The 72089-nt window shown below is 34.1% G+C and overlaps 3 pseudogenes; all 3 read right to left on the bottom strand.

Moving 5' to 3' along the window:
• Positions 1-34010: 34010 nt before the first annotated feature.
• LOC107508503 lies at positions 34011-35841 on the bottom strand (annotated as a pseudogene).
• Positions 35842-36261: 420 nt separating this feature from the next.
• Positions 36262-37139, bottom strand: LOC107508502 (annotated as a pseudogene).
• A 7852-nt stretch (positions 37140-44991) lies between these two features.
• Positions 44992-45110, bottom strand: LOC118605171 (annotated as a pseudogene).
• Positions 45111-72089: the final 26979 nt, after the last annotated feature.

Genomic DNA, 72089 nt, shown 5'->3' with positions numbered 1-72089 from the left:
AAAACTCTCCTAGAGAATTTAAAACACTCAATACATTTTAACCTTTCAAATTAGAGCAATAACATCAGCTATGTTAGTTTTATATATCATTTAATAACAAAATATCTTTTTCAAAGAATATTTTGAATGAAACCTTGACTTTTATATATTAATTTATGAGTAAATCCTATTCCCGAACTAGAATTTATAGGGGTTGTGTTCTCATATGCAAAATATTTATAGAGGTAGACAAAAATGTACTTGAAAATACTTCTCTTTTGTCTTCTATACCAAAGTTTTAATGTTTTACCAATATCAAAACAGGTTGAGTGTGGACTGACATTACGGGAATGGGAAAATAAGCTTTCTTGGAGATGGCATACCAAAAAGAGAGTTAGTCTTGTACATTAACAAAATTATCCTTAAGTACCTAAGGCCACCTGTAAGATAGAACAATAATGATATCAATTATGGAAATGTTTTCACAACTTTAAATATATTTTTCTAACACATAACAAAATTATTATTATCCTATATATGTGTATATATGAGTATGTGTATGTACATATTTTAAAAATTGCTTATTATTTTGGACCAAACAAATAGATCCTTACAGTAATAGCTGATTAAAAAGCCATTGATAATGGGTTTTTTCTTTTAGCATTATAAATAATAAATATTGTAATTTAAATGCCTTTTTTTCTTTCTCCTCTGTCTCTTCTTTGTGGTACCAAGTATCCTTTCCAAGTTCTTCTGTAAAGTACTCCAAAATGATTATGAAGTATGTGTTATTTTAACATCTCATTGATGAGATATACTATAGAAAGCCATGAAAAGAAAATCAGTCCCATTATTTCACACTCATATCTAACTTTTGACCCCTAATTAGTAGTGGCTCGATTATCCACTTTTCGACAACTCACTTCTGAAGGCTATTTTCTAAAATAAGAGTCAGCTTCACATAATGCCAATTTCTCATCCTTAAGGAAGATCAGAAGAATCTGCAAAGGCCTTTCCAAACAGGGTTCTAAAAATGTTTTAAACATTCGAATAAACGTATAGCTTCCCAAGATAATCTGTCAGAAAGGCAACACTCCTCAGGAAAGATAAGAACAGCTTTAAGCATCAATACTTTTCTATATCTCTATCTATGAAATATTTTCCATATAAATATGATGCCTGTCAGTGAAATTTAATTACATGTCTACCCCCACTTCCCCTCCAATCATATTCTGTGAGCTGTTGTACACTCTTTTTTATTATTTTTAAATTTATTGTATTTTATTGCATTTATTGGGGTGACATTGGTTAATAAAATTATATAGGTTTCAAGTGCACAAATCAATAATACATCATCTGTATATTATGTTGTGTGTTCACCACCCAAAGTCAAATCTCTTTCTTTCACCATATATTTGACCCCCTTTATGTTGTACAGTCTTGACCACTGAACCTCAGGATATGTGAACCCTGGCCATCTGCTCTTTTCCTTGAAGCTCTTTATCCCACAGTCCTGAGTTGAGTGTGTTTTGTCATGGGTATACTCTGCTGTTTTCTCTCTCTGCTATTTATCCTGTGTTCTGGCAAATCTGTAGTAACTGACAAAAGACACACATGAATAGTACTTTGTTACAAAGTTGCTAAGGAAGGATATCATACTGGGTGTTAAAATGCGTTTTTAAGGCAGCTCGAGCGAGGTGTCTTTAAGGGAATAATGGAGGAAAGAGAGTCAAGAACAGCCAGGAAGCCTTTAGGCATTGGTGGAGCCCTCTGACTTTATGAACACCATTATAAACATCACTGAAGTCTTCTTGCAGTATTGACAGATAGTAGTAGGAAAGAGAGCAGAAGATGACTGTTACCTAAGGGATGTGGTGACATCAGGGGATTTGAAGAGAACAATTGCTGACTCACAAAGCATCTCCACAGGGGCTATGCCAAAACATCTACATATAGACTGATTTAGTTTGCACACCTATTTCAGGAATGCAGCCCACCTCCCCTACAGGAATAAACAGGATATTCATGCAATTAACCTTTACTCTGGCATAAAAACCTAATAATAGTCTGTGATATGGAGTGGGGAAAGTACTTAGGTTTGCTGTTTTTGTCAACATTGAAGACAAAAATATATAATTTATTCTTTCTTTTGCTTTGATTACTTAAAATTGTAGTGGAGGCAGGTGCAGATGAAGCATTCTGAGAGAAGAGTGGAAATTGTACAACACAGAGGGGCTTCCAGCGGATCGTTCCTTCTTTTGTTTACTTCCAGTTTACTCTGAGGTTGTTGCAACTAGTATTTTGTTGGATTAAGTGAATTTACAGATTATTATATAGTTAAATTAAAATAGCCTTACAAATTGTACGTATAGCTTAAGCATGAAATGATTTCTGCAGAGACCTTGGTTTGAATATATTACTAATGATAAAATGGTAGAGCTGACTTTTTTCCCCTCCTAGTGGAGGTTTTCCTCAGCCACATTTCAAAACAAAATAATGATATAATTAGATCTCTTTTCCAGCACATTACAAAATAAAAACAATGCAATGGTGATCTCATTAGAGCTGACAAGAAATTAACTCCCAAACTTGAAATTATTAAGAGTTTTTTGAAATATGGATTTATATCTCTATTGTTAATGATAAACCTCATTTTAAATGTGTATTATGCTTTGAGAATAATTCAACAGATCTTTATAGAGCACTGTCATAAATCTGGTGCTGTTCTAGGTGCTGGGGGTACATCAGTGAAACAGATAAAGGTGATTTTTCTAGTAGAGCTTACTTTCTATCAAGACAATAAAAGATATAATAACATTTATACATTACCTTAGCAATAACTATTAAGGACAAAAAAAGAGGAGGAACAAGGTAAAAGGATTGGGAGGGCTGAGAGTGGGACATTGATATAATTTTAAACAGGGTTGTCAGGGTAGGCCTTAATGGTGACATCTGAGCAAAGACTTGAAGATGTATACTTGGTATACTGCCATCCTAAGATAACTGCATGCCATGTATTCTTTATAAAGTGGGATTTCTTTATAGCTATTGAAGATAATATTATAAGAATGTTGGACCCATACTATGTACTATTTTGAATGACTATACTGAAAAAAGGAAGGCCAACATTTATTAAATGGCTCTTTGGGCTCTGGTACTGATTACATTATTTTGCATAATTCTGTAAGGTAAATATCATCAGTCCCATTTTATAACCAAAGCTTAGGAATACCAAGGACCTTGTTTATAGTTACATAGCTAAGAAGGGAATAGAGCTAGCGCTGGACATCTAATCAAAATCTTGTTCTCTTTTACAATGTCAGACCCTGTAAAAAGTTTCAACTGATCATAGCTGCTAGGAGAATTGTGTTGAGAAAGATTCTGAGGCCAAATTCAGGATGCAACAAAAATAAATACTTTTATCAATGTCATAACACAAGAGTAGGAAATAGTAGCTAATATATATATAAATATTATATATATATTTATCTCTATATTGCCATGCTAGTTCTTGAGATGAACATCTCAAAGAGAAATACAAGATGATTTAGAAATAATGATGTAGTTTCTGAGCAATATTTTGAAAGGATTCGTGTTAATCAATCATATTCTTTCTAAAACGTCATTTCTCTAACAATCTTCCACATTCTACCTCTGTCTAATAAATAAATTGTAATCGATGTGGCCCCATCTACCATCTCATAATTCTGATTCTCTGCCTTTTTTGGTGTGGTTTTCTCTATTATACTTATGCATCCTATTAAAATCATTCATATTTCAAATTACAGCTTCCTCATAAAATAGAATGCTTCTGTTACTAGAAATATCTTCACAGAGACATTGATGTCAGAGATAAAGTAGAAGGAATAACTACAATATATATAATATATACAATTAATTTTTAATTAAACTTTTAATAAAGGTAGTATAATGTAGTGGTTATTATTAGAGACCATAGAGTTAACCCATGCATTACTTACTAATTCTGGGGAAAATTACTTAAATTATCTGAAATTCAGTTTCCTCATCTCAGTAGCATCCGATCCTTGAGTATTTCTTAGAATTTGCCTTGTAATCTAGTACCTAGTGTTTGTTTGTTGTTAAACGTTTCACATGTTCTTGAAAAGAAAGATTATTTAACAATTAAATTCAGAGTTCTATTAGCTCGAGCATATAAATTATGTTGTTCAAACATCTGTATCTATAAACATCTGTATCCTTATACTGTTCTCTCATTGCTGATTTAGAATCTTATATTATAATATTGTGAGTTGACAGTTACTTATTCTGTGCATTTTTGCTTTCTATGTTTTGAGGCCTTGTTTTTAGATGCATAGAAATTCGAATATGTTACAGCTTTCTGGTGAGTTTTTCTTTTTGTTCTTAAGTGGTGATTCTCTTAGTGCCTAGGTGATTCTCTTAAAGCCTGTCTTAATTGATATTAATAGTCTATATCAGCTTTCCTTTGGTAAGAATTTGAACGGAATAACTTTTCCACTCCTTTACTTTCAGCTTTTCTATATGTTCTTATGTTTTAGCTGTTTCTCTTATAGTATATATAAAGTTTTGCCTTATTAATTCAATATGAATATCTTTTTTTACTGGAAAATTTAATTGATTTATATTAATTTAAGTTGTTGATATTTGTCATAATCTTATTTCGTGCTTTCTAGTCATCTAATCTTTTCTTTGTTCCTTGTCTTCGCCTCTTTTCCCGCATGCTGTTGCATTGCTTGTTTTCTGTCTTCTTTTTTTTCTCTCATTATTGCTTTGGAAGTCATACATTTGATTCTATCTTTTTAGTAGTTATTTATACATTTTATTGAAATTTTTATTATGAAATATATTATACATACAAAAATATGGATAATGTATATATAAATTAGGAAGAATAATAAACTGAACACTTGTCTAACCAGCCCATAGCTTAAAAAAAAAAAAATAGAAAGTCGACTTTATTAAAACTTGCAATGAACCGTTTTTATCATTCTTGCCGAAGATAATTATAATTCTGAGTTTTTAAAATCATACTCTCCCTGCTCTTCTTTATACTTTTATTATGTATATCATGCACACACACGTTTTACATGTTTTTTAAGTTTAGCAGAATCATACTGTATGTATTCTTTTGTAACTGTTTTTTTCCCTCTATACTATGCATTATATTGTGAAATTTATCTGAGTTGATGTGTACCCTTCTAATTCATTCATTTTATACTCTTAAAATTTTCCGATCAATCTGCTTAGAGGTATATCAGTTTTACAGATCTCAAAGAATCATCTTTTGATTTCATTGATTTTCTCTATTGTTTCCTATTTAATTTTTGCTCAGAACTTCATTACTTACTTTTTTGCTTATTTTATATTTACTTTGCTCTTCTTTTTCTAGCTTCATATTGACAGCTGAGGTCATTGGTTTGAATTTTTTTCTAATGTAAATGTTTTAGTGTTATAAATTTCAGCTTTAGCTGCATTCCGTAAATTTTGATTTGTTGTATTTTCAATTTTATATACTTCAAAATACTTTCTAATTTTTCTTCTGATGCTTTCTTTGACCCATGGGTTTTTTGGAAGTCTCGTTTCCACATACTTGGGGATTTTCTATATGTTCTTTTGTTACTGATTTCTAATTTAATTACACCGTGGTCACTTTTTGTGACTTGAATACTTATAAATATATTGAGACATTGCTCAGAATATGGTCTATTGTAATAAATGTTCTATGTATACTTAAAAGCAGTGAGTAGTTTGCTGCTGTGGGGTAGAGTGTTCTATAAATGTTAATTAGGTCAAATTAGTTATAGTGGTTTCAAGTTTTCTGTATATTTGCTGATTTTGTGTCTATTTTTTTTTTTAACCAGTTTTGATAGAGGAATATTGAAATCTTTGACTATAATTGTGGATTTATTTACTTATTACAATTGGGTTTTTCTTCATGTATTTTGAAGCTTAGTTATCAGGTTTATAAATACTTAGGCTTGTTAGACTCTCTTAATAAATCGACTCCTTTATCTTTATGAAATGACTTTCTTTATCCCTGGTAATAGCCTTTGTGTTGAAATCTGCTTTGATATTAGTATAGCTCCTCCAACTTTCTTTTTATTAGTATTAGCACATCGAATAAACTTTCCCCATTCTTCTATTTTAGCCTATTAGTATCTTATATTCAAAGCGTGTTTCTTATAAGCAGCATGTAATTGAGTCCTGCTTTTTTACCCAGTTTGATAATCTCTGCCTTCTAACTGCTTTTTTACATTATTTATATTTAATGTGATTATCAATAATGATTAGGTTTAAATCTGCCATCTTTCTTCTCACTTTTCCCTGTTTTTGCCTTCTTTTGGATTGGGTATTCTTTTTTTAATTGAAGAAATGAATTTAAATTTTGTTTTCCCCCTGTCTACCTCCTCCCTCCCTTCTCCCCCTCTCCTCTGGTAACCACTAGTCCATTGTCCATGTCCATGAGTCTCTGTTTGTTTCTACCGTTCATTCGTTGCTTTTAGGTTTATATCTCACATGTGATATCATGTGATTTTCAACCTTTTCTGTCAGTCTTATTTCGCTTAGTATGATTATTTCAAGGTCCATGTTGTTGCAAATGGCAGTATTTCATCTCTTCTTATAGCCGAGTAATATCCCATTGTATATATGTACCACAGCTTCTTTAGCCAGTCATCTAATGTAGGACATTTCTGTTGCTTCCATGTCCTGGCCACCATGAATAATGCTGCTATGAACATTGATGTGCAAACATCTTTTCGAGTATGAGTTTTCAAGTCTGTGGGGTAAATACTCAGTAGAGGGATTGCTGGATCATATAGTAGATCAATTCTTAGTTTTTTGAGGAACCTCCATACCACTTTCCATAGTGGCTGTACCAATTCGCAGTCTCCCCAGCAGTGTATGAGGTTTCCTATGTCTCCACATCCCTTCCAACACTTGTTATTACTTGTCCTGTTGATTATAGCTATTCTATCAGGTATGAGATGGTATCTCATTGTGGTTTTGATTTGCATTTCCCTAATAGTGATGTTGAGCATCTTTTCATACATTTGCTGGCTATTTGTATGTCCTCTAGGGAGAAATGTTTGCTCAGGTCTTCTACCCATTTTTTGATTGGATTGTTTATTTATTTTTTTGTTGTTATTGAGTTGTATGAGTTTTTGGTATATTTTGGATATTAAGCCCTTATCAGAGGTGTTGCCTGCAGATATATTTTCCCATTCTGATGGTTTTTTTTATACCTTCTTGATGGTTTCTTTTGCTGAGCAGAAGCTCTTTAGTTTGATGTAGTCCCATTCATTTATTTATTTAGCTTTTATTTCCCTTGCCTTTGAGATCAAATTCATAAAATCCTCTTTAAGTCCAATGTCCTTGAAGTTAGTTCCTCTGTTTTCTTCTATGCATTTTATTGTTTTAGGTCTTACGTTTAGGTCCTTAATCCATTTTGAGTTAATTTTGGTGTGTGGTGATAGACAATAGTCTAGTTTCATTCTTTGGTAGGTGGCTTTCCAGTTTTCCAAGCACCATTTATTGAAGAGGCTTTCTTTTCTCCATTGTATATTTTTGGAGTTTTTGTCAAAAATTATTTGCCCATATAAATATGGATTTATTTCTGGACTCTCGATTCTGTTCCACTGGTCCATCTGTCTGTTTTTCTGCCAATACTATGTCATTTTGATTACTGTTGCTGTATAGTATAATTTGAAGTTCAGGAGAATGATGCCTCCAGCCTCATTCTTTTTTCTCAGGATGGCTTTGGCAATTCAGCATCTTTTGTGCTTCCATACAAATCTGATGATTTTTTGTTCTATTTGTTTAAAAAATGCCATTGGGATTTTGATGGGGATTGCATTAAACCTGTATAATGCTTTAGGTAATAAGGTCATTTTAACTATGTTGATTCTTCCAATCCAAGAACACAGAATATTTTTCCATTTCTTTGTATCTTCTTTGGTTTATTTTAATAGAGTCTTATAGTTTTCATTGTAGAAGTCCTTCACGTGTTTTATTAGATTTATTTCTAGGCATTTTATTTTTTTGTTGTTGCAATTGCAAAAAGAATTACTTTTTCCACTTTTTTTTTTCTGACACTTAGTCGTTAGAGAGAGTATAGGAATGCTATGGATTTTTGAACATCGATTTTGTATTCAGAGACTTTACTGTATTTGCTGATTGTTTCTAATAGTTTTCTTGTGAATTCTTTAGAGTTTTCTGGATAGAGAATCATGTCATCCACAAATAGTGACAGTTTGATTTCTTTGTTTCCTATCTGAATCCCTTTTATATCTTTCTCTTGCCTGATTGCACTAATGTTATATTGAATAACAGTGGCAATAGTGGACATCCTTGTCTTATTCCTGATCTGAGAGGGAAGATTTTTAGTTTTTCACCATTAAGTATAATGTTGTTTGAGGGCTTGTCATAGATGAACTTTATTATGTTAAGGTACTTTCCTTCTATGTCGATTTCATTAAGTGTTTTGATCATAAATGGGTGCTGCATCTTGCTGAAGGCTTTTATGCATCTATCAATATGATCATATGATTTTTATCTTTTAATTTGTTTGTGCGATGTATTACATTAATTGATTTGCATATGTTGAACCATCCCTGTGATGAAGCCCACTTGATCATGTTGTATAATCTTTGTAATATGTTGCAGTATTCGGTTTGCTAGTATCTTATTTAGGATTTTTGCATCACCACAACTTCTTCAGCCAATCAATTGTAGGACATGTCAGTTGCTTCCATGTCCTGGCCACTATAAATAATGCTGCTATGAATATCAGTGTAGAAATACCTTTTAGGATATGTGTTTTCAAGTCTTTAGGATAAATACCCAGTAGAGGGATTGCTGGATCATATGGTAGATCAATTCTTAGTTTTTTGAGGAAACTTCATACAGTTTTCCATAGTAGCTGTACCTATTCGCAGTCCTACCAGCCGTGTATGAGGGTTTCTTTTCCTTTGCATACTCTCCAACATTTGTTATTTCTTTTCCTGTTGATTATAGCTATTCTAACAGGTGTGAGATGGTATCTCATTGTGATTTTGATTTACATTTTCCTAATAATGATGTTGAGCACCTTTTCATATATTTGTTAGCCATTTATATGTTCTCTAGAAGAAGTGTCTGTTCAGGTCTTCTGCCCATTTTTTGATTGGATCGTTTTTTGTATGTGTGTTGAGTTGTATGAGTATTTGGTATCTTTTGGATATTAGGCTGGATTGTGTAATTTTAATGATTTTATTTTATTTCCTTTATAGGCTTTATTATAACTTTTAATAATTATTTTACCATGCTATTTCATATATAGTATGAGCACCTTATTATAGTATATTTCCATTTTTTTCTTAGCCTTTGTGCTGTTGTCCTATATTTTACTTTTACACATTATAAATCCCATATATTGTTACTATTTTTATTAATATTTTAGTAATTTATTATAATGTACCCTAATGAAGTTTGTTGTTATTTGCTTGGAGTTTGCTGAAATTCTTGGATCTATGGATTTATAGTTTTCATCAAATTTGAAAAAAATTTGGCCATTATTTCTTCAAATATTTTTTCTCTTCCTTTTTTTGAGAATTTCAGTTACAAATATACTAGGTCACTTGAAGTTGTTATCGATATTATTTCTTTTCTTTCTTTCTAGTATTTTTTCACTCTGTTTTTATTTTTGGGTAGTTTCTATTGCTATCTCTTCAAATTCACTGGTGTTTTCTTCGACAATACCTAAGCTGCTATTAATTTTATCTAGTACATTTTTTATTTCAGATATTGTAATTTTTAATCTCTAGAAGTTTGATTTATTTTTAAATATATTTTAATGTCTCTACTTAAAATGTTCAACATTCCCTCTGGCCTTTTGAATACATGAAATGCAGTTATAATAACTCTTTTAATATCCTTATCTAATAATTCTAACATCTACATTACTTCTGGGTTTACTTTGATTGATTGATTTTCTCATTCTGTCATACCCTTAAACTTTAAACATGCATATTTGACTTTCTAATGTCAATATTTATTAATAACTCTAATCGTCTTTCGAATTATAAAACAATCATAGAACACTTGAATTTTAATCATTCTCTTCCATTATACATGTTATTGTCCTGTATTTTTATTTCTCCTTTATTGTAAAATAACAATGTTATTTTTGTTTCATATAGTCAATTCCTGTTACCCACATATTTGCCACTTTCTTTGTTCATCATTGTTTCTGTGAATTTCACTTAAAGTTTTGAATTTAATTTTCTACTTTCTGTAATATATATTAAATACTTCTTTAAATGATGATTTATTTGATTATTATCTATTTGAATATATTATTTGTCTTTTTATAATAATAATATCTTTACTATGGTCTCATTTTAAAATCATAATTTAACTGACTATAGAATTCTATGTTCATAGATATTTTGTCTTGATCATTTGAAAATATTATTCATTTTCTCCTGGCTTCTATTTATGCTGTTGAGAAGTCTATTTTCGGCATAATTATTGTTCTTTTGTGAATAATCTGTGTTTTCTCTCTGGTTATTCTGAAGATATTTCTGTTTATATTTGGTGTTCTGTGGTATCCTACACTATGCTGATCGTATCTTTAATTTTGTTTACCTTGTTTGAGACTGGTATATTGAATTGAGCAATTCTGAAAAATTTCAGCCATTATTTTTTTAAAGTTTAAATTGACGTATAATTCACATACCATAAAATTCACCCTTTCAATGTATACATACAATTCTGTGGTTGTGGGTATGTTTACAAAGTTGTGCAACCATCACAAGAGCAAATTCCAGAGCATTTTCATCACCTGGGAATGAAACCCCATAACCATTAGCAATCACTCTTCATTCCTCCCTGCCCCCCACCCAGTCCTGGCCACAAGTTTACTTTCTGTCTCTGTGGATTTGCCATTTTGCCTATTCTACACATTTCTGTAAATGGAATCATATAATATGTGACATCGTGTCTGGGTTCTTTCACTTTTCAAGGTTCTGTATGTTGTACCTTGTATCAATACTTTATTCCTTTTTGTGAACAAATAATATTTCCTTGTATGAATATATCTCATTTTGTTTATTCATTTTTCAGTTGATGGGCTTTGGGTTGTTTCCACTTTTTGGCTATGATGAATATTCCTGCTGTGAACATCCATGTGTAAGATTTTGTGTGAACATATTATTTTCAATTCATACATATATATGTACATATATATACATATATATACCTAGAACTTATTGCTGAGTTATATGATAACCATGTTTAATTTTTTTGAAGAACTGCAATATTATTTTCCAAAGTGGCTGCACCATTTTTGTAATCATTATCTCTTGAATACTGCCTTTCCCCTGTTCTACCCGTTCTCTTCTTATGGAACTCCTATCAGAAATATATTGGAGTTTTTAATTCTATCTTCCATGTCTCTTTATTTTTCTTTATATTCTCTCTCTGTATTTTTTTTTTTTTTTAGTTCTTCGTGCTTCATTCCTCCATTCTGTCTTCCAGTTCATTAATTCTTTCTTCAGCTAGATTTAACCTTCTATTTGACATATTTCTTGAGTTTTAATTTTAAGAGTTTAATGTTTCATTTCTGAAAGTGCTAAAGTTTTTAAAAGTTTTATAATTTTTTTCTCCACGATCAACTTATTTTTTACATAATATCTAATTTTTTATGGCTTTATTCCTTTCTCAGTATTTTCTTTCAGAATGTTTAATTTTATGTTCTTGGATGTGGACTCTTGCTAATCGTGGGTTGTTTCCTCATATGTTTTATTATGATATTATATTTACTGAGGCTTTTTGCTTTTGCTTCTGCCAGTCGCTTCTGGGAGATTGCCCACCATAAATCAATCATTGTGTTAACCTATCAGTTTGAGGCCTCCTAAACCATGCATAGTATATTCATTTTAGCCTCAAATTTATGGGAGGCACAGGCCTGAAATTTTGAATTTTGGGAGAAGGTTTTTTTCTTCCAAGTTAGAACTTGAAAGAGAAGAACAAGCTTGTTTGTCATCTTGTCTTGCTAAACGAATTTCTTTTCTAGTTCATCCCTTCTTAGAAAGAGCAGACATTTGAGGGCCTTGGCTTTTCCAAGGATGCTCAGTTCCTCACGTACATCCAAAGCTTTGTCTTAAATCTAAGTCTTTAGGTGACTGGAACCAATTCTCTACCAAGGCAATCGAAGCTCCTCTCTACCTTATAGTTCAGCAACATCTTATCTTGGGCACCTAGGAACGATTGACTTATTCCTTCCATTCTTTTTTCTCAGCTGTACTTTAACAATAGTGTTGATTTCTTTCAACATTTCTAGGTCTTTTTAGTGGACAGTTTGTTTTTGGTGTCTTAGAACACTGTATTGTCAGTTTCCTCAACAGTAATGGGGGGAAAATTATTTACTTCATAGGATTTTTAGGATTTAATGAGATAATGTATATCAAGTGCTTAGCATAGTACTCAATATCTAAGTGCTCAATAAATGTTAGTCATTGTAATTATTTTTTAAGATTTGTTGTCATTGCTTATTTACTTTATTGAGATATAATTTAAATTCGACATTATATTAGTTTCAGGTGTACCACAAAATGATTTGGTATTTGTATATATTGCTAAAAGATCACAATAAGTCTAGTTAACATCAGTCACCATACACAGTTACAATATAATTATTAATACTGATTGAGAAACTATAGATAAGAATACAAATCTGTATAACTTACTAAAGTTAATTTTAAAATTAATATTTTAGCCTTCTCTTAGAATGTCATTTAAAATTAGTTCCCTTTTTGATAGAATGTGAAAACACAAAATTTGGTGTTGGAGTTTATACTATCTTGTATTTTACATTCTTCAGTGTCTCATCTTACCTTTATTATTCTACTTAGCATGTGAATGGGCCTGAAACAGTATTTCTAGATATTTGATGTCTGATTCAATTATGATGTATTTTTGTTCATTTTACAGATAAATTTCAATTCAGTTCTTCATAATGTACCTTATTTTATTAACATGTTTATAGTTTCTCTTTTAAAAATAATGACATTTTCAACTGAAATAAAATGAGATCGTTTGAAATTCATTTTATTGTGGAAAAATTAATTTACCACTCTTACCCTAAATGTTTATTTACTAGAAGATATGAACTTTGAAAAACATTGCATAGATTATTTATAGGCTATCTGGTTTGATTATTTCTACTTAGGAATATACTATTTAAACAAAAGCACATCTGATTAAAATGCTCTATGGGAGTGATCTTTTTCATGTTCTTAAAAGAGGAATGGTAAAGGAAAAAAATAAAAGTGTTTTTAATCTGTCTGTGTGATATTGAAATGGATGCTCTTTTTATTTTTTCTCTATAATAAATACTGTATTTGTGTTTCAGTCTGCGCACGCACTTGTGTGTGTGTGTGTGTGTGTGTGTGTGTGTGTGTGTAGTCCCATTTTTGTTAATGTGTCTTCATTTCTCGGTGAAATGAAAGCTTGACCTAGAACTGTAGTCATTCCTGTGTCAAAGTTGCAATAACTGTGGTCACCAAGCAATTACTATGGCAATCTGACTGGTCCTAAAGGGATAGTTGTGTTAGACTAGGATCTAAAATAATCTGTAGAAAGGGAATGAACTGAGGTTTCAAACTGCAGTGCAGTTTGATTGTGTTTCAGTATTAAGCAAAAAGAACTAAATATTTAACTAATGACTTATTCTGCAGAAAGATAAATATCCTAGAAAACATTTAAATGATTTTTTTTACTCAGTAGCTTTTTCTTGATAATTTTAATAGTGAGCTATTAGTAGAGTGCTAAGAAATTACATAGATGACTACACTATGTTCAAATAAAGTCTTTTTTTTTTAAAAAAAAACAATTGAATTTCTTTAAACTGGTATGTAAATGTTATATTTTATTTTTCCTACATGAGATCCTAAAATATTTATGAGATGCTTAACTGTTACAGGTCATTAATATGCAGAAGAAAATTTGAAAAGGTGACAAGGTATGTAGTAGTAATACATTTGTTTTCATTCTTGTATTCTAGAGGAGCAATAGATTTGTATCGATTCATTTTCCTTCACTCACCTAGCTTACATCTATGGTTCGATTGTGAGATTTTTGGCTAGAGTTAGTACACAGATGGAAGCAGATGAATATGCTGCCTTTTTCAAAACTGTTTTTTGTTATTCTCATTTTTTCATTCACTCAGCATATATTGAGCACCTGTTCTAGACCAGGCACTGCAGCAGGTAATAGGGGTACCTTACTGAACAAGACAATCAGTGCTTCCTTGGTGAGTTTCTAGTACTAGACAACTTTTTTCCTTTCCCTCCCCTGATCTTCTTTCATTCTTGCAGTTTCTCGACATTTTCTTTCTCTACCCTTTATATGTCTCTCCCATTTTCTTCTTTTCCTTTCTTTGTCAAAAAATTGCTAAGTGGCTTTTCTTTCTTCTTCAAGCTTATCTAGACTCAGTACATGAGACCCCTTTCTTTGCACTACACTTTTTTCCCATGGGAATTCAGGGACATTCATAACTTCTGGCTCGACTTAGCTTTGTCTGTACCTCCTCTGAAGAAAATTGGTTGCCAGCTAATGAGAATATCATTTCCTCTACTGCCATGGAACCTTACTCCCCTGCCTTTCATCGTGCTGCCAAACTGTGAAGAGTGAATCCTTTGAGAAAGGACATCTTCCTGTCACTGTCTACAAGCAATCATTTTTTGTTAAAACTATTTTTTTAATTGGTTTTTATGTCCATGCATGTAAATTTATCTCCAATTTGGTTCCATTGGTCACAGAATAGTTTTGCTGGCTGAATATTTTCATTTCTGCTGAACTTCCCACAGTGAACATTACAGAGTATTTTCCAGTAGTATTTTTGTGAAGGGATGGGGAGGATAAGGGCCTAATATCAGTTCAGATATGGCCATTGTCCTATTGCTTTCTGACAGGATGTAGTAAGAAATCAATACAGTGGATAAGGATAAGCATCCTGGGTTCATCTGAAAGCAAAGATGAATCAGAATTATAGGATTTATTTTAGCCCTGGAGGAGTTCTTTTGACCCAATCCTGGCTCTTTAAAAGTTGAAGATCAGAGATGTCAAGTGACTTGCTAGAGATCACACAGAGAGTTAATGACAGAGCTGGGGCTAGAACTCACAATTCCCAGTTTCCTTTTTCAGCAGGCAAGATATAGGAAGTAGGGCATAGGGAAAATTATCTTCTTCTTCTTCTTCTTTCTTTTTTTATTTTTTGAGGGGGAGGGTGGAGAGAAATTATCATCTGGTGGAGAAGAATTTATCAGAATCACAAGGATTCAGACTTTTATGATTTTCAGCTGAGAACGAAATTTCATATCATCTTTATGCAACTAGTTAAGGTTTTAAAAAGAACTGATATAGTCAAATTAAGGGCTGCCTACTGAGTATTTAGTTTGTGTCTGTTAGCTTCTATATCCATAGGTGTGGTTTAATTTTATATCTTGGTTATTGATGTTGGTTATTATGATTTTCCTCTAACCCCAAGTGCTGTAGTCATAGATATAGTTGGGGAAGATGAATTTATTTATGGTGAATTCAGGGAATAAGTGATCAAGTGAAGAGTTCTGGATATAAAAACTGCAGGACAGAGGAGTTTGAACTTTGTATAGAGTTTAATCTCAGCTCTGAGGAAGTCATTTGGACTCTGGCTTTCCACCTCCTGAAAAACTAAGCATCATTTCTTCTTTACTCCATTGGTGTGGGTATTCATTTTTATTGGAGTAGTAGCCAGGCTCCAAGATGGTCCCTAATGATCCTTGCCTTGTAGTAATTATGGCCTCATATAGTCCCTTCCCATGTTGTATTAGAGTTGGTCAGTGTGACCAATAGAATATGGCAGAAATAAGAGCATGTCTCTTTGGAGGTTAAATCATAGAAAACATTGTGGCTTCTGCTTTGCACTTATTTGCATCCCTCACTCTGGGGAAGCCAGTTGCCAGGTCATGAGGACACTCAGATACCTATGAGAGGGCCACATGGCAAAGAACTGCAGCTTTCTGCCAACAACCTGTGAGGGACTGTGGCTTTCTGCCAGTAGGCATGTGAGTGAGCCGTATTGGAAGTGAATCCTCTAGGCCTCATCAAACCTTCAGATGATTGCAGCATCAGCTGGTGGCTTGACTGTAACCTCAGGAGATATCCTGAGACAGAACTACCCAGTTTAGCCACACTCAGATTCCTGTGTGAGATTATGCCTTTTGTTTTAAGCTGTTAAATTTGGAGAGTAATAGATAAGAAATACAATTGAAGAGACAAAAGTTAAACATTGTTAATTTAAAAGCAATTATAATAACAATAAATATAGATGTTTTTGTTATGAGATTTGGCCCTTGGAAACACCCACTGTATCTATACTCAGCCTGTATTCAGCATTTTCATTTTATTAAACAGGAAACCGAGAAACAGAAAAGTGAAATGATTTATTTATTGGAAGGAGTGGTGGTAGCTAAGAATTGAAACATACTTCTTTTCTTTTTCCACTTCTTTTTGAAATATGGCTCTATTAAAATATAGGTAAAGACTGAGTCAAAAATGACACCAACAAATTCAAAAGAGAGAGTTATAGTTTAGGAAACTTTTATTTAAAGAGAAGTTTTCTGAGAGCTGTCGTTTTATTATTAAATCATTTTGAGTGGTCTCAGTCATTTTATCTTTACACGCAGTTCAATTATGCCACTTTCGATTAATAAACATGAAGGAGATTTCAGTGGGTCATTTAACTCAGGCCTAGATATGAATATTTTTGAACAATTCTGCAAACATTTTTTAAGAACACTACAGCTGGCTAGGGAACACAAAGATAAATAAAATATCTCTGCCCATAGTTTATAAGTTAGTGATAGAGCAGATAATTTCAATACTATGGTAAGAGTACTGATATAGATATTCACAGGGAACAAGATGAAAATAGAGGAGGTACACCTAAGCCAGGCTAGGAGTTTGGGGAAGACAAATAACTTTCTCAAAGACATAGAGCTACTTTGCAGCATTTAGAATTTGTCTTGGCTGTTTTCTAGATACCTGGGAGTGGCAGGAACAAAATTGTAAGCTACCTGCCTATTATTATTCATGTATTGGTAAGATGCCCTCTGTTTTTCTACAGAGACCCTCTTAATAACCATTAATCAAAAACATTTTTGAGATATTATTCAAAATAATTTTTAAGGACCTTTTTTCCCCCAACCAAGATAAATGGAATGGACAGACACTAGAAAAAAATAAGATACATTAAAAACAAAACAAAACCCAGGAAGTATACAGAAGTATACATGAATTAAGAAGAATGGTTTTAGGAATATACATGAATTGGAAACATGAATTAGGAGACTGAATTATATAATATCAAACTGTAAGACTCTAACATTTGGGGTGTGGGATTCTTAAAAAAATTATTAAAGAAATCTTTTTAGTGGTTTGTCCTGCATATTTCTTGGTACTGGTTGATGAGAAACTTGTGACAAGGAGCTGCTAGGAAGGGAGGAAAGATTGCACCTGTGGATCAGTTTGGTAGACTCTGGTACTTGATTCTGTGAGTTTGAACAAGTGAATCACAGACATTATAGAGCCAAGGGAACTTCCAGCAGTCTTTCATGAATGAGTCAGTATGAATGAACAGGCCTTTTATAACTTCATTTTGAACTCTGACTGCAAACCAAAGGTCAGCAGGTCCTTCAATCCAGGGGCTACACAATGCCTGGAGGTGCTGATAGTTGGTTTTGGGAGATAGAGGGGAAAGAAAATTTAAGAAAGATAGAGCAGGAGACAAAAAGAAAGGGACTGTAAGAAGCAAAGAGGGAGAGACAGAAAGAAAAGTAAGAATTAATAACTACGATTTGTTAAGTATTGCTCTCCAGTGCGCTTTGCAAACTTGATCTCAATTCTCAAAAGAGTCCTCTGAGGTAGTACTGGGAGTATCTCTGTTTTACTGGTCAAGATACAGAAGTCATACATTAAAAAGAAAAAAAAAATGGCATATAGCTAGTAAGCAGCAAAGCTGTGATTGGAACTCAGGTCAGTCTGATTCCCAAATCCAGCGCTCTTATCCATAATGCCACAATGGGAATATATTCCCCTACTGTGATGTAAGAGATGACCATCACAGACAACTGCTGGCCCTTGGATTTTTTTTTTTTTTTAAGTTTGTAGACAAGCCTAACAGAATGAAGATTCCTTAATTGGATTTGCCTGTTATCCAATATTGCACACCACATCACATGCCGAGCTTCAGTTCCCTACATGAATCAGTTAGAACCTTCCCATTTAGCCTAATGAACCCTAATTTCAGACAAAGGTAACTGTCACCTTTTGTTTCATCCTGTGCTTTTATTTTTCAAATACCAGAGCCGACCTCTGAACTCAATCTGCACTTGCCTATTGATGCATAAATATCTATAATATCACAGTAAATTAAATTCTGTTTTAAAGGATTTCTATTTAACAATCTGTCAGAACTTTCACAGCATTTGATTTCTGGTCTCCTCTGTCCAGTGACAGGTTTATCTCAATATGGCTTGATTAATGAAACCTTTTATTTGGTGTAAGCACACCTATTATTACCATAATCTCTTAATGCTTGCTTAGGCAACACCGAGGTCTGGTGGCAGGGATTCTCAAAACTTCTAGCTTCTTTAGCTACACCAGAGAGCTTAAAGCTTGCCAACATTGGGTGAGATTAACGGGCCAGGAGACTGATGCCCTCCTAATGGGGAGCATGGTAACGTTAGTGTCAGCTCAATGATATAGCACTCTGTCTCGGAGGCTTGGCCCAACTCTCTTTTAACCTCTAGGGTTTAAGAATGTTTCTGACTTAGTGCCAACAAATCCGCCTTCCTCTCCACTGCTACTGTGTCCTTGCATGCCAGTCATTGGGGGGCGTGGCTGACGTCTCCCTTGGGAGCTGAGAAATTGCAAGTGCACTGTGTAGCTGGGAAGTGGGATGAAGTCTAAAATAAAAGAATGTATTGAAAAAGAGTATCTTAATGAAGCCAAGGAGCCAGGCACTAATAGCTCTTAAGAAATAGAAATGACTTTATGATGGATCTTCCACAAGCAACCTTTTCAGAAAAGAAGAGTGCAATTGAATTATGTTTTGATCCTGACAAGTATTTACCCCGGAGAGGAGCTGCCATTACTGCCAGATTATATTCTTTGCGTCCTACATGCTTCTAAAACACTGACAAAAAAATATTTTGGATTTCATATAGACTCAACATTGTCACTCTGTTTTACTTTGCTATTAAATATTTAATAATGTTAAAAGTGAGATATTGAAAATAAAATCTAAAACTTGTCTTCTCTATAGTTTTCCTATCTAGTATTTTCTGCGTTGGTAAACTGATAGGCTTCTGACATATATTGTACTGTTTCTTTATTTGTACCCCTGTCTGCCTCTAATGCTTAAAACATCTCGTACTTTTTTTTTCTTTCTCTTCAGTGGTTTAAATGCAACGAATTCACTTGGAGAGTTTCACTATTGTTTTTAAACTTTCTGAGGTAGGAAAGAAAACAAGGTAATTTTTTTTTTTTTTTTTTAAATACCTACAGCACCTAGTCTTCCTGGGTGGTCTCCCATCCAAGTACTCACCAGGCCCAACCCTGCTTAGCTTCTGAGATCAGATGGAAAACAAGGTAATATTAAATATGACTCACGATCCTAACAAATAAAGTAAAATAAGATAAAAGAAACAAATGAATGTTATTGTTAAAAATATTATGATTGTTAAAACTTTGTTAAGACTTGAATAGTCAAAGGGACAATAACCTCTGAAAACATTAGAAAAGGCATTTTATTTAGTGACCATATAAACTTGATCATTAATTTATTACTCAAGTTTGCAATTTGTTATTAAATATATATATGCTTATATAGACTTTAAAATACAGATGTTTTCTTTCGGTGTTTTAGAAGTGAAAAAGAAAATACTAAAGGAGGTATTTCTTTTGAAGGCATACCATCAGATTTTAATTATCAAATTAGCTTTAATTGGATTTATTATAATCACATGGAAAAAATAAATATGGTTTAGTTGTACCTTCAAAGTTAGATATATGGTTTAAGAATATCCATTCAAGAATATAAAGAAATAGAGAACCTTGTTTAATTTAAAATGATTCTCAAAGTTAATCAAATAATTTTTTAAAACATAAGGATCTTGTGTTCTATTTGAAAAAATATATGACGTTTTTCTTCATTAAAAATGTTCTTTTGCAAGAAAATACAGAAACTTCTTAATGAGATACTGGGCGGAGGATTATTATAATTCCACAGCATGTTTCTCAGTTTTTAGTTTATTTCACATCATGCTTTTTAACCTTCGACAACAAATATTGTTGTACCATGAAGACAGCAAATCCAAACAATTACATATGTAGTCCAAAGGCATACACAAGAAAATCAATATTTGACATCTTTGCAACTCCCTCTTTGCAGTAGCGTTCAATAGCTCTTATTCATTATACACTTATATCTCTTTCAGATTCGCCTTTGTCACTAGAAACCCATTTTTTTTTCTCCTTTGACTTCCACATAACTTCTTTGCCCTGTACTTTTACAGATGCCTTCTGGCTATAAATACTAATGAAATCTCTTTGCTTAATTCAATTTTGCTGGTACACTCACAGTTATGACCTAGCTTTCCCACGAGAGAGACTGATTGAACATTCTACTACCTTATGGATGGGAGCAAACATTCTTACAGAACTGGACTGACAATTTCCATAATTATAGAATTCACAGCCTAATGACCTTAAAAAACAATAAAAAGATCTCTTGTTAATTCCATTTCTGTTACTGACATTCAAGATATTTCATTTTTCACGGGACAACAAATTTACTTTTTATTTTCCAAAGAGCAGTCTCTCCTTTCCCCCCAGATTAAATTTTCTGAATATTGAAGTATTCCATTGAATATTTAGCATTTCTTTGTCTTTTAAAAGTTAGAATATTTATGATCCTTAGAATGCGTTTGACTGATTTATAGCAATCAATTATAAGAGTACGTTTTCAAATAGCCCTTTTAAAAATGAAAAATAGAATAATTAAAAAGATCACAAGTCCTCCCTTGCATATAATTATTTCATTATTTCATTACAGTGCAGAAATTATTTTTGCTGACTGTGAGCAATTTTAATTGAGTGAGATCTGTGTTAATATACGATAGTAAGCAGTTCTTCCTAAGAAATAAGATCACTAATTGCCTAAATTTTTATTCAGTACAGTGAGTCTTATGAGTCACATTATAATATAAACCTAATCACTAGGTAGAGTGGGCACAATACCTTTTCTGTAGTGTAGACATCCTAAAAGCATAACCTGCCTGCTAATTTATTCCTTCAACAGGTTTATTGTTTTATGAAGCATTTGTTTTGTAGAAAATTCTTTATCCAGTTATCACAGAAAAACTATGATAATGAAACATTAAAATTCAGACTTGAGGTCTACAAAAGCAGAAATAAGCAAAGCTAAAACACAGCATCAATGATTCTTCCTAAATACCAAAATGCTCAGCATCCTAGCATAGATTCTGGAAACTTTTGGCTTACAAATAAAGACTGTTCTTCAGAAATGGAAATCTCGAGTGTAGCAAAATAGCCTGCTATTAAATGAAGTTAAATTAAATGTTAATAATAGCCATTTTCTTGCAAAAATTTAACATTCATCATAAATGTTATAGTATCCTTGGCATATCTAAATATTTTATATACCTATAAGATATTTTCTTCCCAATAAATCTTTTACATTTATTTATTACTATGGGAGAATGTATAAACTAAAGTATAATAAAATTCATCAGAACCACTATGCTAACAACACAGACTGTTTTGATAAAATCCAAGAAAATATTTCAAAAAGTATATTTGTTTTTATGTATAGTTTAGTATTGAATAGGCTGTGGCTGGTTTAACTTAGGCCTTGAGTGAAAAGTACTGTATTTGAGTCTATTCTTAGTTTAAAATGTAATTTTTGAAAATGGAAACAAAATACTTGAAAAACTCAATGTTATTTATTAGTAAATGCATTTATTCATTCAGCAAATATTTATTAATAATTAATTTATTAATAATTCTAAATGTGCTAACTCTACTTTCTGATGCCTTTCCAAGAGAAGTGCTGACATTTTTGCCTTCTTTGCTTGGATTTAGGTATACTCATTTGCTGATAAAAGAAGTTCACCAGATTTGCCTTTAACTACCAACTCTGTAGAAGTTAAAGAGTTGTTTACAATTCTAATTTCTATATTTCCACATGATTTTGATATCAATGTGTCAGCAATGACTACAACCCTTTCAAAATCTCCAAGAAATAAGTTACTATTGTAGATAGAACAATTTTTATATTTGGAATTTTTCACTGGAGGTAAAGGATTATGTGCGTTATGGAGGGTAAACTAAATTGTTGGCTGTAGAAGGAGGCTGTCTTATAATGAAGGAATTCAAGCATAGTGCAATGTGAGGGTGATATGATCTAGAAGAATGAGAACAATACTGTTCAGAGTCCTGGTTTCTGGTACTTTCGTTAACTAGCTGTAAGACTTTGGACAAGTCTTGAAGTCTTTCTGGACCTTAGTTTCCAGATCTGGAAAGTGTGGGTAATAATCCTTACTCTGCTTTCCACTAGAGATGATGTCATGAGAAATAGTAGCTTCTTCATCTGTAAAATGGGAGTTGCAAATTAGAGCAGTTCTTAATCTGAGGTGATCCAAGAATCCCTTCGAGACTATGCAAATTTGTGTTTATGTGTTCATATGTACATCTTTCTGCGTATGAGGTCTACAGCTTTTGTCAGATTCTCAAATGGGCGAGTTACCCAAAAAATGTTAAGAAACAATGGATTTGAGAATCTCTAAGAACCTTTCTACTCTTAAATTCAAATTCCATTCTCCCTGTCTGAATAATATATATGCGAGCACTTTGGAAAACTACTAAACAAATGCAAAGTATCATTCTCCATCTCTCTTTATGGTTCTAGTCTATGTAAAAGTCATAGTCATACTTGAAAAGGTGATATTATATTATGTTCCATGGGTTATTGAAAAAATATATTACCTAAGGGAATCTCTCAAATACAAGGTTCAGTATTAGACCCCTAGGAGATTTAGAGTACGTCACAGAGACTTAGAGAAAATAGGACATCTAGGTAAGAGTATAAAAATATTTTAGTATAGGTTCAGTGTAGTTCAGTGGGTAAGCTTTAAGCTAGTAATTAAACTAATATGAAGCTATTGATTTAGTTCTAGTCTGGATTATGACACTTATAGCTATGTCTCAATTTCCTTCTCTCTAAAATGATTTTTGTAGTTCATACCTCACAAGATTTAGAGATTAAGTCATCTTGGTAGATTAGATTAGTTAGCATGGGTGCAAGTGTTTTTAGTCAACTGTACTGCATTACAAAAAAGCAAGGAATTCTCCATTCAAAAGAGGAAAATCCCACTTTTGAAGATTTCATGATTTTGAGGCAATGCAGGTTGAGGAGGGAATTGGGTTAGAGTCCCCTTAACTATAGTGAAAAAAAAATCTAAAGCACAGTATGAAGGTTCTTCATCTAAGAAATAGTTCACATGGGTCTCAGTTTACCTCTTCCTTTTTAGATTTGCATCAGAATGGAGTAAAAAGAGTATTTGGTTCGAGAATTTGTTCTTCCTAAGGATGAAACCGAGTTTCTAGATAGAAGGCAGAGATGGACTCTTACACATTCTTATATTCACAGCTATATGTAGGTACTCAAGAAAGTTTATTCATTGAATACTCTTGGGCTGGTTACTTTCTCTAAGCGATGTTTCTTCTATTCATAGGAATAATAAAAATTAAAAACCTGGCTACCACTTATTGGGTGAGTTAGAGAACTCTCTACCAAGTTCTTTACATATTGTTTGTTCTAGCCTCCCAACACTGTGAAATACTATTCCCCTTTTAAAAGTGAGAATTCTAAAGTTCACAGAAAATGAGTAACTTAAGACCATAACCGCCTTACAAATTTACTGGAAAGATAAAATTATATTATGTATTTGATTGTGCTTTGAAATCTATTAAGGCTATGTAGTTGCAATGCTGCTGCTGCCATTTTACTTTCTGTTCCTTTTGTCAGGTGCTCTAGCTTCAAAGATTTTACTTCATTAACAGCCACCCATTGAAGCAACAGGGTGCTTTCCCCTTGGTCCCCACCCAGTTTATTGAGATATACTTGACATACAGCAATGTGTAAGTTTCAGGTGTACAGCATAATCATTTGACTATATGTGTATATCATGAAATGATTATTAACCCTGTACCAGATATATGATATGCAAATGTTTTCTCCCATTTAGTAAAGAGCCCTTTCATTTTGCCGATGGTTTCCTTTGCTGTGCAGAAGCTTTTTAGTTTGATATAGTCTCACCTGTTTATTTATTTTTATTTTTATTTATTTTTTTTTACTTTACTTTTATTTTATTTTTAATTAAGTTTATTGGGGTAACATTAGTTAATACAATTATATAATTTTCAGGTGTACATTATCACTTGACATCTGTGTAGTCTATCATGTGTTTACCACCCAAAGTCCAGTTTCCTTCAGCTACCATATATTTGATTCCCTTTACCCACTTCACCCTCCTCCTAAACCCTATATTTGACTCCCTTTACTCTGTCTACCTCCTCTCTTCTCCCACCCTACTAGTAACCACTAGACTATAGTCCTCTGGTAACTACTAGCCTATATTCCATGTCCATGAATCTCTGTTTGTCCTGCTCATTTGTTGCTTTTAGGTTTATATTCCACATATAAGTGATATCATGTGATTTTCAACTTTTTCTGTCTGGCTTATTTCACTTAGCATGAGTTTCTCAAGGTCCATCCATGTTGTCACAAATGGCAGTTTTTCATCTCTTCTTTTGGCTGAGTAATATTCCATTGTATATATGTACCACAGCTTCTTTAGGCAATCATCTATGATAGGACACTTTGGTTGCTTCCATGTCCTGGCCATTGTGAATAATGCTGCTATGAACATCGATGTGCAAATATCTTTTTGGATATGGGTTTTCAAGTCTTTGTGGGTAAATAACCAGTAGAGGGATTGCTGGATCATATGGTAGATCAATTCTTAGTTTTTTGAGGAACTTCTATACTGTTTTCCATAGTGGCTGTACCAATTTGCAATCCCACCAGCAGTGTATGAGGGTTCTTTTTTCTCCTCATTCTTTCCAACATTTGTTATTACATGTCCTGTTGAGGGTAGCCATTCTAACAGGTGTGAGATAATATCTCATTATGGTTTTGATTTGCATTTCCCTAATAGCTTGAGATGCTGAACATCTTTTCATATATTTGTTGGCCATTTGTATGTCCTCTAGGGAAAAGTGTCCATTCAGGTCCTCTGCCCATTTTTTGATTGGATCATTTGTTTTTCTGTTCTTATTGTGTTGTATGAGTTCTTTGTATATTTTGGATATTAAGTCCTTATCAGAGGTGTTGCTTGCAGATATATTTTCCCATTTGGATGATTGTCTCTTTACCTTGTTGATGATTTCTTTTGCTGAGTAGAAACTTTTTTGTTTGATGTAGTCCCATTCATTTATTTATCTTAGCTTTTATTTCTCTTGTTGCCTTTGAGGTTGAATTCATAAAATCCTCTTTAAGTCCAAGGTCCCTGAGTTTAGTTCCTATGTTTTCTTCTATGCATTTTATTGTTTTAGGTCTTATATTTAGGTCCTTAATCTATTTAGAGTTAATTTTGATGTGTGGAGATAGACAACAGTCTAGTTTCATTTTTTGCAGGTGGCTTTCCAGTTTTCCCAGCACCACTTATTGAAAAGGCTTTCTTTTCTCCACTGTATGTTTTTGGCTTATTTGCCCATATAAATATGGGTTTATTTCTGGACTCTCAATTCTGTTCCACTGGTTCATGTGTCTGTTTTTCTGCCAATACTGTGCTGTTTTGATTACTGATGCTGTATAGTATAATTTGAAGTCAGGCAGAGTGATGCCTCCAGCCTCATTCTTTTTTCTCAGGATGGCTTTGGCAATTTGGAGTCTTTTGTGCTTCTATACAAATCTGATTTTTTTTGTTCTATTTGTTTAAAAAATGTTAATGGGATTGTGATGGGGATTGCATTAAATCTGTATGATCCTTTAGATAATAAGGTCATTTTAACTATGTTAATTCTTCCAATCCAAGAATGTGAAATATCTTTCCATTTCTTTATATCTTCTTCTATTTCTTTTAATAGGGTCTTATAGTTTTCACTGTATAGGTCCTTCATTTGTTTCGTTAAATTTATTCCTAGGTATTTTTGTTGTTGTTGCAATTGCGAAAGAAATTATTTTTTCCACTTCTTTTCCTGACACTTCGTTATTAGAGTATAGGAATGCTATAGATTTTTGAACGTTGATTTTGAATCCAGAGACTTTGCTGTGTTTGCTTATTGTTTCTAGTAGTGTTCTTGTGGAGTCGTTAGGGTTTTCTACATAGAGAATCATGTCATCCGCAAATAGTGACAGTTTGACTTCTTCGTTTCCTATTTGGATGCCTTTTATATCTTTCTCTTGTCTGATAGCACTCGCTAGGGCCTCCAATTTTATATTGAGTAACAGTGGTGATAGTGGACATCCTTGCCTTATTCCTGATCTTAGAGGGAAAGTTTTTAGTTTTTCACCATTACGTATAACATTGGATAAGGGTTTGTCATAGATGGCCTTTATTATGTTAAGATACTCTCCTATACTGATCTTGTTGAGTGTTTTGATCATATATGGATGCTGTTTCTTGTTGAAGACTTTTTCTGCATCTATTGATATGATTATATAATTTCTAGTTTTTAATTTGTTTATGTGGTGTATCACATTAATTGATTTGCATAGGTTGAACCATTCCTATGCCTCTGTGATGAAGCCCACTTGATCATGGTGTATAATCTTTGTAATATGTTGCTATATTCGGTTCGCTAGTATCTTATTTAGGATTTTTGCATCTGTGTTCATGGGAGATATTGGTCTGTAATTTTCTTTTTTTGTGTGTTATGTTTACCAGGTTTTGGTATCAGAGTAATATTGGCTTCATAAAATGCATTGGGAAGTATTGCTTCCTCTTCGATTTTTTTGGAAGAGTTTGAGGAGAATAACCACTTGTTTATTTTTGCTTTTGTTGCTTTTGCTTTTGGTGCCAATCATCTCAAAAAGAAAAAAGAAAAAGAAAAAAATTTATTATCCTTGTGATGGGAACTTTTAGAATTTACTCTCTTTCATATATACCATACAGCGGTGTTAACTGTAGTTCTCATATTGTATATTATGTCTCGTACTTATTTATCTTATAATTGGGTTTGTATTTTTTGACCACCTTCATCCAATCCTCCTCCCTCAACAACAAATCTGATCTCTTTTCTGAGAGGGTGCTTTGATAGAAATTTTAAGGTACATTGTGTTTCAAAAATGCAGGTTCAGTGATGACAGGAAATAGTTGTACCTAGGTCATTTTTGATTGGGCTAGATGCATCCGTTCTGTCACCAAGTAGCTGTTGCTGGGAGCTGAGACAAGGAAAGAAGAGTAACCATGAATGTTTGATGAATGAGACCCTTTGTAAATATTCTGCCTGCAGCTCCTCCCTCCACCTCACCATTAAAATAGATTAAGATCACAAAAACCAAGAAGTTCATATCTAAAGCTAAGATTCAAGGTTGGAGTATCATGGGTCTTAACTGGTGAGTGTAAAACCAGTAATCTTTGTAGGACCAAGATCATGAATTTGCTTTGAATTTCTTGTTTTCTGTGGAGCTGAGATTTATATTAACTGTAATATACAATGTTGAAATACATTAAAGCTTCATGACATAACAAAGATAGGTTTATAATTATAGACTAACACCATCTCTCAGTTTGTCAGTGGAGGAATGGTTTAGTCAAGTTAGAGGAAAACTACTGATTACCATGCAGAATTACCTTTTATTTCCAACTGCTATATTTCTCCTTCGTTTTAAAAATACCTCTTTATGGGGCAATTTGATTTCGTTCAATTTTTTCTACTTAAAAATTTAATAGAAGGTCTAGTGGAGGAGTTTGATCATTTATTGCACATTTACATATTCACTAATAATGATGAAAGATTTGTTGGTTGTCTAGTTTATCTGAGAGAAATGAGCCACACCATAAGAGAGGGTGGGGAATCTGGGCTCAATGCCCAGGATATTTTCTTTGCTATTTGGATCACTGTGTTTACTAGAATATTTATTAATCCCACTCTTGGATAATGCTTATTGCCGATGACCATTGCTGAACTGAAATATTAAACCATATGTAATATATCTTCAATAAAATTTAGATTTAAAAGTCCCTAAATGATATATGTATCTGATAGTCCTTAATGAAAACTGACGAAAGGGATTTCGAAGAATGGATAGGCTTAATAGTAACAATTCTTTTCATTCATGTGGAAAGAAGTTTAGAATTATGAAATGAAACAGGAATTAGCACAACATTTGGGGTAGGATTGTACCAATTCTTGGATGCATAAGTTGCTATGTTGATAAATATTTGGCTCTTCTACTATATCTCTGGTGAAGGCCTTTTCTGAAGTTCTTTAAGACCAGTTCTTTTTTGGAATATAGCTTAGCCATAGTTAGACTATCAGGGGACTTTCCGATAATTCTCTTTTGAGTAATTCAATACACAGCATGATTTTCTCTTATTATTGAACCGATGCCTCAGCAAAGGGTTAGAGGAATTCTGCTGTTTGTAGCGAAAATCTTGTGCCAAGAGCATTAACCTTGAAGTTCTATACACTTTGCAGGTCAGGCAATTACCGCAGTTATCCTATTTACTTATTTAAGGATGTGGCAAGAAGAGCTTCCCAAGAATGGACTGATAAATGTGAGTGGAGGGGGAAAAAATCAATTTCTTTTCTTGAAAGGATAGATCTAGAATTGTAATGATGGAAGGAATTCTAAGATTCAGTTAAAATATCTCTTGAACAGGTCAGAACAGGCGAATAGTCTGATGTATTGGAGTGTGCCTGTGCAGTCAAGAGGGGTAGAATATTTGAAATGAGACAATTTTTAAGAATTTGATCAAATCCAGTGGTCTTCAAATTTCGTAGAGCCTCAAGTTCCTTTATTCAAACAAAATCTTATATATTTAATATGTAAAGCAGGCTTAAGGGGAGCTATTCTCCTTGAAGCCAAAGAGGTCATACCTGTTCATATGCTTCCCCTTCTTCCTTCCTTCTGAGCACAGTTTGAGAATCACTCATCTAATCCAACTCTTTCATTTGACAAATATGAGCATTCATCTCCAAGAGAAGAGAGCCAACTTATTCAAGGTTGTATAAATGAATGGTGTTAGGGCTGATTCCCAGACCAGTGCTCTGTTCTATTATGTACTTTCTACCTCAGACATTCTTTCTGTTTCTTGCTTGGAATTCTGGGAAGAGAGCCACCCTCTGCACTAGAACGTTAGGGAAAAGCAATGCGGTCAGGGGTTGTGAAGACAAGTGGAGAATGTGAGTCACTAATACCATTCTCCTAGTCCTAGTGTTCAACCAAGGACGGGTATTTATTGACCACCTATTATTATGTGTAAGGCTTAGTTTGAGGGTACAAGGGAAGTACAGAATCCCAGAATAGAGGAAGAAATCATATCTTTACTATTCTTTGCCATATATTTTCTCCTTAAAAATATGAACAAGGTGGTAATTTAAAAAATACATATCATGCATTCACTATAGTGGTTTCGGGCAGGGACTTTGAAGTCAGACTGCCTAGTTTTGAAGTGGCCCAGACACTTGTCGTGGGCAAATTACTTAACTTCTCAGTGCCTGTTTTCTCATCATAAAGTGAGAAACATAAATTACCTGTATCACAGAATCGTGAGGATGAAATATACATTTATATATAAAACTTATAATTTATATATGTGCTAGGTACTATACATATATTTGTGTATATATGTATACATATACTATACATACACACATATTATGTATATATATATTTAAAATCTGACACATAGTACTAGGTAAATCTTAGCTATTATGATTATTATGATTCTCATATCATTCGCAATGACAATTCAAGAGTCTCTTCTAAATTAGTGTTTTGCTTTTGTACTTCTTATATATGTTGTTAAACAAATCATATGGGAATTATATTCTGAATACCTAAATTATCAAAGCATCGTTAATTCGGTTTGATAATCTTCATTTCTTATTTTAGAAAATGGCATGTTTAACTTCTGTATATACTTGTCTCAGTGAGTTTGGGCTGCTATAACAAAATACCACAGACTGGGTAGTTTATAAACAACAGAAATTTATTTCTCACAGTTCTGGAGGCTGGAAGTCTAAGATCAGGGTGCCAGCATTGTCAGGTCTGGTGAAGATTCTCTTCTGAGTTGCAGACTGCCAACTTCTCATTGCACCTCACGTGGAGGAAAGAGCAGATTGCTGGAACAAATTCTTGTGTCTCTTCCTATGAGGACACTAATTCTAATCACAAGGTGTCCACCTTCATAACCTTATTACTACTCAAAAGCCCCACCTCCTAATACCATAATATTGGGGGTTGGGATTTCAACATGAATTTTGGGGGGAGCACATTTAGTTCGTAATGATAATCTAATGATCATTTTACAGTATATATAATATATGCAGTATGATATATTTCACTTACTCATGACTAGTAAGATGCTTTATACATCTTAAATGGGAATCTTTGTAGAAATATATAGCACTTGCCAGTGATAACCTAATACTATCACTTATTCTTCTTAATATATGTGCTATCTCCTCAAACAAAAAGTAAGACTGTGGAAATAAACAATGTTATATGTATCTTTTCATGTTTCTAGAATCTAGCCTTGTGCCTTGCACATTGAAAGCAATCAAAAGATGTTTGCTATGTCATGACTTCTACTGTTAATGGCAACATCTTTCAATTTTTTCTTTTCTAATTTTAAACTGTCAGCCCAATTATAACATCTTCTGACTAATTTTTCTTTGTTCCACTGGATCTAAGGTTCATAAATTTGTTGAACCATGAATAAAAGCAAAAAGCTAGCACATGTAGGTAAGAGCCATATGTGTCGCTTTAATGAATAGTCATCACGACATATGGAGGAGGACTGCCTGATTAATTATTGGGTTTGATGGAGTCGCTGCCTGCCTGAACAAGTCAGTCCAGGGGCCAATTTATAGTGGCAAAATCCTGTGATGGGCTGGTCTGACCGATAAACAAAGTAAATAAATGAACCAAGTTGATTCAGTAGCCCAGATAATTTGCTAGATTAACACAGAAATATTATATTTCTTCTTAACAGGAAGATTTACATACTTTTTGGAATTATGTAGAGTCTTATGGTGATATTCCATTTACTTGTGTTTTAGTAATTTAATAATAAATTTCTTTAGCACAAATAAACAAAATATTTTTCTTTCTTTAGAGCCAGTGATGCTAATTGTGAGTCATATTAATAGATAGTCAAATGAACAGGTGTTTTTAGACTAATTTTTTAGAGTAATGAAAATTACACATACACTGGTAAACAAAACATCATAGGATATAAATTGAAAAGTAAATGTCTTTTTCCTGCCATTCCTAAGTCCTTAGTACTTCTTCTCCAATGATAAACAGTGTTATACATTTTTTTTTTTGGATATTCTTCCAATGTTTTTTATGTATTACACAAGCAAGACCATAGTTACTTATTTTTTTTTTTTGCTATTTCCTTCATTTCCTTTACAACATATCATAGACTTCCTTCCCTATTAGAGCATATAGAACTACATCATTAAAAATAATCTTACAATATTCTTTTCTATGAATGTTGTACTTTAACAACTTTTGAATTAATGGACAATGTTTGCTGTTATGATCAATACTTCAATTATCATCCTTTAAATAACATCTTTGCACACTGGTGTGTTTTACCTATGGAATAAATTTCTTAAAGTGAAATTTGGCAAAAAGAATGTACATTTAAATTTTAGGTAGATATTACCAAACTGACTACTCAAAATAATGTATGAGGCTATCTGTTTTCTTTTTTGGTGTTTTGTTATTAGTTTGTTTAAAATTTATTTTATTTTATCTTCTAATAGATATTTATTTTTTTCTGCTTCTCATTATTTCTAGAAACTACCCACCTGTCCTTTGCAGAACCATCTCTTTCCCATGTAGTTGGTGGGCTCCACCAGAAATAGAACAGGTGGCTTAGTCCTGGCCAATCTGAGTATCAAATACTCTTAATAACATTTTTAATGCCTTTATTATTTTTCCCAGTTTTATTGAGGTATAATTGACAAATAAACATATGCATTTAAAGTACATGTGATAATTTGATATATACATACATTATGAAATGATTACCACAATCAAGTTAATTAATACATCACATCCATCACCTCTTACAGTTACCATTCCTAGTAACATTGTTGACTTGTGCATGGACCCATGACTTAAGTCATTCTGATGCCCAAAACTCATATGGGTGCCACAGGAAGAGCCGATCTCTTTTTTGCTGGGCTGAAACCTGGGAGGATGCAGGCATGGAGTTGCTGAATGGCACCTTGCCTCTTTGTGGCATAAGAGTATGAAAGAGAGTAAAGCTGAGAAATAAAGGTAGATAGTGCCTCTAGATCAACTTTAGATGAAACCAGAAAAATCTACTAGATTTTTCCGTTGCATGAGCTGATAAATTTCACTTTTTTGCTCGATATGATTTGAGTTGCATTTTTGGTCACTATTGGATATACATTTGTTTCTCTTAGCTCTAATACACTAAAAATTTTAAGTAATATTAATTAGATACATACATGATCTCAAGCCTCATGACTGTTCTCAAAAGGCATTATTATCCTTTTACTTTACAGAGGAGTTAAAAGAATTCCAGAGAACTTAATTGTCCAGTCTACATAGCTGTTAAATAGTAGAGATTTAAATCTCCCTGATTCCAAAAGTCACCTTTTATCCTCTCTGTCACTGTTTTACCAAGTAGTAGAAATTAGAGGCTTGAAGACATGCAGAATCAGTGCTATGAATTATTACTTCAGTTTTTTATGTAATATGTTTTATATATTTCAAAGATTTTTATACATTTAATTATCTCCAGATCTCTAAGATCTGTTTATTTTCTCCAAGCTCTGTGCTGCTATGCTCAAAACTTAGTAGCTGTTAATGAATCATGAAGTAGAATAGGCCTGAGAGTACCAAATGTCATACTATTTTCAGACTAAGTTAATATTAAGAAAGTAATTCATGTGATCAGGGCAAGAAAATTATTTATTCATTTATTTATTTATTTATTTATATTTTTAAAAAGGTTTTATTTTTCAATTAGAGTTGACACTCAATACTATTTTATATTAGTTTCAGGTGTACAGCATAGTGGTTAGATATTTATATAATTTATGAAGCGATCTCTCCAATTAGTCTATTACCCACCTGACACTATACGTGGTTATTACAATATTGTTGACTGTATTCTCTGTGCTGTCCTTCACATCATCATGACTATTTTGTAACTACCAGTCTATACTTTTTAATCCCTTTTTCACCTGGCTCCCTAATTCCCTTCCTATCTGGCAATCACCAGTTTGTTCTCTGTATCTATGAGTCTGTTTTTATTTTGATTGTTTATTTTGTTCTTTAGATTCCATATACAAGTGAAATCACATGGTATTTATCTTTCTCTGAGTTATTTCACTTAGCATAATATCTTCTAGGACCATTACAAATGGTAAGATTTCACTTTTCTATGGCTAAGTAATATTCTATTGTGTATATGTACCACCTTTTATTTATCCAATCATCAACCGATGGACACTTAGGTTTCTTTTATATTTTGGCTCTTGTAAATATCACTGCATAAGAGTGCATATATCTTTTCAAATTAGTATTTTGGTTTTCTTTGGATAAATACCCAGAAGTGGAATTGTTGAATCATAAGGTTGTTCTATTTTTGTGTGTGTGTGTGACATATTTTATTCAAATACCGGTTTGATCACACATGGTTCAAGAACATGCAAATAATAAACCAAAAAGAAACAGATGTTAAAGATAGGCCTTCAAACATTATAGCCAATGATGCCATGCTTCCCTATGATCTCGCCAACATAAAACCACATCCACACCTCGGTGGCCACCAAACCATTCATCGGAGCTTCCTAAACTGTGAGCTGTTTGAAGCTACCAGTTTGCATGCTATTGACTATTTTTTTCAAGCTCTGAATGGCTGTAAGGATCTCAGCAGGAACCCGCTCAACCTTGTCATAGTGCCAAAATGTGTCCAATTGAGTCTTCTAATAAGTCATAGCGACGTTTACCAGTGCTGGGGCCTTTTCCATGAGGTTACGGACAAACTGCCATAGTTCTAGGATGGAAAGTCCTTGGCCTCAGATGGCTGGTTAAATGTTACCCCTCGAAAGTGGTAGTTCTATTTTTAAAGACCATTTTTTTTTAGGAAAAATTTTGCTTAGTAGAGTAAGATTATAACTTTATTAGACACTGACTGATACACTTAATATCATTTTGAAAAAAATCTTATTTGAAGCATGATTTTTTAAAAAAGACAAAAATATAGGAATATTAGAAATAAGATACTTGGATTCTTTACTTCAACTTTTATCCCTAAATAAATCCCACCATTTCTTATTCAGGGTGGAGTAAATATCTTCAGTTCACTCTGAATTTGCTTCTTTGGTGAGAAGTATACAGGACATGGATTTGGTCTATATAGCTGTTTAGTGTGCTTTCACAGCTGTCCAAATTAACCTCTGTGTCTCACCTTTCAGAGTGTCAGTCAGTGTTGAAGATCCTTTTATCTGAGGGTCATGGAACTCGGGATCAGGAAAGAATGCCAGTCATCACCTAGGCTCGTATTTCCTAAAGAGTTTTTTAGTATACCCCTTCTGCAGAATATTAATATCAGACTTTTTTAAGTTTCAAAGCCTAAAATGATATCACTGGAACTTGTCATTGCTCTGTTCTTTGACTCTGCCTTCCATTGCATGGCTTTATTCTTGGACAAGCTCTCCTTTTAGATGGAAAGGCTGCCAGTAGCTTCTAGGGCTACATTCTTCCCAAGTATGAATTCAGCGGAAAAGAATAAGCAACTTTATCCCAGAATTCTCAGCAAAAGTCCTAAGCTTCACTCTGACTCTAATTAGGTTGTATGCTTCCTTTCCCCGCCAATCAACCACTAATATCTGGGTGGGTATCCTACTTTTGCTTCCTGTATCACGTGTCAAACTTAGTGCTGGGGGTGGGGGAGGTGGGTGGGAGTCAACCGCACTGGATCTACATGGACTGGGAGAGAAGGGTGAATTCCCAAATGAATATAGAGGAAGTTGCTGGAAATAGGATGAATAGATGCTGGGTGCTCAAAAAGGGAAACTGCCCTTTCCGTGTGTGCCTTGACTCTCCAAGATGGTGAATAGAGAATGCAAGGTTTTCCAAACACAGGTACCAGTGGAACTTCCCCTACCCTACCCCCAAGAATTTTGCTAAATACAATTTGGGGAACCCTAAGTCTACAACAACTGCCTTCTTTGAAGAGATACTGCAAACGATGGAGAAACTGAGGCTCAGAAAGATTAAATAACTCGCCCGAGGTCTCATAGATGTTTATTTTATTAGACAAAAAACAGTCCATCCACAGAATCTTGATTTTTCTATCCAGGCATCTTTCTGCTTTTCCCCAAAGACTCCCTTGTTTTATAAAACAAAAATCTCTGAGAAGACCACAGAGATTCTGTACATTCACAAGTGCATAGGAATGCTTGCCCTAAATCAGGACTTTTTAAAATGACCACTATCAGAAAATGTGTTCTTTTTGGCCCCTTTTCCTCCATCCCAGCCTGATTTTTTGTTTTAATCTGTAGAGTCTGATCTGCTTATACCCTGGAGGCAAGTTTGTGTTTTAGTCGTGCCACTTCGAGTTTTAACCTTTTCAGTTGAAAAACCAGAAATATAACACCGATCTCATAGAGGCTCTTTAGGCTTAACTGAAATAGCAGACATAAAACGTGGCAGTGACTTTAAAAATATTTGTTCCCCATAAGACATTGTTCAGAACATCCCAGTATTTGCTGTTTGTGTCATTGTATTCCTGTCTGTGCTCTCAGCTCTTAGTGCTGCCCTCACATAGTAGCAACTAAAAAAAAAATACTTGTTGAATTAAATGGGCTCTTGAGTTGAACAGTACAAACACTTTACAGCCAAAGGTTTTTTTTTTTTTTATTTAAGGAATTGATATTTATTTTTCATCTGTCCTATTTCTGTTTTCTGTTTAAGTTGGAGAACAACTTAAGACCACTCAGGGTTGCTCCTACCAATTCAGTGGCCTGAGCAGTGGGAGCTGCAGACCAGGCTCCATTGGCAGGCTGAGTGCTGCAGCCCTCAGTAGGGAACTGCTCAACAAGCACTGAGGGCGCCTGCACGTCTTCAGGCCAGTCCGCGACCTCGGGTTGAATAGCAGTGAACTTGGGAGCTGGAGCAGTCCACTCACCCTTGGTCATAGCCCTTTCATCAGTGGCCAAGGATCCTTGTAGAAGTAGAGCTTAGGCATGACTTCCCATGGGTGTTCACAAGGGGACCGTACCATGGATACGCAGAACTTCCCAGACCAGCGTCTACCACGTCAGACCCACTAAACAAGCTCCTTTGCTGCATGGGATGGCAGCGTCCACATAGCACAGAGGAGAGTCTGCGTTACACAGGGTGCTGGTAGGCACATTAACAGAAGATGCCTGTGTGTTCACTACTGGGATCAGTAACCACTATAAGACAGGACTCCCAGAAGGTTGTCTGGATCTGGTTAGTGCAGGTTCTGGGAGTGAAGTATCCAGCAATAGGAGTGGCTCCGATGGCAGCAGCGAACTTCAGCACAGCTCACTGGCCAGTATTCCTGGAGGATATGACGCTGACATCAGCCGGGTTTTCAGTGGTAACAACGGCACAAGCCACCAGCAGAAGCTTCTCCCAGGTCCCCTTCAGGTTTATGCTCTAGACGCCATCACTTTTCCTGTTGTAGATGTTCTGTTCCATTCACTTGGAAGTCAAGATTGGTGTCACCAAAGTGGGTTCCTGCTGTAAGGAATTTTAGGACATCCTCCTCCTTCATCTGCAGGACATTCAGGGCTCTGAACATCATGAAAGTTTCCCTTTAAGTTATTATAGGAACCCAGGACAGTGCCATATGGACTCCTTCCTGGGTAGTGCGGAGAGGTACACCTAAACATGTTTGCTAGTATGCTTACTCTTCGGTGGCTGGAAATCCTGAAAAATAAAATGTTGAGGGAGGTATTATGCTGAATAAAATGTCCAGCCTAGTGGGACACAGGCTTAGGAACTGTAAGACCTCAGATTTCTTTCTGGCTCTCAGTATGAGAGTCATGATTGTTTCCCTTGCGTCATCCTCCGCATGTGGCTTTTCATCTACATTCTGGCTTTGCCCCAGGAGATGATACACTGCCTTATGCCAGGAACCTGCTGAAAGGTCACATCCAGAATGACCAGGCCGAGAGGAGCTCATTTAACAGCATGGGTCCCTAACTGCATTCCTCAAGTGCTCCATCTCTGCAGGGTAAAAACAAGAGTGAAAAATTCCAAAGGGGCCCAAAATTGAGATTTCGACCTGATAGTTTAACTGGAAGAATTTTTGCTTTGACTTGCTGTAACCAAAAGTGAGTTTCTCTCATTTCCCCACTGAATAAAAAAATGGAATTTGTGATGAATGGTTTTTAAATTGAGTGATCTGGACTTATTCTTTCCAGTCTAGTGAGACCCATCCCAACTTTTTATAGACAGTTTCTTTAAGGACAGTGTGAGAAACCTCGGTGTGCTCTGGAGGTTTTCGTAAATGGTCGTTAGCTCAGCCTTTTAAAAACTAGGTTTATACGTCACATACTTGCCTGTCTTGACATACCTCTTCCTGATGCTGCTTGAGCAAGGACAAAATGAAGTGAGGGTTCTTTTCTGCAGCAAATGCTGATTTTGGTGAGGTTTTTTTTTTGGGGGGGGGGGTTATTGTCATTTCATGTTTTTCCATGTTGTCCCTGAATTTCTTGAAGTTTCTCTCTTCCTCAGTCTGTTTTTTTTTAAAATCTACATAAATTATGTCTACTAAGGTTAATATTCACCTCAATCCAATTCAAAGTACTACAGCAAACATTTGGAGCACCTATTTTATACAAAGCATGCTGGAGCTGTTTTCTAAAACTTCAACCTAGAGACTTCAGAGCTGTAGCATGCAATATTGTTGCTATTATCTGCCTGTGGCTGTTTAAATTAATTAAAATTAAATGAAATAAAGATTTTATTTCCTCACTTGTACTAGTCATATTTCAAGTGCTCCATAGCCACAAGTGCCTGGTGTCTACTGTGTTAGCTCAGATATTGAATGTTTCCATCACTGTAGAAAGTCCTATTGGATAGTGTCTTCCATTCATAAGGTAGTCAAAAACTCATATCTTTCAGTGAGATTTTTTTTTTTTTTTGTAGCAAATGAAATAACATTTATTGAATTTTACTGTTAGGTACTATGGGAAACACCAGGACAATAAAACATATTTTTTGTCCTCAAGGAACTTAAAATATATTGAGGAAAACTGGCATATGACACAACTGAGATTGCAAAGCAGGATGTCTGAAGTGATGTGACAGAGGCATATACAAGATATAGTGGACTCATTTCTACTCTGCACCAGGGCCTTTATTCAGAAGGTAGCATCTAGATAGGAAAAGACAACAGAAAGACAGAAAGTTGTTTTAGGTGCCAAGGGGATAATGTGAGTGAAAACAGGGAAAGTAGCTCAGTCTAAGGCAGGTAATTTAGCATAGAGATTAATAGCACAGATGCGGGACAAACTGCCTGGGCTTAAAAACCTGGCTTTGCTTCTTGTTAGCAAGTAAATTAATCTTTCTAAGTCTCAGTTTTTTCATCTGTAAAATGGAGCTCATAGTAGTAGCTACCTAACAGGGTATCTGTGAGGATTAAGTGATGATGTATTTGGAGACTTAGCACAGTGCCTGGCTCATTTCAGGCCACTAGGGGAGGATCTAGGGGAAAGGGGGGTTGCAAATAAGAGTCTCCAAATAGTGGCTGAAATAAGATAGAAAATAATTTCTTTTTCGGCTAAAAATCTAGAGGTAGGCAATCCAGGACTGATATGGTGGCTCCTGTTCCACAAAGTCCTCAGAGATCCAGTTCCTTCTAGCTTTCTGCTTTGCCTTCCCTAGGGTGTGGCCCTCGTCGTTATGGTCAGGGTGGAACTTCAGTCATGACATTCATGTCCCAATCAGCAAGATGATCCTTTGTTTCTTAAGATTCCCAGAAGTTGCCACCTGACATTTCCACTTGCATCCCGTTTAATTTAGTTACATGGCCACATTTAACTTCAGGGGAAACTGGGAAACATAATTTTCCTTCTAGGTGGACTTGTTTCTAGCTAAAATCTGTATTATTAATAGAAGAGGTTGGAAATGGATATTGGAGGAAATTAGCAGTCTCTATTACAAAGAGAAACAAGACCGAAGCCAGGTTACAGACGTCTTTAATGCAGTCTTGCTTGGGCTCTGTGGAACTATTCCTCAAAGCAGCAATACTCAGATACTTTCAAGAACAGTTACTCCCAATTAAAAATAATTTTCCCCGTAATCTTCCAACATTCTTTCCACTCTCCTTCTTTAAGGAAGGAAAAAGATAACCTGAGGGGAGGAAATGTGAGAAGGCAACCCTTCCGCCTGGCAACTCTCCTGTAGCCTTCCTCCAATGTGTCATTGACCCTCACAAAATGTGCTGAGAATGAAAATCAGTTCTTCCAATGGAGCGGGTAGTGCTGAATATAGGGAATTGGTATTTTATTATTAAGATAGTGTGCCCTTTGAGCACTTTGCGTTTACCCCAGACACTGCATTGTTGATGATGTGCCCTGCTAGATTCTAAGCAGCTTGAGGACAGAGTTCGGGTCTTACTTGAATCTATATCCTCAGCGGTTAACACAGGGCTTAGTGCAAGGCATACATAAGGCTACCAAATGTCTGGATGAATGCTGAGCGTTGACTTTAAAGCAGCTTTACTAGAACTTAAATCCTTGTGCTGTTGATTATTGCTAAGTTTGTCGTGAAAGCATTTCAGGCGAAGGCTAAGAGAAAGACTTGTGCAGGGTGAAGACATGGTTTTGTCCACCTGGAGTACAGTTCTATGCAAAGTACACGACAGTAAAACAATGATATCAGGTCAAATTATTTGCTTTAAATCCTGAAATCTCTCCTTTCTTTTCTTACTTCGTTTTTGTTTTCTAGGCATTGGTTTACTAAGACAATAAGAAATATACTGAATTTGCCTGTTTATAAAATATACCCCAAGGTAAGTTTCTCTGATAAGATTTTTAAATCAACAGATATTTTACTGAGTATATGTGAAGCTTTATGGTAGGGCCTATGAATAATAAAAATAAATAAATAAAAGAACCAATCCTTGCTTTCAAGGAATTAATAATCAGCCAACACTGAGCAAGGTTGTAGCAATCTAAAGACATTTGATTAGACTCTTACCCACAAGCGGCTTACAATAGGGTATGAAAAGTAGACATAAACAGATGATTGTATGTGCTATGATCTAGTGTTTGAACTTTTTTCAGGAGCAATATTTTTATTTTGATAAAAATTTTTGAAGAAATTGTACATTTGAGATTTCATTAAGTCCATGGACACATTGTAGTTAAGTAGAATGTAAAATGTTTTGGGGAATTTGGATCTATTTCAGGAGTGGCAGTGATATGATATGCAACCAGGAGAGAGAAAGGGGAGGAAAAAAAAAGAGAGTGGATCATTTTAAGGGTGATATTAAATTATCTTTTGACACAAGCTGTATCTTTTTTATAACAGAAAATGGAAACAACTCTGTCCTTGACCTTCAAAAAGAAATTGACTTACCTAGCTTAACTATTCAAACAAACAACTGTGTACTCTCTTCAATTCCTATGATGATTTTGATTTACTGTAAATGACTGAATTTAATGAACTAAATTATGCTATTTAAATGCATTTTGTGAATGGTATTGTAGTTTGTTACAAAGCATTATGTCTATGCTAAATTGTGCTGTAAATGATATGGTATGGAACATATGTGCTGTATTCATAATTTAACTGTTGCTATGGAGTGCCTTCTTGGATAGGACATACTGAAAAAGGAGCTTTTATTTACCTGGTGAAATGAAGGTGATATCTCAGCAAATCACTAGGTCTTACTGACCTTGGCAGAATTACAGTGCTAATATTTTCACATGGATGAACTGTTCTTGAACAATTTCTCTAATGTATATGGCAGAAATAGGCTTTCCATTAAAACTAGGTATATATGGTATGTCTTCTCTTTCCATTTTTTTCCCCTTCAACAAACATTTACTGCAGTCATTGCAAGGATAATTCTACCTCCATTAAGGTTCATGTTTTCTCCTGGCCTCTCAAATAATGATAATAGAATACAAAGGTTTGTCCTGCAGTTTAGCTTGTGGTCTCTGAAAGGACTGCATTAAATAATATCCTGCTTTTATTTTTTCTGAATAATTAGAGAAATTTTTTTAAAAAAGTAAATACTGAAGCCAAAATACCACCTTTATTACTGATATAGGCTAAGCTGTCTTAGTGTGGGAGCTAAATAGGCTTTCTAACAAATTCTGTTGTTAGGTATACTTACCAATCGGGTCCTGGGCTTTCTATATGGAAGGACTGCCTAGGTAAGATTTGTAACATGGAAGAGCAAAAATTCTGTGCTTTCTGTGGACAGGCTCATCTCGAGAGAGAGAGAAGAGTTGAGCTAATTGGAGCATTAGTTATTGGAGCATTGCCTAGTTATTCTTTACAAAATTTACCAGTTAGGTCCCAGCGAGTAAGGAATAGGGAGACGCCTTAGCTCTCTTCATAGAAAGAAACATTAAGCATAAGAAATAAAAATCATTGCCCAATAACAGGTGGAAATTTTAAACAAAGGAATAAGTTCAAACATTTATTGCTAGAGAGAGATCCACAGAATTTGTTACACATTTATTATGATGTTTTTTATTTCTCCCTTCTGAGAGGTATCTTTATGATAACAATACTTCTGTTACTTGGTAGAAAATGAAGAGACAGCAGCTTTTGAGGCAGCCACAATTATAAGTTCAGAAAAAATTGCTTGAAATTTGAAATTTAAGCGATTGTACTCAGTACTTCAATGCTGACCGCTATACTATGCTGGTATAGCATAAGACTAATCGTCAAGTGACTGGTTCTAGGAGAAGTTTCATGATTATTAGCTCTGTCTTAATCAGCTTGGGCTGCCATAAGAAAATACCATTGACTGAGTGGCTTAAAAACAACAAACATTTATTTTCTCACAATTCTGAAGGCTGGAAGTCTACAATTAGAGTGCCAGCATGGTTGGGTTCTGCTGAGGACTTTCTTCCTGGATGTGGGCAGCTGCCATCTTGCTGTGTGCTCACATGACCTCTTCTTTGTACCTATTATACCTGGGCCCCACCCTTATAACTTCACTTAACTTTAATTGTCTCCTTATAAGCCCTTTCTCTAAACACTCACATTAGGGGTCAGAGCTTCAACATAGGAATTGAGGAGGGAGAGGGAAGGACAATTCAGTCCATAGCAAGTTCATTGTTTGACCAGGCAAATGACTACTAACTCATTTTTCCTAGCAATGAATGGGAGTTCATGCCTTATGTCACCTCATAAGGTTATCAGTACATCAAGTGAAATCAGGGACGTTTAAAGTGCCATGCATATGCCATTATTATTTTTATTCATTTCTATATCTAATCATTACTGAGGGTAGGCTTTTCTTGTTATCTAGTCATTCTTAGATCGTTTTTCTTACCTGAGTATTTTTGAATGGCAGATAGGAAAGTTGGGTAATGTCTGATTGTGGTCTCATCTCCTTAAGAAAACAGCTTTTGGAGGTAAAAATAGCATGAAGTGGGCATTGCACAACAAGAAATGTTGATGTTTCCATAATGATTTCAAACATTCAGCAACTAGATTTCACAATCAACCAATCCTCTGGCAAGAAATAAGATTTCAGTTTTATTCTGATTCTGTTTTTGAAGTAGAGTTCTTGGACCAAATGCATGAAAAGTTAAGGGAGGAAATCTATAAAAGCCCATCTCTAATTGCACTACAAAAGAATATTATAATGTAGACACTAGACAGAGAACATTAAGCAGTGTTCTCATTTTAAAGAGATTGCTTCTGAATTTAGCAACTTAGAGTTAGGTGTATGAAAACAAGTAGACAGTCAATTTTGATGTATTGCCGTAAGAATTAGTTTTAGTTATTTTTCTGTGCTGTTCTGAGAGTGATTCATTTAACATGCCTCTTGGTAATATTGTCTCAATATTTATTTAAGAAGCAGCAGTAAATGATACAATTAATATTTTAAAATAGTGTAATGGCAATTTTTTAAAAATTGAATGTGGAGCTCATCTATTTTCTCTTTCAAGCAGGGGAAATATGACTCTTATTAGAAATGTAAAACTGTTTGGTAATACAATCTGCAAGTTGATTGTTTGAGCTGGTGTATGAAGGTCACTGATAACTAGAGGAGTCCAGGACCCTTTTTGTGATTGGCCACTATGAATGGGTATTAGTGGGGCAAACAGGTAGAAGTCAGTTATGACTCTAGAATTTCCCACATCGGTAACATTTCTGTTGTAATGTCAGGGATTTACATTTTTCTGAATACATTTGTCTAGCAAGGTGATGAACGGACATTCTTGGAGAATCAAAGCCTGTAAAGTGAAATGGACTCTTAAGCCATGTCTTTGTGGAGTGAACTTTTGAGACAAGGCCACACTTTTAGATGAAAAAGCAAAACCAAGAAATATTAAACAATTTGTTCACAGTCATCCAACAAATTAGTGATAGAACCAGAACCACCCTAGGTCTTCTTCCATCCCAATATTTCCTAAATACAATAAAAGTACAAGTATTATAGTCATTCTATGGAGAAATTTAGCAAAGGAGTTCCTTGGATTGCCACCAAAGCATTTAGAATCATAGAATCTCATCTCCTGAATGTTAAGAAAGATCTAAAGATTAGGCCTTTAAATGCCATCTAATCTAATCTCCTATACAATACTTGAATCCAAATCTACAGAATCCTTCCCAAATTGTCAGTTGATGTTTGCACACTTAGAGTGACAGGACACCAGATCTTTGATCTTTGTTTAGCTCAGATTGTTAGAACACTTAGTCTTATATTGGGCCTAATATGTTTTTTCACAGGTTTTAGTTCTGCTTTCTGGTGATTCAAAACTCATGCCGTTAGCCATGGGAGTTTTATCCTTTACCCTCTTTCATGTGTATTGCCCTTGTCTTAGTTTCAACACTGTGTTTTAGTAGGACATACTTAAATTCATAGTAGGACCAATCAAATCCATAAACATGCTTACTACTAAAGTATTTCAAATTCATTGTGTAAAACAGGCCTGAAAAATCTTGAAAATGGGTAAGGAAAGGGAAACTAGAGTCCATTATAATTTATTTAGGCCAATTTGATTTCCTCTAGGTCTTTGTGAATGCTGGTTTTCATGTGGGTCTCAGTATGACGAATATAACCTATTTGGCCAGGTTGATTCTACTCATTTTCTAAACTCTGACTTGTTATCTCTGTGTATCTTTGTGATACTAACATTTTCCAGTGGCCACAAATAGTACTCCGTAAATAATGCAAGGTATTCCCTTCCACCAAGGTCTGCAAATATGTTTTATTAACAATTTAGTATTGTCTACTTTATTTTAAGCAAATTTGATATATAAAAATCAGATTTAGAACAAAAATTTCAGAAAACAATTCTTTCAAAGAATTGCTTATTTATTTATTTACTTATTCATTCATTTATTTATTTATATATTTTTGGGGCAAGGCAACCCTTGGTTGATCTTACAGATTGCAAGGACCTTGTCAGCTTACAATCCCTTTTTTTTTTTTTTTTAATTTTTTTTTATGCCTACAGCACCTGGTTTTCCTATGTGGTCTCCCATCCAAGTACTAACCAGGCCCAACCCTGCTTAGCTTCCAAAATCAGACAGGATGGGGCTTGTTCAGGGTAACACAGCCATTGACTTAAAGAATCATTTTAAATAAATAGTTCCCCAAATGCCCTTAAAAAGTAATTAAAAAGTTCTTTCAACCCAAGATTTCTACAATAAATTAAAGTACATAAATTGAGGTACGGACATTTGAAAATTCCATGCGGGATAGTAGAATCAGAGAACTAAACTAGAAGATGAATAAATAAAAGTAGGAAGGCAAAATTCAACACAAAAAGATTATCTGAATATTACCACATTTTGAGGCGCTATAGACATGCTCCACGCTTTGCTGTTTTGAGAGATGGTGGACCTTGTGGCTCAGACTAAAAAGTGTAAGTATCATTTTGACCAATCAAGTGTTCACAGACTTATAGAAAAGACAGGTCAAGTGTAGGCAGATCTTACTAGGATTATATCCATATCGTTTAGTCAGAATAGAGCCTGAATTTAAAACTTTAAGACAATACTACTATTTTTGTTTTTTAATCCATTCCAATGTCAGGAAGTTTTTTTTTTTTAATGATCTAACCCTAAACCTCTAGCTTGTTTCTCATGGAAGAAAAAGTTATAGCTGGTCAGCATCTCTTTGTGAGGACCCACCATGCACACAGGGTTCACGTCTTTGGACTGTGAAGAGTTGAACTTGCCACTAAGTTCATGATGATTTTATGAGGACCTGTAAGTGGGAGGATTCTCTTACTGATCTTATACCCTATTTTATCAAAGTGAATAAAAGCCAATTAAGGGATAGAGGTAGTGCTTGTTAGCACTTTATTCATCTGGTTCAGGCTCCTGCCTCTGTACTTGTTGGGACCTAATTTGATAGTTTATAGTAATGTTTTGGAGTATAAGGCTACATAACCTTATAATGATAATAAGAATAGGAAACATCTCTTTATAAAATCAATAAATAAAGCATAGAATTCATTATAAAACTTCTGAAATGTCTCTTATACTTAAAGGCAAAATTGACTTTGCCTAAGTTTGCAAATTATTCTTAGAAATGTTATGGGCCAATATCATAGGAATCAGGTACAAGACTGACTTTGAATCGGTCTGGACCAAATATATTGTGGTTTTTGCTGGAGACATTCAAAATGTATCTAAAATTCATTTAAAAGTTAGCATATTTTAGGCTATTTGATTTATGATGTGCCTTGGTGCAGCTTTGTGTTTCTTTTCATCAAAATTGGAAAAGTTTTGGCCATTATTTCTTTAAAAAATCTTTTTCTTCTTCTCTGTTCCTTCTAAGACTCTAATTACTCATATATTAAGCTACTAGAAGTTGTCCCACAGCTCACTGATGCTCTGTCCATTTTTTTTTCAGTCTGCAGAGTCAAACTACTGTTAATTCTACCCAGTGTATTTTTCATCTTAGTGTACTTTTCATCATCCAAGTCTGCTTTAGGTCATTTTTATATCTTCCATGTCTCTTCTTACTACGTTCATGCTTTCCTCTGTCTTCTGGAACTTGCGCAGTATATTTATAATAGCTGTTTTAATGTTCTTTTCTCTTAATTTCTGATGTTTAACTTTTGAGTTTGTTTCTGTTGATTGATATTTTCCACCTCATTGTGAGTCATATTTTCCCACTTCTTTCATGACTTACTGTATTTGGGTGCTAGAAATTGTGAATTTTATGTTGCTTAGTGTTGGATTCTTTTTAATTCCTATAAATATTTTTGAGCTGTGTTCTGGGACATTCAAGTAACTTGGAAATAGGTTGATTTTTTTTTTTTGAGATTCACTTTTAAGTCTTGTTAGGTAGGACCAGAGCAACTTTTAGTCCAAGGCTAATTTGCCCCTACTACTGAGACAATATCTTCTGAGTTCTCTACCTGTTGCCTTATCTATTATTAGCTTTTTTCTTTTTTTAATTTTTAAAAAATTTTTTAATTCTGGCTGTTGGGAATGTGAACTATTCCCAGCCTTGTGAGAATTCTGAAAATTGTTCCACTTGCTCCTTTCCAGAGGTTCTTTTTCTATCCTTTGGTAGTTTCTTTACATGCATGTGCTGATCAACACTCAGCATGACCTCTAAAGATCTTCAGAGCTCTTTTCTTTGGTACTCTGGCACTCTTTCCTCCTTCGTACTCTAGTACCCTTTCCTCCCTTGTATCTGTCCTGTGAATTCTAGCTACCTCAGTTTCCCTAAATTCTCAACTCCGTACTCTCAAATCAGGGAGACCACCTCATTTATTTAATCTTCTCTCGGAGATCATTGTCCGAAACTGACTATTGTCCGGTGTCTGAAAACTATTATTTCATATATTTGCTAGTGTTTTTAGTTACTCAATTATAGCCAGCAATGGCATCCTAAAAGTCAGTATATTTTATGACTCTTAAGTGAGAATGGTTTATGACTTTCTATTAGTACACCCTAAAAATATTTAATACACAGTATTTAAAGGCATTTATATAAACAATTGAAATCTTTCTTTGGGGAAATTAAAACAACAAAACTTGATTGCATATCATGATTTCAAATTTCGCAGATGTTAATATTTAATCATATGCAGAGCCATTTAGCTTAAGTGCATTAATGTAACTCATTTAAAAGAGGCCAGTAATTGTCCTATTAACTCCCAGTCTGGATGTTATCTGCTCTGTTCTGCTGGTAAGGCCAGAGGGAGACTCTTCTATTGGCACCCACAGAGATTGCTCTGATCTGTTGAAAATCCTGTTAAAATCTAATTACTTAGGAGAATCAGCCAGGGAATATTTAATGAGCTCTAGGAAACTCACTAGAAGAAATTCTGTGTTATTAATGAATGAAATGTCTTCTGTCTTTCAATTATACTGGTGCCACATGAACATAATTGCTGCCTTATAAAATGTGACTCTTGTTTGTTGTTTTTTAATTGTGTCATGAATTTTTTGATCATTTGAAAATAATTTTACATGGAGGGGAAATGACAGTGTAAAGCTCAAATATATATAGTTCATTTCCACAGAATGTTTAATAACTTGTTATCAAATACTTTAAAAAATATGTACATTATTTAGTGAAACCACTATACAAGTGTGAAAACTTGATTATTAAAAGACCTTGAATTTTTAGTCTAGAATAAAAAACATGTTCATCAAAAAACTCTGAAAAGGATTATTCTCTAATCATATTTAAAATATTGCCAAAAAAATCAATTTCTTAAAATGAAAATTTATTTATCTCATTTATTTTGTAAATATATCTTTGAGAGTCACTATTGTTTACAGTTCTTTCTCTCTTTAAAAATTAGCAATATTTATTTTTTTATATCCCAACTTTCTTTGTATTTCAACTTTGGTGACTGTCCACTTCTCCATGTTTAGGATTGTGTTTTCTTAAAATTGGATGACTATGGGCTTTGAACTGAGGTAGTCAAATTTTGGTTCTTCCATTTACAACAAATTGCTTAATCTTCTGAGTCTCTTTCCATTTCTATGCAATGGGAATACTAATTAATATGTATAGTACTGTGTAACTTCATTGTGAGGATTTTGTGAAATAAAGTATATAAAGCATATAGTACAGTTTTGTGCATGTTGTAACTGCTAAAGAGAGAGTAGTTATTATTTTCGAAGACTAAAATTTGGAATATGAAAAAATTGTGATTTCTAAGATTCATTAAAAACTAATGTAGGGTGAATTTCTATTATCCTAATGTATTTCTATCACCATGTTCTTATTAAATTTGTTGAAAAAATTAAAAAGGGTCTATTTTTAGTAGCATGTCAGTGAACTTCATTCCAAAGTTTATCAAGTTTTTAGCCAATGTGTCATTTTATAACATGGATTGATTTTAGCAGATGACACCAGAAACAAAATGTGGTTTGGTGATACATTACTTAGAAAAATACCTGTCTTAGTGATAAATTATTATTGGAATATTATATAAGATTTTAATGAATGAGGAGAAAAAAAGACTATTACATATTATTTCAACAATTAACAATGTAACTATTATTTAAAATTATTATCTAGCCTATAGAACTGTGGCAGTTGAGATACTTAAATTGACAGTGCTTTTATTTTCAATCATTTAATAATATGTTAAAATTAGATTTCTCTTTTGTCTAAAATATGGGTTAAAACATTTTTTTAATTAGACTATTTGGAAGTTGATATAAGTAAAATGATCCTTGTGTATTATAACTGGGTAAGGATGTAAAACTATTATAATCATATTTTCACTTACCATAGGCTTTTTTATAAATAAAATTTCTTTCTTGTATAATTCATTAATTATTACAGCATTTATGTGAAGTAGCCATACAGTATTGCATTGTAAGCAATAAAAGGAAACAGAATTTTTGTATGCATGTAGCTCTGATTATATTTCTAGTATAAAATATATATATGCAAAGTTTAACACACAAATTAGGATGTTTCAATAAAAAACTTTAAATATTTAAAATAATTTGCTAATATTTTGTTAACATGAATTGAATTTTTTTTAAAAAAACTCAGAGATAATGGTGTTATCTGGTAGGGAAGATGTTAGAAATGATGACTTTATGGTGACTTGCATTATTTGTTTAAAAGTTTATATATAATAAATAAGCTTGGTGAACTCGTTTTATCAGCAGGAATTATGCTATCATTGAGGAGCAAACGCAAGCTAATTTATTAATTCAACAAATATTTATTGAGGGCTTATTATTTCCCTGCATGGGAATGTAACGTTGAAGAAGACAGGCAGTGAAGAAGAATTAGCAGATTCATTATTAAAGCTAATATTTTGCCAGAATGTCAGTTCATGAAGCATTTCACTCAACTGAAGTCCCTGACAAAAGTGCATTGGTTGTTGATATTAACATATGAAACTACTGCCTAAGCCTGGCTTTGTTGGGGAATTCACATACACAACTTGATTAAGTTAGTACAGCTTCATTAACCAATTTCTGTTGATAATAGAAACAAATACTTTAATAATAGAAGTAAAAACAAAAAAGAGGCAGTCTTACATCTTTCTCCGTGTCTTTGCAAGGTTAAATTCTGCACCCCTCAAAAACCCCATCCTGCTCCATATACACACACTTCCATAATTTTGCCTGGTACATGGTAGGTGCTAAATCGGTTGCTACTAAATTAGTATAATTAATAATTGTTATTTTATTAGGTTATACTCCTAGTTCTGTTGTTGATTCCTCTCTATAATCTGGCATAAAACCAAGTTACAGGACTCCTTAATTTTCCTATATAAAAATGAACACTATGCTTTCCAAAACCTGATTAAAAGTAATTGCAACTTTAAATATGTTAATTATATCACCGCTTATAGTTTTCTTTCTATCTTTCTATACATTTCACCTTTATTGCTGATTTTGGCCTTACTTTCTTCACTGAATGATATTTTATTATAAAAATTAATTGCATAATATATCTGTCACTCCAAATACTAAATTGTATATTTTTTTAATGTTAATGAGCCTAAAATCCAATAGACTAGGTCTAGCAAGCAGTATTATTTGACTTCTTTAAGGACTTTTAGGTATCAGGTGATAGTGGGTATATTTAATTTGCAAATTTAGTTATAGTTTTTAAAACATAAGTTTCTTTCAATGTTAGATAATACATATAAAACTAATAAAACTAATTTTTATTGTTTCCGACAAATTGGAAGTTTTCATTAGTCTATAATTTGAAAACTATTACTGTGTTTACTCTGAAAACTAAAATTTTAAGTCCTGGTCCACTAATTTCTGATTTATTCAGATAATACTATGAATAAACTTATAATCTTCACGAAATATAGTCATTAAAAAATAAAGTTTTCTCCAGAAATTATATTTTATCTCTGAAGAAACTGTTCTAAAAGTTATCTTTTTCTGAAAAGGCCATAGATGATCTTTTTTTTTTTCTTTTTTAAATATAAAGCAACCCCACTGAATGAACTAAAGCTCCCCTAAGGTAAATCCCAAGCTGCTCTGTATTTCACATCTTTTAAGGAAAGGAACATAATTTAATTTGCCTAACATAGGGCATCTGGAAAAGAGAGATATAACCTGGCTTTTTATGCAAATACTATGAAGCCCTTGTAGCTACTTAGTTAATACAGGAGCCCTGAGCAGGTAACTCAGATGAGTGGTCCCAAATCCGGGGCCTGTGAAAAAGCTTTCATTGGTAGCAAAATGAGAAAAATAAGGACAGTATAAATTTTACATAAAGCTAAATTTATTACATTGAAAGAACTGCGTATGTTCGTATATATATATATATACGCATACATATATATTTAAATGTAGCTTATCTTTTCTTTTTAAAGAAAACTTATTTAGAGCAGCTTTCAGTTAACAGCAAAATTAAGAAGGTACAACAGATTTCCCGTATGTTCTCTGCTCCCAGCATGCATAGCTTCCCTCATTATTAACATTCCCACTAGAGTGATACATTTATTATAATTGATAAAGTTACATTGACATGTCATTATCATCCAAAGTTTATAGTTTACATTAGGGTTCACTCTTGGTCTTGTGTATTCTACTACACTATAATACTATACTATAATACTATTCTATTTTACTGTAAGGGTGGCATATATCCACCCTCATAGTATCATATATATTATTTACACTGCCCTAAAAATCTTCCTATTCATCCACCTATTCATCCCTCCTTCTCATCCTTCCCTGGCAACTACTAATCTTTTTATGTCTCCATAGTTTTGCTATTTCCAGAATGTGCATATAGGGTATTTAGCTTTTTCAGATTGGCTTCTTTCACTTAGTAATATAAGTTTCCTCCATGTAATACAGCCTATTTTTTCTGAAATTATAGTTGATGATTTTTTTAATGTTCCTATTTGTCAAAACAAATAGTAATCCTATGTGAATTCCTCAAATATTTTTGAAATGTCTTTGAAGTCTAAAAATCTTGGAAGCATCTATTTTATATACCTGTTTTCTCACCTGTTAAATGGAGATAATGATTCTTACTTCATTGGATTAGGGTGCAGATTAAATGAAATACTTGGTGGAAATACTTGGGATAGTACCTGATACTACAGATGCTTCCAATCTTAGTTCAATCTGAAACTCTGGTTTAGGCCCCAGGTTTCATCTAGTTTTTCTTTAAGTAAGGAGAGTGAAAATAATAAGTTAAGATTGGGACATTACTTGGCACATAGTAAATGCCAAATAAATATTTTTTGAGTCTATGGGGCACTAAAGTAGAATAGTATTATAAGTAGATGGGTATGAGGGTCAGGAGTTCTAAAATGAGATCTAGACGGAAAATTACCGCACAGATGTGACTGGAGACGGGGAAGTATGAGGACAAGAGTACTTGGGGTGCACTGTAATGATTTTAAAGCCATGTTGCCTCCCCAGCATATATGCAAAGGAAGCACAAAGGTCAGGACATCTTACTCTGTCCTCATAGCACCATTCCTCTTAAGTTTGGAGGCTTTCTATCCTAGATGAAAGTGTGACAATCTTTGGATGCTTCTTGTTAAATCTTTAATTCCAGAGCTTTAATCTCTTTTCCTGTGAGGCTTCAGCCTCTTTAGGTGCTATTGGCGTTAAAGGTAATCCTTTAGGGTGGAAAAATTATGTCGGAACTAAAAGATTGTTTAGGGGCTCTTGAATCAAGTTCTGTTATTCCCTGATAATAAGTATCCTTCTCTCTGAAGATGGTGTGCCCTATGAGAGATGCATGCTTTCTTTGACAGAGCATGCAGCTTGAGAAGGGAAAAGTAAAGGAGAGAGGAGGCCATAGCCTAGCCACCCAGAACTAATGAAACCAGCCTGGTAATCAATGGAATGACAGATGTTGCAGCCACATCACTCTCACACCCAACAGGGATGTATGGTTTTCTTGCTCTTTTGTAAAAGGGCAGCCAGAAAGACCTATGTGCAGCCTGGTCCTTGTTACCAGTGGCCTGGCTGTTGGCAGGACTTGTCTCTGTTTATAGTATCTTCCCCATTTCATCCCAAGACACACATTGACTCCACAAACCCTATATGTATTGTGCTGGGTCAGTCCGTCCACTTGAATAGCTCTAAAGTTTTCTTGACTCAGTTTTAATTTCTGGACTTTCTGTTGTAGGGACTGGGCCTCAGCTAAGCTGTAAACTCGGCAGAGTTAATTGTCCACAACTCTGGGACTCTTTCTGTGTGCCCTAATTCTTTGATTCCCTGATACTCTTTCCTTTTCAAGAGACCATATACCATGTTTATACATTCCCTGTCATAATGGAGATCAGAGAGATGGTATGATAAATCAATAAACTGTAATATTTATGATGAATGCAACTTCCTTACACCTCTAAAAACTAATATGTATTCACATCCACTCTTCTAGTTTAAATGTAAGGGGTATCCATCCTTAAATCTAAAGCTGATTCCTCTTTTTGTGATCTGGATCTCATTAACTCTTCCTACCATATGTTCCTTGCTTTAACAGTGATGCCCTCTCTCTCCTGAACTTTCATTCTTTTCTGTTCTTAAAATATCTGAGTTCTAACTTTGGTTTTGCTACCTGCTTACTGTGTAAACTTGGACAAATACTTTCACCTCCTTGGGCCATAATTTTTTCATCTGTAAAATGATTTGGACTAGATGATATCTTAACTCCTTTTTGTCTCTCACTTTTTGATCTGAAGGTATAAACTCATGAGGCTGTGGCTTCTCTATGTATTCTCACATATCTATCTACCTGTCTTAGTGACAAATTATTATTGGAATATTATATATTAATGATGGAGGTGAAAAAGACTGTTGCATATTATTTCAACAATTAACAATGTGTTATTTAAAATTATCTGAGTTGGATTAAAAAATTTTCTGGCCTATAGAATTCAAGAGATACTAAAATTGACAGCACCTCTCAGGTGCTTGGTACTTTAATATTGTTCTAGTTGTTCTTAGAAAACAAAATAATTTTGTAACTCAGTTTACACTAAGATATTATTGATTTTTAAAGATTTTTTTACATATTTCCTTTTGTGTTAGAACTCTTCTCATTACAAGAAATTGAAACCCAGTTCAAGCAAACTTAAACAAAAGAATTTCCCAGGGAAGTGAGTTGCTAGCTTCAAGCCTAGATGGCTTTATGGACTCAAAAAATGGTCATTAAGGCTCTACATTTCCCTATTTATTAGGGTAGGCTAAATTCTGTTATACACAATCCCAAATCTCAGTAGCTCGGCACAATAGAAGTTTATTTCTGTACACATTATAGTTTAATGCAAATGTTCAGTGGGTGGCCTTTCTTGTGGTAATACAAGGCTTCAAACCCATTTTACTCTGGCTTCCTACTTCTAGGGCCTCAGGGTCCTCTGCCAGACTCTCTACATCTAGCCAATAGATAGGGGTGGGAGCAGGGGAGAACTTGGAGGTTCACTGCCACTGGTCAGAGTTCAGTCACGTAGCTACAACTTTCTGCAAGGAAGACTAAAATATAATCTCACTGTGTGACCAAAGGGAAGAATAGTTTTTGTAAGCACATAGCAGTCTCTATTGAACTTACTTTCTATTTGTTGGTTCTTTCATCTCTCCATGTGGGAGCAAAAATGGCTGCAGGCTAAAATTCTCCTAACTTTTTTTTTTTTTAGCTGCAGCGAAAGACCCCATCCCTGGGCCAACTGAAGGTAGTGAAATGGATCAGACTAGTTAGCCAGGCCTGAGTCATTTGCCCCTCCAGTATCATTTCTACCCAAACTACACAAGTGGGATGCACCAGCTAAGAAGGGTTCTGTGACCAAAAATTATAGGACAAAGGGTTGCTGCATGGGCAAAAACCAAGAAATGTATACTAGCTCCCTCTTAGGAACAATGCTTATTTTAATTTTGTTTAATTTTTTTTTGTGCTCATGTTTTTATAATGTGTAAACTGCCTCTTCTTCTTTCTTCTTCCTGCTCATTTCCTCTCTTGTCATTTATACTGATATGTGAATTTATCGATCTTACCAAACAAATAAGTACAGATGGGGACAATATATTTAAATAGATGTGTGCCGCTGCTATTATAAAAAATGTTCCCAGAGGTACTGTTGCCAAGATAAGTCTGTTTAGAATATTGTCTACGTAAAGAGAAGAGGGCGATGCTTATCCCATAGGAATTAATCCCACAAGAATTTTAGGCCCCTGATTAGGGAAAATGCTTTGGGCTGAGCTGCTGCTCTGAAGACTTCAAATCAGACCACACAGGTGACTCCGTGTTGATGAAAGAGCAATGATCAGGCTTCAGTGCCTGTGCATCAGTTGCACTGCTTGGACACCATTGCTTGTATGGAGGAAGTTGACTTGGGAAGGCTTATTGGACCTAAGAGCAGGGGTTTGGGTTCTTAATACCCAAATGGAGATAAGAGATTTGGCTAAGATGCCTACTTGAGGTAAGAAAGCTGGAATTGATGATCCTGTATAGAGCCTAGAACTTAAAAGTCCTTTTAGTCACAGGCTGGAAAAACTTTCTCTCTGGCTCACATGTGTGGTAAAGAAGCTTGCCACCTGTCCATGAAATTAAAATCCCAAGCTTGTGCTATGTGTATGTGTAAGTGTGATGCTCAGATTTATTCTACTTGTGTAATGTGGGAGTCATGTAGTCCAGGACCATGGTTACCAGTGGGAGAAACATGTTTGCAGAAACGAGCTTGAAAATACTGTGTATCTTCCATACTTTCACAGCCCAGGGCATTTATGACTGCTATAGAATGACTACATTTTGAAAATGGAATAGAACAAAATTACAAACTACATAAAGATAAAACCTCCGTGAGGGAAAATCAACAGGTACAATCAACAGAATTATCACCCTAAAAACCAGAAATAGTGAAATAATTTGAAAGAGGTTGTCAAGTTTACTGTGAACCTAAAAGTGCTCTAAAAATAGTATATCAAAAAAAGTATTCTATAAAAGAATATTATAGCATTTATAGAAATAAAAAGCTGCATGGGTGGTGTGGTAGCTATTGCCATATTCACCAACATTGTTTTCTGGGCATATGGAAAGCTATACTTCTCAGCCCCCTTGCAAATGGGCAGCACCATGTAACTAGTTCTGGCCAATCAGCTCTGAGGGGAAGTCACTTTTAGGTTCAAAGTATTTATCTGAAGGTAAAAGAAATGCCAGTTCTTGTTTTCTGTTTGTTGACCAAGGAAGCCATTACTTGAGGTAGTGAAGTTACGTCACGTAAGGGGATGCATTATACCTACCTTGTATCCTCTTTTCGTATTCTTGTTTCCTGATCACCTTGCAGCTTGGGATGGTCATGAGACTTGCTTTGAACAATAAGATGTAAGGGAATGCCTGATGTAGAGCTTTGGGGAAAGTTTTTCTTCTGAGGTAAAATAAAAGAGCTTGATGAGGAGAAATCCTTTTATTCCCTTTTTTCCTACTTGGAACAATGATGTGAGGATATTATGTTTGGAACTATGACATCTCTATCTTGTGACCAAGTATGAGGACCAAAGATAGTGAGAAACAGAAAAATAGAGCCTGTGTCCTTGATGACACCATTGAGCTACTGCTCTCAGCTTTCAACTCTGCAGTGTCTGACTTTCATTTAGACTTCTAGTTATGTAATATAATTAAAGGACTTTATTGCTTAAGTCACCATTAATGGGGTGTCCTGATACTTCATATTGTTTCCAAGCATACATGTAATATTTTAAAAAATGTGCCCATACTGGGCCAAAAGGAGTTTAACATATTCTGAAGAACCAACACCATGCAGAATACACTTTCTAGTAATATAATATAATATAATATAATATAATATAATATAATATATAATAAGTAGGTTATATTATATTGTTAAAATTAATATGTGCTAGTTTAAAAATCCTTACATTTTGGAATCTTAAAAACATACTTCTAAATTCATAGATCTAAGAATAACTTGTGATAAAAACTATGGAAAATTTAGATAGCAATAAAAGCACTATATATCAAAATATGCAGCAGTAAAAATATACTTAGAGGAAAATTTATAGCTTAAGTGAATATATTAGCAAATAAGAAATATTAAAAATTAATGAATTAGAGACAGTAAAATATGGTTGCCAGGGCCAAAGAGAATGGAGAGTTATTGTTTAATAGATATTTAATTTTAGTTTGGGAAGATGCAGTAAGTACTGGAGATGGATGATGATGATGGTTATACAACAATGTGAATGTACTTAATGCTCCTGAACGATACACTTGAAAGTGAATGAAATGGTAAATTTCGTGTTATATATATTTTACCACAATAAAACATTTTCTAAAAAATTTAGTGAACTAAAGATTCAGTTCAAGAAGTTAGAATAACTTGTAACTGAATAAACTTCCAAAAAGGAGAAGGAAAAAAATGATAATGATACAAAGAAACTTAATTAAATAATAAAAATAGAGGAAATCCACAAAGTAAAAGATGGTCCTTTGAAAGGAACAATGAGAAATTTAATAACAGAAAAAAGATAACAGGAATGACAAAGAAGAGAATGGCATATTGAGTCAATCAGTTCAGAGATGTCTAGTAAGATAAGGACTGTCAGGTGTCCTTTTGAATGAATAAGAAGTATGGAATGGCAAGGGCAGTCTCAGCAGAATGGTAAGGTCAGAAGCTTCACTCATTTGTTTTGAAATGAATAAGTCGGGAAGAATTAGAAACATTGAGTGCAGATAATTCCTTCATGTAAATTTATTGTGAAGGAAAGGACAGTGTGAGAGAGGAAGAGAACAAGGGAGAAAGTATACTAGCTAGAAAAGGAAATAATAGCACTAATAATATTCATGGTTAAGAGATTTTTCTCCAGTAGTGCTCTGCAACTTTGTAAAAGAAAGAAATTGGTGTAGAATAACATTTGGGGGTCCCTGCCTGGCTCATAGTCCTTGCTTATGTGCAGGATTTAGCAGCCATTTTTATATCATGTGACCCTTCTTTACCTGGCCACAGATGATTAGTGAGGGTGGGGTGATAACTTAGATTTTTTCTCTCAAGAATTTGTCCTAGAAGACAGAGATCGTACTGTTGGTAGGTGGTGGACCTTTAAGATATAGACTTAAGACTGGCAGCCGTGCAGGGCTTTGTGCACCCAGAGGAAGCTTGTTGAGAAAAGATATGGTTGGAAAGTAGAGGGGAGGGAAGAAGAGAAAAGAGGAAAGGGGAAAGGAAGGGAAGGGAAGAGACAGAGGAAGTCAGAAAGAAGCAGAAGTGAGAAAGACAACATGGGCTATAAGAGAGAGAAGAAAATTTTGATTTTTATAAGCTTTCTTTCCAGCTCTTGTTTTCATGAAGTCTGGCTCTATCAATATCCCCTTTTCAAACCTTGTAAGAAAGCATTCATTAATTGAACTAGATTTAGTAAATATCTATTCCTTTGAAATAAGAGTTTGACAAATATGGTTGTATTATCTTAGGTGATGAGAATAGCATAATAAAACTGTAGAGCTGAGAATTAAAATCCATTTTAACCAAGGAGAAACTATAATGAGAAACCATGATGAGAAACCGTAACTATGAGTGGTACATAGTGGCAATGAAAGTTAAAATTGTAGAAGTAAGTCACCTCAGATCCGTAGTGGAAGGGAAGTGAGGTATGAATCAACCAACCAACCAACCAACCAACTAACCCACCCACCACCTACCCCCCTATCTATCATTCAATCTTAGTTATAATTTTCACCAAGGTGGCTCTAAATAAATCTTGCCATGTTATATACTTTCTTTCTAAATCAATCTTTCTATTTAAAAATAGTTAAATAAAATTCTTTTAAAAAGGTGCTTTACACAAAACTGCAAATAAATGTTAGTCCCAATTAACAGCAAGTTTAGAAGAGAGAGAGAAAGCTAAAGTTTTGACAGCAGGAAATGCTCCATGTCTCCTTTCTTGTAGCATATTTTATATAGATAGATAGTTGCAGCAATAAATACCCCATCCCACATGTTCTTACCATGTAATGATGACATTTTTTTCATAGGGAGGTGAGATTTGTGTGTTGCATCTGCACAGAAATTTGTAATTGCCTTAACCAATAAAATGTAGCACAACGATTGCATGACTTCTGAGACTGGTCACAAAAGACAGTTTCCACTGAGCTCTCTCTGTTGGGATGCTTGATCTTGGATCCCAGCCATCATGTTGTGTGGAAGCCCAGACCACAAGGTGACACCATATATGGGTGTTCTGGCTGATAGTTCCAGCTGGATGCCCAGCCAACAGCCAGCATCAGCTGACAGTAAATAAGCCTTCAGATGATTCCAAATTTCAAGGCTTCGAGCTGAAGTCACAGAAATCATGGAGCAGATGCTCTCTATACTATGCCCTATCTAAATTTCGGACCCATTGAAATTGTTAGAGGTGATATATGATTATTGTTGTTTTAAGTCACCTAGTTTGGGGGTAATTTTTTATGCAGCAACAGATTACTAATATACTACTTATATTGTAAACTCAAATCAGAAAGTTGGTGCTAAGACAATACCTAGCTTTCTTGAAAGAAATAATTTTTTATTGTTATTAAAATGACTACTTAAGTTTTAGTGACATTCTTGTCTAAATTTGCCTTTGGTGAATGAAAGATTATTTGTCATTTTGACCTAGAAAATCAGTTTCTATTATAGCCCTTCATGATAGAATCCAGAGTCTAGATAACAATCACTGATGCAACATTGACATCTTAAGGAATTATTGGACTTTTAAATTCCTGTTGCAAGAGTCTCACTCAGTACCTGGCACATAGTTGGTACATAATAAATACTAAATTGAGTTAAAAATTTCAATATAAAGCACATCATTTTACAGGGCAGGTATAATACCATAATTTCTGTGAGAATGGAAGGGCTGTAAAAGAAGCCATTTGACAATAATAATTTGATGGATTTCAGTGGCAACACCAAAAGGGTTGCTTGCAGTGGCATTAAAGCCCTTTCTTCTTAATTTCTATTAACCAACTCCTAGAACCTTCTCCTAATAAGTGCATTCTAATGAAAAACAATGTGCTTGTTCTACAAATGCTACTTCAAAGCAAGTTTCCTAGAGCTGCCTCTTATTCCAACTAGACTGTCAACCTTAAACTTCTCCCAGTATAGATATTCTGAAGCTATCATAGATGAGCTTTCTGGCGCCACACTATAAAGTTAATTTCTCTTCCATCATTGCCCATATCCCTTTTAAATTCTACTTTAGTCTGTATGAGCTCAGATAAATGTCAAGGAGAAAACAAATAATTGCATGACAACCTTAAACTGTAGATGGCTCAGCTTTTTTTTTAGGGTGGAAGGAGGAGAAAGATAATTTCGTTTAAAAAATTCTTATTGTAGTTATAACATGAGATTTGCCATTTTATATATTGTAAGTATACAATTGGTGGCATTAATTGCATGTACAATATTATGCAACCATTACCACTATATATTTTTAAAATTTTCTCATCACCTCAAACAATTAAAAAATAACTCCCCATTCTCCACTCCTTCCAGTCCTTGGTAACTGCTAATCTACTTTATGTCGCTATTAATTTACCTGTTCTAGGTATTTCATGTAAGTGGAATCATACAATAGTTGATCTTTTACGTCTGGCTTATTTCACTTATCACAATGTTTTCGAGGTTTATCCATTTGTCTGTAGGTACCAGAACTTCATTTCTTTTTATGGCTGCATAATATCCTATTGTGTGTATATACCGTATTTTGTTTATTCATTCATCTGTTGATGGTCACCTGGGTTGTTTCCATTTTTGGCAATTCTGAATAATGTTGCAATGAACATTGGTACACAATGTCTGAGCCCCACTTTAAATTTTTTGGAGCGTATAGCTACAAATGCTATGGCTGTGTCAGATGGTAATTCTGTTTAGGTTTTTGAGGAACTGTTTTCCACTGTGGCCGTACCATTTTATGTACAGCAATGTACCTAGATATGAATTTCTCTATATCCTCATTAACATTTTATTTTCCTTTCTTTGGTTATACCTCCTTTAGTGCTAGCAAAGTGATATCTCACTGTAGTTTTGATTTACATTTTTTCTAATGATTTAGGATGTTGAACATCTTTTTAAAAAATATGATAAAAGTGCACATATAACATTAGTTATACCCTTTTAACAAGTTTTTTAGTGTACAGTTTAGTTTGGTTAACGACAAGCATAATGTTGTGTGGCAGATCTCCAGAGTGTTTCATCTTGCGTGACCGACATTCTATACTCATTGAATAGCAACTCATTTCCTCTTCTCTGGAGCCCCTGGCATCCATCTTTCTATTTTATCTTTCTATGAGTTTAACTGCTTTATTTTTATTTTTTATTTAGGTATAATTGACACATAACATTCTATCAGTTTCAGGTGTACAATATACTTGTTTGATATTTGTAGCTATTGTGAAATGGTCACCACAATAAGTCTAGTTAACATCCATCACCATACATAGTTATACATTTTTTTATGTGATAAAACTTTTGAGTTTAACTTCTTTAGAAAGTTCATATAAATGGAATCAATCATGAAGTCTTTGTCCCTGATGTTGAGCATCTTTTCCTGTGCCTATCAGCAATTTGTTTATCTTTTTTGAAGAAATGTCTATTTAAATCCTTTGCTCACTTTTTTATTGGGTTGTTTGTTTTTTTTGTTGTTGAGTTGTAGAAGTTCTTTATAATCTCTGGGTATTAAACTCTTTTCAGATAAGTGATTTCCAAATATTTTTTTTTCCATTTTATTGGTTGTATTTTCACTTCTTTGGTAACATCCTTTGATGTGCAAAAGTTTTAAATTATGATGATGTTTAACATCTATTTTTCACTTGTTGCTTGCTTGTGTTTTTGGTGTCTTACCTTAGCATCCATTGCCAAATTCAAGGTCCTGAAGAATATGATTCTATTCCGTTGGTTTACATGTCTATCCTTATGCCAGTACTACACTGTTTTGATTACTATAGCTTTGTAATAAGTTTTTAAATTGACAAGTGTGAGTCCTTTAACCTTGTACTTTTTCAAGATTGTTTTGGCTATCCATGATCCATTGTAATTTTATGTGATTTGGAGGATTAGTGTATCCATTTCTTTAAAAAAGCTATCAGAATTTGATAGGGATTGTGTCGAAACCATAGTTCACTTTGGGTAATATTGATACCTTAATGATATTAAGTCTTCCTATCTATGAACTTAGTACTTTTTTCTGTTTATGTAGGTCTTCTTTAATTTCTTTCAGCAATGTTTTGTAGTTTTTGGTATACAAGTCTTTCAACTCCTTGGTTAAATTTATTCCTAGGTATTTCGTTTTTTTAGATACTATGGAAATTGCTTTTATCTTCTCTTTTTTAGGTTGTTTAATGTTGATGTATAGAAACAAATGATGTTTGCATATCAATTCTGTAACTTGCAAATTTGCCGAATTTATTTATTAGATCTAGTAGTTTTTTTGTGGAGTCTTTGGGATTTTTTCTCTCTAGGATTATGTCATCTGTGAATAAGAGATAGTTTTACTTCTTTCTTTATAATTTGGATGTCTTACTTATTTATATTATTGTCTATTGCTCTGGCTAGGACTTCCAGTTAAATGTTGAATAGCTGCAGTAAAAGCAAGCATCCTCATTGTGTTCCTAAACTTTAATTTTAGTCTTTCACCATTGAGTATGATGTTCGCTGTGGGTTTTTTATAAATGTCCTTTATTATTTTGAGGAAGTTCTCTTTTTCTACTTTTCTTAGTGGTGTTTTTGTTGTTGTTGTTGTTGTTGTTTTGTTTTGTTTTGTTTTTTAATCCATGAAAGAGTGCTGAATTTCGTCAGGTCCTTTTTTTGTGTCAATTGATATAATTATTTGTTTTTTTTTCTTTTTTTTTTATTAATGTGATGTATTACATTACTCAATTTTCCTATGTTAAACCACCCTTTCAGCCCTGGGATAAATTCTACTTAGTTGCGGTGTATAAATGTATAGATCTTTAATATGCTGTTGGATTGATTCAGTTTGCTAGTATTTCACTGAGGAGCTTTGAATGTATATTCATGAGGGATATTGGTCTATAATTTTCTTTCTTTCATTTATTTTGATATCTTTATCTGGCTTTGGTATCAGAATAATGCTAGTCTCAGAGAATGAGTTAGGAAGTGTTTCTTCCTCTTCTATTTTTTGGGAAAGTTTTAGATGGTTGGTGTTAATTTATTAGTAACACCATCCGATGTTAGACTATTTTCTTATTGAAAGGTTTTTGATTACTAATTCAATCTCTTTATTTGTTATTGATCTATTGAAATACTCTGTTTCTTCTTGAGTTTAGGTAATTTGTGTTTCTAGAAGTTTGTTCATTTCATCCAGGTTATCTAATTTGTTGTATTATAATATTCTCATAAATCTTTTTACTTCTTTAAGGTCAGTAGGAATGTTCCCACTTTCACTTTTTATTTTAGTTTATTTGTATCTTCTATCCCCACCCCCTTCAGATAATTCAGCACTACCCTCCACATCTCTGTTGAGGTATAATTGAAAAATAAAATTGTAAGATATTTAAGGTGTACAGCATCATGATTTGATATACATATACTTTGTGAAAGGATTCTGACAATCGAATTAATTAACACATCTATCACTTCACTTATTTATCTTTTTCTCCTCCCTTTGGTGAGAACATTTAAGTTCTACTTTCTTAGCAAATTTCAGTTATACAATACAGTATTATCAACTGTAGTCATCGTGTTATACATTAAATTCGCAGACCTTATTCATCTTATACCTGAAAGTTTGTATCTTTTTATCAACCTCTATCCATTTCTCCACCCCCTTGCTCTTGGGAACCACCATTCTATTCTCTGTTTCTATGAGTTAAAATTTTTTAAAATTCCACATATGCGATACTTTTCAATATTTATCTTTCTTTCTTTGGTTTATTTGACTTAGCATAATACCCTCCATGTTTATCCATGTTGTCACAAATGCCAGGAGTTTCTTCTGCTTTAAGGTTGAATAATAGTCATTATATATATATATCTGCAGTGAACATGTGAATTAAAACATTTCTTCAAGATAGTGATTTTGTTTCTTTATACCCAGAAGTGGAATTGCTGGATCATTGGAATTGCTTGAATGAAATTCCATACTGTTTTTCTGGATAATCCTGGATAATCCAGCATTTTTTTTTTTTTTTTTGGTTGCATGAAATCACTTGTTTAATATTTACCATTCATTGGATTCTTAGTATTTGTGCTTAGAGGTTAATAGCATCTCAGTTAATTCAAAAGCACCTTGGAGGAGTATCATTATCCCCACTGAGGAAACCAAGACTCAGGGAGATTTAATAAATATCTTAAGGTCACTTAGCTAGTAAGTGACAAAGCCACAATTCTAATGCACCGCTAAACTTATGTATTATATTTAAGGTTTCTTGAAGGGCAAAGAGATACTGTAGTTTTCACGTGATGGAGTTTCCTGGTTGAATTTTGTATAAAGACTGGCAGGTATAATGAACAGGCATTTCTTTTACAGTAAGAGTTTTCACAGTGCAAGTAGAATATATGGAGGTAGAGTAATTAGATAACATGATTTGTATTACATGCAGCTGTTGCTTGGACATCAGTTGCAGGAGAAAAGTTGTTATGCACACAGCATTGGAAGCACACACATGTTTGTTTTGAATGTCTGGCTGTTCATTTAATAACTTTTCTTGTGGTTCTTTTTGGTAGTTATGAATTGTGCCGCTGTGTATTTTATGCTTTAAAAAATACCAACTTATTAAAATTTTATGTCTTATTTCTCATTTGAGAATAATAGGTCTAAATTCTCATTTTCTACTGTCTATTCTCATATGTTGTTTAAGACTTGCTTAATGATTATTTGGTCAACAAATACAATTTTTACTTTCGAAACTAAAATATATATATATATATATATTTTTAATTATTTTATTCCACCTTATTGCTAGGAGCCTGAAACTTTGCAAACCCTTTCTTCCTCCACTGACACCATTAATTTTTAAAATCATTTCTTAAATAACATCAGTTTCATAGGAATGCAAACATTACATAATATCAGAAAAGGAACTATATGTAAGGAAAAATACACATCAAATACAGGAGAAGAAAGCCCCCATTTCTTGTGAAAACTGTGTGTCATTCTTTTCAGAAAATCTTATTCTAGTTCCAGTTTTTTGAGAAAATGAGTTTGCCATTGTTTTGGAGGCTACTGAAGTTGTTAACTTGAGTTCTACTTATCAGAGTCAATGTAATATGCCACAAAACATTTCTAAAAGGGAAACATTTTCATGTTTTCCCTTTAAAAGATTAATCAATAAACCTAGGTGAGAATCTCTTAGTGTGAGTGTGTAATTAAATGTGTGTACTCTTCAAGTAGTGAGTAAAATTCTGAAAGCTAGAATTATGAAAATGAGAGCATCCTTAGTCATGCCTTGTCCCTTTGGCTTGTTTTATTACATCATGTAAATGCCCTCCAGCAAACAGACCTACTTCTGCATGAAAAAACAGTGAATACAGTGCCTATATCAACAGTTTGTCTGGAGAACTTTGCTTTGGCCCTTAACAAGTAGTATAATTATGAGTAGAGAAGAGATGGTGGATAATTGCATGTGGATTGTGATGGGAAGAGTAAGAACAGGATTTCCTTTTTTCTGGGGTCAGCAAAATAAAATGTTTCGATTGCTCTCAGCATGCTAGCACACCACTATCACAACCCAGAAGTATTTTGTAGCATAAAGAGAAGGCAACTGTAGTGTTACTATCCATCACCCTTGCCCATGCTTTTTTTCTGCCAAATAATTGATGTCTCCTGAGTAATTTTATTCAGGAAAGAATGTTTATGAAACTTGCGATACTTATTTTTGACCCCAAACATCCGGAAGCCCTACCTAAACAGTTTTGTCCTTAGTCCTTTAGCCTGCAAATAATCTCTGATGCATCTTTACATGCTTCCGCTCTACATTAGACTTTTTGCCGAATCTCTTGTTCAAGTTCTAAGTCTTACTTGACCCAGTGTTGGCTGTTCCTTGCTGGGACTTGTAGTCAGCATTCCTATATTTCAAAGTGCAGCACAACATGTCATAATTGATGATCATAAATAGAGAGGTGGTAAAGAATAAAGAAGAAAAATCATGAGGTTTTAGGGGTTTTTATTGTGGTGATCAGAGTAGGGGGACTTAACTATTTTACCATTTCTTAAACACAATGCCTGGCCTAGTACCTATCATATAGTTGGTGTTCAAAAAATACTAGGTTGAGTCTACTCATCTATATGGCCCTTTATAGTTTGCATGATCTCTTTTTAATCTTACACTAACCCTGTGAGGAAGCCAGAACAGGTGGTATTATTTTCACTTTTGGGATGAGGAACAGAATGTCAAAGAGATTATGTAACTTCCCAAGGTCACTCAGCTAGGAATAACAGTTGTGTTTAGGACTTCTGTGAATTCTCCTAATAAAGTAAATATCAAATAAATGAAATCGAACAACATGTAGCATGCAGCAAGCCATTAAGCCTTCCTATATGTTATTATCATTCCTTGAGCTTATACATATTTTATCTCTTCATTCATTCAAGAAATATTTATTGAGTGCCTATTATTTGCCAAGCACTATTCTGGGCATTGAGAACATCAGCGAATAAAGGAGACAAAATCCCTGGCCTCTCAGAATTTACACTGTTGTTTACTAAGATGTAATTGGCTGCTAATTTGCTTTATCATTACTTTATTCATTACTAGTTGATTAATGTACTAATTTAGTCAATAACTATTAACTGAGCAGTTGCTATGTGCCAGGCACTGTGATGATAGGTGCTAAGAAAAAATAGTGGTGAGCAAAAACAGGCATAGACTTTCCTCTTATGGAGCTTATGGGTCATTGGAGGAGATAGCCAATATTTAAATAATAAGTACCAGTTCTAAGGAGATGTTCATGGTACTATGAGATTATTAAAAGGGGTATTTAGCTAAGTAAAGAAAGACAGGGAAGACTTTCCTTAGGAAGTGCTGATTGAGCAAGATGAGTAGGAATTAACTACTTGAAAAGACAGAAGGAACAGCACGGTAAAAGCTCTGTGGTTGCAGGAGGGACCATGGCACTTACAAAAAGCTAGAAGAAGGTGATGTGTCTGAGCACAGAGAGAAAAGGGATCGATGAGGCTTGAGAAGCAGGCAGGGCCAGATCATGTAGGCTCTTGTAGTCCATCTGAAAGAGTTTGATCTTTATCTTTACAAGTGTTAAAAGTCATTGAAGTATTTGAAGCATGAGGAGTGACAGGACTAGATTTGGGTTTAAAAAAAAAAACAAAAAACGGTTACTGCAAGGGCCAAGAGTGGACTGTGGGTAATCAAGATGGCAGGTTATGGTAGTAGTCTGTGCAAGAGGTGATGAAATGATGCCATCTTGGACCAGGGTAGTGGCAATGGAGATGGAGAGACGTGGATGAATTCGAGATAAATATGACAGGATTTAGGGGTGGTTCGAATGTGGGCAGTGATGAAAAGGATGTGTCGAGGCAGACTTCCTCAAAGCTTAAGCTGAATCTTGTTCAGTGAAGTATCTGGCTCCTAGCACAGTGTTTGGCACATGTGAGGTACTTCTAAAATAAGTGGGACTAGAACTAAGTCACATGACTCTCAATGTGATTTACTGCCTTTCCCCTGCTGTTGTAGTTTTCACACTTTTGTGGTTTTTAGGACAATGTGTTGAAAAAAGTACCCATTATTGGGGTTGGTGGATGGTCAGAGGTGAGGGCCAGAACTGGGGATAGCAGGGTAAAGACAGAGAGAATGGAATTATAAAAGATACTTTCTGTTGGGTATTAGCTTGTTTTTTAGTAGAAGAGGCCATTTCTGCAGTTTTTAGGGGCTAACACATACATATAATTGTAAAAAAGTTTATTATTGAGAATAAGACCTTGTTTGCATTTTTAGATTATTTCATTTACATTTCTAATTTGAGCTTCATAATGACCCTAAAAGATGGATAGGACAAGGATTGTCACCTCTCATTTTTCAATAGAAGAAATTGTGGCTCAGAGAAATTTTGTATTCTGATCTGATAAGTGGAATTTGAATCCATATCTTTGAATTCCAAGTTCAATGTGCTTTTCACTGGGCTTTACTCAGTATAGACTCTTACTTCTTTTGGTGGGATTAAACTTGAAAGTAAATTTATTACAGCAATATTAAGAATAACTTGTTGAAATTTTAATGAATCTGTAAAGACTTAGTGATTATGATCCCATATTATATGAAATCATATAATCATATCTCTTGGAGTTGATTTGGATTTTCAGAAATACCAGTCAATTCTCCTAGGCAGAACATTGTATGGTATGCTCTGAGTAAACCAGATTTATAAATAGCCTCTTGCAGAGCAGATTATCTGGCTTTCATTCAAAGGTTTTAGATTCAGAAATTCTCTTCTAAACAGATATTACTATCAAGTGAAAGGACCAAAGCAGTAGGAGCCAGAAACAAAAGGATCTTTGGTAAGTTTTCAACTTCCTCAGACAGGGCTCTACCTTGTCATTGCCTTTTCCCTTTGCCCCTGTGAAATTTGTACAGCAGACTGACCTTTCCCCTGGACAAGGCAGTCTGCTGTTCACCAGCATCTGTTGCCTTCCAGGACTGGGAGAGGTTGGAAGGCATTAGATATATTGTGATGAATTGGGCCTGTAAGTGTGTTAGCAACTCAATCTGCTGCCACCAAGAGATTCACATGTTTTAATTATGGGCTTAGTTTCTTAGGCTTTGCAATTATGGTATCTGCGTGTATCCCTGCTTTGAACGTTTAGGGATGTGTTCTCATCTCTGTTTGTGAGAATTTATGTGCACAATTCCCATTAGCATTAATGGGAGTTGCATGTATAAATTGCTTAACGTCAAAATGAGAATATACCTGTTAGTTTCAAGGATGAATTAACCACATCTCTTTTTCTAGCTCTTCTTACTAGGTAATCATCAGATTTTTTTTGGCAAGTTTTGTCCACAGCTTGTGGGGTAAGTCCTAAGAATAGCACAAAATCATTTTATTAGGTTTATAAAAATGATTTTCAGTATATACATTGGCTATTTGTGTGCTTATTTTAGGGGAGTCTCCAAAAACTTTATTAAAGCTATTTTTTTATTAAAAATGTTAAAACATCATAGAATACGTTAAATCTATTAATAATTGCCACTGGATTTGCTCTCATTCACTTAATTAACAATTAGCGAGTTACTCCTATGTGTAAGATACTATGTTAAGCTCTAGGAAAACTAAGACACAATAATGTGTCTTAGTTTAATGGCGAAGACAGATACAAAAACAATGTTAATAATACTGTATTGTATATTTAAAAGTTGCTAAGAGAGTAGATCTTAAAAGTTCTCATCACGAGAAAAATAGATTTTTGTAATTATGTCAGGTGATGGATGTTAATTAGACTTGTGATCATTTCACAGTGTATACCCATTGAATCATTATGTTGTACACCTGAAACTAATAGAATGTTATATGTCAGTTATATCTCAATAAAAAATGAAAACGAACAATAATAAGCTTTACAATACAAAGCTATTAAAAAGAGTAAGTGCAGAGTCCTGAGGACAACGAGGAGAGATAGGGTATCTGGAGGGAATGGGAAAGGCTTCACATAGGATGAGTTGGGCTTTGAAGGCTGAATAGAAATTCTCCAGGCTGAGAAGTTGGAACAGGTCATGGAAGGGTAGGGACATTTTAGGCAGAAGAAACTGCATTTCAAAGACTAAATGAGGAATGTATTATAGCGGGTATAGAAGAATCCAAAGACGACTGGAAAGAGATGAGCCTAGAAAGCAGGTCAAGATTAAGAAAAGTGTTCTTAAGAAATATATTCAGTGGGGAACAATGGAAGCTAAGAAGAGTTATGAGAATATCATATATTTTTAAAAGCTTGTTCTGGGGGCAGAGCAAAGAATGGATTGGCATGGGAAAAGGTAATATAGATGAAGTAATTGGGAGGCCATTAACTCAATATCAGAATGGTTTGTTCTTTGGGCTATATGCATGTGCCTGTCTATCTATCTATCTATCCATCCATCCATCCTATAGATAGCTCTCAAGATAAAATGGACATAAAATAAACTATTATTTAAGATGTACAATTTGATAGATTTTGACATATGTATACATCTATGAAATTATCACTACAATCAATATTATGAATATATCTGCTACCCTCCCCCCCAACAGTTTCCTTATGCCCCTTGTAATTCATCTCGTCTGACCCTCTCATCTCTCTCTACCCCTGTCAGGTGGCCACCCATGTGTTTTCTGTTACTATAGATCAGTTAGTGTTTTCTAGAATTTTATGTAAATGAAGGCATACACAGTATATACTCTTTTTTGGAGCGGGTGTCTGAAGTTTTTCACTCAGCATAATTATTTTGAGATTAATCTGTTCTCTTATGTGTATCAGTAGTTTGTTCCTTTTCATTGCTGAGCAGTGGTCCATTGTATGGACAAAACACAATTTGTCCATTCACATGCTGATGAGCATTTTTGGCTGTTTTAGTTTTTGGCTATTGTAGATAAAGCTGCTATTGACATTAGTGTACAGTCTGTGTGTGGACCCATGCTGTCATTTTTCTTGGGTGAATGCTTAAAAAGGGAAAGACCGGCTCACACGGTACATATATTTAACTTTTTTGAAAACTGGAAAACCGTTTTCTGAAGGGTTTGTACAATTTTACATTCTCACTGTCAGTACATGAGAATTTGTTTCTCCATATCTCATCAAGACTTGTTAGGATTAGTCTTTTCATTTTATCTATTTAATAGATATGTAGTAGTGTCTTATTGTGGCAGTAATTTGTATTCCCCTAATTACCAATGATGATGAGCATCTTTTCACATATGCTATGGGATGAGTTATGTCCTTCTAAAATTCATATGTTCAAGTCTCATCCCTCAAATACCTCAGAATGTAACCATATTTATAGATAAGATTTTTAAAGAGACAGGTTAAAATGAGGCCATAAGAGTGTGGCCCTAATCCAATATGATTAGTGTCCTCATAAGAAGAGGAAGAGATACTTGAGGCATGTGTGCACTGAGGAGTACTATGTAAAGAGGCAGCAAGAAGGTGGGTATTGGCAGATCAAGGACAGAGTCATCAGAAGAAACCAAACCTGTTGACTGATTTGATGACCTTGGACTTCTTGTCTCCAGAACTGTGAGAAATAAATTTTTGTTGTTTAAACCACTCGGTCTGTAGTATTTTGCTATGAGAGCTCTAGAAAACTAAAACAATCTGCTTATTAGCCATCTGTGTATATTCTTTGGTGAAACATCTTTCAACTCTTTTGCCTATTTATTGTATGGGATTATATAGAATTACTGTATTTTCGAAGGTTCTTTCTATGTTCTGAATACAAGTTCTTTATCGGATATGTGATCTGCAGATATTTTCTCCCAGTCTGTGCCTTGTGTATTTTCATCCCCTTACAATGTCTTTCAAAGGACATTTTTGATGAAGTCAAATTTATCATTTTTTTTTTTTTATGGATTGTGTTTTTGGTGTCATATCTGAGACATATTTAGCTAATGCAAGATAAAAAATATTTGTTTCTATGTTTTCTTTTGAAATAATTTTTTGGTTGTACAACTTGTCGTATGATCATTTTAAGCTAATTTTGCTATACGGTATGAGATATGATCAAGATTCTTTTTTTTTTTTTTTTTTTTTTTGCATATGGACGTGTAATTGCTTCAGTGCCATTGTTGAGAAGTCTGTGCATTACATTTGCAGTTGTGGTGTATGTGGCTCTGCACACCCACATCTTTTCTTGGTCCTTATCTATCCTGTAACCAACAGACTGGAATTGATAAGATAGCTGCCTAAGATGTGGAGTGTACTCTGTGAATAGGTAGGATGGCCTCTGTGGAGCAACTAAACATAGAACATGTCTCACCTTTTCCAAGGCTTGAAGAGGAAAATATCTTTGTGTATTCTGGGGTAAAAGTTGCCATTCCTTTTTCTTTCTTTTTTTTTCCCTCAGTGCAATAATTACATATCTGCCCTTTTTGCAATCATTCCTTATCACTGCCTCCTCATTTTTCTTTACCAATGTAGCAGAGAAAGCTATCAAAAAGGTGATGTATTGAAGATTTTGTAA

The sequence above is a fragment of the Rousettus aegyptiacus genome, unplaced genomic scaffold, assembly GCF_014176215.1.
Source record: "Rousettus aegyptiacus isolate mRouAeg1 unplaced genomic scaffold, mRouAeg1.p scaffold_m13_p_1, whole genome shotgun sequence".
Lineage (NCBI taxonomy): Eukaryota > Metazoa > Chordata > Mammalia > Chiroptera > Pteropodidae > Rousettus > Rousettus aegyptiacus.
Note: the sequence above shows the minus strand (reverse complement) of the source record. Positions and strands in the feature narration are given on the sequence as shown.